This window comes from Parasteatoda tepidariorum, chromosome 7, assembly GCF_982258835.1.
Source record: "Parasteatoda tepidariorum strain Cologne lab strain chromosome 7, Ptep-v5.0, whole genome shotgun sequence".
NCBI lineage: Eukaryota > Metazoa > Arthropoda > Arachnida > Araneae > Theridiidae > Parasteatoda > Parasteatoda tepidariorum.
The window spans coordinates 39,523,318-39,595,406 of record NC_141761.1 but is presented as its reverse complement, the minus strand read 5'-3'; the positions used below and the strand labels follow the sequence as shown (position 1 = coordinate 39,595,406).

Here is a 72,089-nt window from a genome sequence, read left to right as displayed (position 1 = left end):
AAAAATTGACTCGAATAAGTGTTTCTTATGATCTTGGCTTCGCTGGTCACCGGTGACCCCCGAGGTGCCGCGAATGAACTCAGTGCCAGTCACCGGTTACCACCATGGCATTCAACGTGTTAAAAAAGTTTTTTTTATTTTATCAAACTACAAAGGTACTGTGAAATAAAAATGAGCCATCTCAAGAGTTTTTTTTAACATTTTGCGTACGTTATTTAGCATACTAAAGGATCATTCTATTTCGCTTCTTGTACCAGCTGTAAGCAAAATGCTTAAAGAAGACAAATGCTTCACATTGTCTTCGTGGGGAACATGAGTTTGTTTTTAAACAACTTAATCTATAATATGATATAATGGTATAGATTTGACTTATATTGAAAAAATACTCAATAAGCCAAATTAAATATTTATAAGACATATTTTTAAAAAATTATTTTGCATGTAATGTATAAAATTATGCAGTTCGAATACTAGGCTAATTTGCATTTATAAAGAGAGATTCGATGCTTACATAAGTATAAATATTAGAATACAAGTAACGTAAGTGTACTCACCATTAGCAATTTCTTTAACTTTTCAAAAGAAAATAATGTATTAGTTTCCAAACATTTTTTTTAATACTTTTTAACCAGAAAATAATTCTATATAATCAGTGAACCAACAATTTTATACAATGGGATTAATTAGAAGAAAAAAATAAAATACGTGGTTTCCATTTTTCAGAAAACTTAGTTCCTTAGCGCGTTAGAAAGAAATTTAATATATTAATCCCTTTAGAAATGATTTTATTTTATGGAAAACTTGATTTTTATTTAAAATTAAGCTAAATGATTAAGTAAATATATATTCGGTTCATGCTATCTTATTAAGATATGTGTTTGAAACTCAAAAATTAAGTTTCAGAGAATTTTATTGAAAAGAGATTCGAAATTTCCAATTTCTTAATTTCATTATTGCCAGCAGAATGCGAACATATAATTCGCATATATAAATATATTTTGTGGGGGGGGGTCAGAAAGAAATCTTCTCCATTAGACAGTGAGATGCAGTATCATTAATAGTGTTAGAAGGAATCGGCTACGGTAGTAAACTTAATGTAACTTTATCCCCAGCCTTTAAAAGATCTGCCGATTTCCAAAATATTATAGAATACCATTTACTGCAATTTTCAGAGAGAATTGGTGAACCAAGTTGTACTTTGCAACTGGATAATTCCTCCACTTGCATTTCAAAATCCTCACGAGGATGGATTTTAGAAAATAGGTTGCATGCCATCATTGGTCTGCTTTTTAATTTGACAACAATTCTTAAGAAATATCAAAGCTGCATATGTTTATGTTTTACGATTCACTCATTAAAACACGCAATAATTATTAAAAAATGGTGGCAGCTTTTAAATGGTAGATAACATGACATATTTCAAATCGCATAATTCAAATAATATATAAATAGTTCGGATATATTGGCCATTAAACAAGTTGAATATATTTAATTTTCTTTTTGACTGGTTAGACCGAAAGTGAATTATTCTCAATAAATATGTTAATTTTCAATAAATCTGCTAAATATTTTAACACTGTGCATTTAGAAAGTCCAATTAGACTTTCTACATGCACAGTGTTAAAATATTTAGCAGTTAATATCATTTAATCTCATGATCTTTTACCAGGACTCAGTTTTAATGATTCAAGACCCTAATGATAAATATTCTAATTAAATAGTGCAAACGATAGTTTAATTTATAAAATCGAAAGTTATTTTGTTAATAAGTGGAAAGTTAGATTAATAGAACTTATAATCTACAGCAGTTTAGCATTATTAAACTCACCCTTAACAGAGTATTCCATTATTTAGTGCAGATGACATTTTAAAACAGGAAATAAGATAAAAAATAGTTTTTCTGCAAAATCATAGTTTTTCTTCAAAAACATGCTTCATTTCGACGAATACGGATTATTGACTTTTACATGGAGAAGAAAGTTCCTTTAAAATTACTTTACTGAATGATAATGACTTAAATAAAAATAAAACATAATAATTTTGTTTAATAAAACCAGAATTTACTTCGATGACATGACATAAAATTATCAAATTTACCAAATATTATCCCACATTATAACACCATATTATATTTTATTGGTCATTTTACCAAAACATTACAAAAGCGCATAGGTAAAAATGACAGATTTTTTCTGGTGCTCCCGTAGAGCCAAAAAAAAAAGTAAATTTTACCAAGTTATGGAAGTTTAGACCATACTTTTTTTAAAACGCAGAATATAGAGTTAGCCGCAATCTGAAAGATATGGTTCGAAATATTTGGACTGGAGACGGGTAAAAATGTTGGATCTTAAGTGAGAATTTCACTTTTTTTGTAATTAGCAATCTAAAAGAAGATGCAATTTCATTTTGCATTTTTAAAAAGAACTCGAGCTATTAGCTTCAAATTTTTGAATTTGTCTTTTTTTCAGTTTAAGTCTGAGAAATGAACTATGTACCTTACAATTTAAAATATTTCCAACGATTAAAAAATTAAATAATGAAGAGTAATTAATATTTTTTTAAAAAAAAGATTTTTTTAGGGTAATAAAAGCAAATTCGTCGGATTAAAGGAATTTTTGTTCAAAAAAGTCCGTTCATGCGCAAGTTTTTTTACTAAAATTCAATCTGCTTTAATTAATTAGCATATTTAAGGATTTTCACACATATCATTGAAACTGAGTCCTAGTGCGTGAAAGTCGAAAAAAAATAAAGGTTGCGTTAAAAACAGAAGCCAGTCAAAAAACATAAAATAAAAAGGTGGGGATTGTTGGCTATGCATTGATAAATTAAATATAAATTAAAGTGATACTGGCTGTTGATTATACTCCCCAACTTGAATAAAATAGTGGAAAATCAAACATAACTTGGCGTAGAGGTATTAAAAGTGTAATCAAATCTATTAGTAAAAGATAGAATGCTTAAAAAATCGAAGGAGATGAAATCATAAGTAAAGTAAAGTAGTGTCAGGAGCACTAAGGCAATGAAGATCCGATAATTAGATCAAATGTTAAGGAAATGCTCTTTTTTTTCCTTTCTTTTTTTGCAATGTCCTCACTTTGTCTTTGTTTTACTTTCCTTATGGCAAGTTATTGCCATACTTAGCATGCGCTTTGATATTATAACGATTTTCACTTCATACTAAAAATACGAATTTTTACCCAAATATTGTTGTCTTTAACATTTGTGCTACAATTACTGTGGACCATGAAATTCAGATTTTTTTAATGTAAAAATTAGAGTAATAAAATATTGCAATTTTTTTCCAGGCAATTTTCATGGCCTTTTTTATGGCTTCAATTTTTAAAATCAAAACAATTTTAAGTTCTTGATTTTATTAAGATTTTTACATTTTCATTGACAAATAACTTACTCTATATTTTTAATTGGTATAGATTTCCACTTAATCATAAATTTCCTTATGAAGAATGTTCAAAAATGCAGTTTTAAATTAAATGCGAAGGAGTATTACTTACTTCCACATCCAAGTGCTAAAAATTGAATGGACAAAATATTTTATTTACACAATACAAATTGATAAGGTAAGAGTAAAAATTCTTGAATATCATTGATTCCAAATCTGTAATAGTCTATTAGTTTCAAAATATTTTCAATTACGAAGAGATATGTAAAAAAATGATAAAAACTGTATAAAATGTATAAAAACTTACTGTCGATTCCATTAGCGACTAAAAAAATTAAAACACGAATAAACAGTTAATAAGAATTTTCAGAAGCTTTACAGAAATTTTTTCGGTGAAATTTTAAATTTTCAAAACGCAACTGTGAAATTTATGAAATCTAGAATTACCATAGCATGTTTCTATGTTTTAAAATTTTGTTAATATTTAAACCAAATCATTGCAAAAAATTTCAAATATAAACTTTTTTAATATTTGTTGCTTTTATTTTTTGTTTATTTCTATTATTTGCAATTGCATAGCAGTAGACAGTAAAGGTATTCAGAGTACTCAATTATTCAGAAAAAAACGTCAATTATATCTTTAAAAAAATTTGGAGAAATAGTGGATAAATATGAAGTCTCAATTTGAAGACGTAATGTGGTATAGGATCTTTAGGTATTAGAGGAGGAATTATTGGTTATCTGTATCAATAAAATTAACTCTAATTAAAAACATGTATCATAATTTCTGAGTTTGTCATACTCACAAAGAAGATATTAGAAAGTGGCTCATATTACATCAGGATATCATTAAAATAGAGAAACTGCAATGAGTTGGACATACAGGTTCGAATAATAATTTCCTCTTTAACTAAAAGTCGACGGTGTTTGAAAGCATAATAAACAAAATTTCGTCACATTGATGTCATTTTAATATTTTGTTGGAGAATTAAACTCTAGTACCCAAATATATTTAATACAATTATACAATTCAAATTGATATTTTTAACCTTGGAACTGAAGTATGCATTATTTATTAAAAGCGATAACAAAGCTTTTTATCAAAATTTAGCTTGCTGGCAACATTGATCTCCTCAGATCAAATCATCACTATGTATTCCTCTCTTACACACACAGACTATAATTCATATTGAAACATTATCTTATAAAATAAAAAAAATTAGTATTAGAATTGTTTTTTTTTAAACAATTCTTTTTATTAAATAAATAAAAGTAAATATATATAGTATCTGACGCTAAGTAATAAATTACATGCCACAAAATTATTTATATAAATGTATTGTACGTTCAATAACTGTAATATTTTCATCAACATAAAATATACTTATATAGAGTTACCTCCATTAACAACAGCTATATGAAGAAAAAAAACATTTTTTTTAAAAATAATAATATTTTCTTATTAAGAAACACATTTTTAATAAATATAAAGAAATACAAATTTTTCATAAATTTCTGAGAAAATTCTTCACGAACACAAACTACGAAAATTCGAAGTTTTTTCCTGTTTCCAATCAAAAGTTAAGATACAAATACTTTTTTAAGAGTTAGAAGGGACTATATAACAGATTTTGTGCCTTTGGAAATTATTTTATTGATGTAGTCGCTACTTATGAAGCATTTAAATACTGTACAGGAATACAAGATTCTTTACTATTAAAAATTTTAACTCTATGTTATCAATCATTTGGAAATCAAGCAAGCATGAGTACCGAATTAATCAATTAGCAGTATAATAATATTAATTTTTTTCCCTATTTTTGTTTAATTAAAAATTATTTTTATTTTTTACAGAAAAGAATTGTTGTTTTTTCCTAGCTAGATATACTGGCATATTAACACCTAGATGGAGGCAAACTTTGTTAATGATCTATGTAATACTAAAAATAATTTTAGTAGTGTTTAAATAATTTTCATCGTTGTTTCCTTTATTTAAAATACTAGAAATACTAGATGTTTGTGACAAAACAGTTATTTAATACACAGCAAGTAACGAACAAAACGAAAATTCATTGAGACATTTAAATGCGATTGTAATCACTGCTATGTGTAAACGTTATTTATGAAGAAAACTGTCAAGGTGGGAGAACTCGGTCATCAGTTGCTTGTGACCAATAAGACGTGTACTAATAACAGAAAAAGATCTTATGCTATATGAGTGGGTTCACAATAAGACAAAAAAGTAAACCTCTCAAGCTATTGAATAGCAGATTGCGTAATTTTTTTTAAAAATCAAAATAATTAATTTTTGTGACATTCAATTTAAATTTATTATATTCATTTCATCAAGTGTTTTTTTATCAGAAAATTTAAAAGTTCAGTTTTCTCACTATAATTTATTATGAAATTATAGCCAGTTTTAATTCAATCATTTCGTTCAAAGGTTTTTCCCAGGAAAAAATGGATTAATGTACATTTATGTGATTTCACGTGAAAGAAATAACTATGTAAAACTGTCGCAAGTAGTAATTGTTTCGACCAATATTTTAAAACACAATTTAATTCATAAAATATATTTAAAAAAATATGTGTATCTGCCTTACTAAAAACATGCATTAGTGACTAACAAAATAAAAAGGAAGAAAAATAAGAAATATAACATATATCGCTCTAGAAAATCGGCACTAATATTTCATATTCTACTGAGTGTTTAAAAAAACGTTGAAAAATGTGTGACAAATAACAGTAAATTTTTGATTTTTAAAAAAAATGTATTTATTTCATCAGTTAAAATCACTTACGTGCTACACCATTTTGAACTGAAACATAGAAGTTAAATATTAATTAGAAAATGAATTCAAGCACTGAATGTCACGTACTTTTGAACTGTATTTTTAATAGATACAAATTGTAAACAGCTACATAATCAGGGATTATTGCAAAATTTAATAATTAAAATGCATATTTTTAAATTTTTTTAAGATAAGTAATCAGAAGAAAGATGTAAATAATATGGTGATAAAAAGTCATTAATTTTAGATGTGTGGGGGCGGAGTTACCGATCATGCCAACCTTCATCTATCAAAAGGTACCTCGTGATTGAATAAAATTAGCATGTCTTATATACCGGTGAATTGATGTTTAATATTCGTAGTGGTAGTTACGCCACAATACTCCCCCACCAGAATTTTATCTGGGATAGAATTCGATGTACTGATACCACTAGTTGCTGTACTTGGGAAAGACCGGGAGAGCTGGTTTTAAGGTCACCAGTTTTTTGAGTGCTGAATGTGAGAGATGTATTAACTTCACAGTCGTAGTCGCTCCAGTGTTTCCATTAGCAGTCGAGTGTATGCAGGCAGACGTTGCGTTTAATCGAGGCGAGACAGAGTAGCAACAGCGTGAGGAGGTTGATTATGTCGCAGTCACAAGTAGCAAGTCAACTGATCAATGTGGATCATCCAACGAAGTACGCGTTACTGTCAAGATTTTTGTGAAGTGGGCGTGTTCAAATCACGTCTGGAGGTTACCAATGTGGGGGCGGAGTTATCGATCATGCCAACCTTCATCTATCACAAGGTACCCTGTGATTGAGTCTAGTCTATTAGGTGGTTCGGGATGCCTGAGGCCGGAACGGCCCTTTACCCCTTCACCGTGTGATGAGAGTCCTTGGGGTATTTCCTTGAGGTAGTAAGTAGTATGATAAATCAAAGTAGATGCCTCGTGATTAAATCAAGTTAGCATGTCTTATATACCAGTGAATTGATGTTTAATTTTCGTAGTGGTAGTTACACCACAGATGTATGAATTACTGAAAGAGCGAAACCATTTCACTATTAGAGCAGATGTATATATGTTAAATATACAAACCAATACTATATTTATTAACGCTAATTAAAGATATTAAAGTTACATTGTATAGAAAATTACAGTCAAATTAATAATGCACTGTAATTAATAATGCACAAAATCAAAAATTTTATTATAAAACATTTTTATTATTATTCAGTTTACTTCAAAATTTTATAAATTAATTAGTACCAAAGCTCAGGGAAGCAAGTTTTTTTAAAATTCCAGTTTTTCTTTCTAATAAATATTTCTTAAACACTGCCCGTTTTAAAAATTATTGTTTTTCTGAGAATATATAATTAAAATTTGTTAAGCTGAAACCTCTTTATATTTTAGAGATAATTTAAGCAAATTGAGAAATATTCGCATTACTTAATTATCTGAATATATTAAATGAAATGTAGTTATAGCTTTCTTACGGGAAAATAAATTGTATTCGTAAATAGCAAGAATACTTAATGCTTGTTTATAAACGTATAATTTAATTAGAGATAGTTAAACAAATTTTCTTACCAGTTTGGCCAACACCTGAAACAAAAAACAAACGGTAATTAATAATATTTCAATGATTCACGCTGCTTAATTTAAAATTCAAATTCAAGTAAATAATCATGGATAATCGCGCTTAATGTGTATATATATATATATATATATATGCCATTATAACTATAACTATGAACTTACCATTGACGGCATTTCCTGCAAATGAAAAAAAATATACGTTACGTAACTTAATTGTTTTAAATATTTTGTCCAAAAATAATATCTGAAAAATGACATTTTAGACTTCTTTTTATGTTTTTTTCCTAAAAAAAAACTACGTATATCTTCGTATACTACGTTATTATAAAAAACTACGTATATTTACGAAATTAAACTACTAAAGTTAATGATAGATTTGTTTTTTTTTTATTATTCATAGTTATTTTTAAAAACATTGAAATACATTGAAAAAACTTATTTTTTTATTTGAACTTTCTTTTCAGAATGGATAAAATAATTTTATGAAGAACTTTGTGCCTTTTAAATTCTTATATAAAATTTTCCAACTAACGTCTGGATTTCAAACACTAATGAAGAGCTTTCAGTTTTAAATTTAGAGGTTTTTGTGTTTTAATATTTCTTGAAATGTTTTTTTTTCAATTTATAGGTTTATCATATTGATTTATGACTTTTAAAATATAAAAAATATATTACCTACTGCTGATAATAGATCTGAAATAAAATAATTTCTTATTTATAGAAAGGCATATTTTATGAAGGCATAAATGCTCATTAAAAATTTACAAAAAATATCCATTTCAAAGTAGTCACTTAATTTTGAAGCAAGAAATCATAAGAACATAAAATTAGCATTCCCGATAATTTCATTTATGTTTCGTTAAATCAAATGTAAATTTGTGAACAATTGTATAATTGTATATTATTTTAAATTATTATTTGAATTTTCATAATGATATATCTAACTATTCTTACCATCAGCCTTATCAACTGAAAAATATTTTTAAAAAGTGTTATTGCAATATCATAAAATTAAATTTGTTTTTTGTAAAGAAAAATACTTTAGTTAAAGTTATTTTTTTAATGTACCAGAGTTACTAAATTTAATATTATATTGTAATTGATATACAAGCATTTATCCTGGTTTCTAAATCCATTATGTAGTTAGATTAAAAGAAGAGATTAAGATTTTTTTAATGTACAATATTATACGAGTTAAAGTACTTTTTACCATATTTGTCTTATGTATGTTTCTATAATAAAATTTAGGATGCAATTGATTATCCTAAATCAGGATGTAGCATGCTTTTTACAAAATTTCTAGGTAAATCATTGCATTTTTAGGTGAAATTTAATTAGTGAGAGATACTGTAATATGTGAATAATAAAAACACAAAAAAAAACAGAAAATATACGAACCATTAGCTAAACAAAATATAAGTTTATAAGTAAATCATATTAAAAAACATCGCTAAATGTATAAAAGCAAAATGATCATAATTATTTCTGCGATTGATATCAGAGGAAAATAGTTAATTTATCTCATTTTTATTTTCTTTATCTAATTCTCGATGTTTTTGTCATATATGTTACATTTACCTTCGTATAAAGACAATTCTTAAAGTATTTAAAGAAACTTAACACTTTCTAAAGACGGAATAGAATAAGAATTTCGAAAACTGTTTAAATATTATAGCATTCAATATCTTTAATTGGTAGTATTTTTGAAACATAAGTGCTAAAATGTCTGGTTTGTAGGATTTTCGATAAGATCGGGCATTGAGGCATACAAGTTCTGTATGATGTCTTGAGACATTTTGCTCCATATTTGCTGCAACTAGTTCGTTCAAACTCGTGGGATGCCCAACTCGCCGTCCCAAATGATCCCAGATATGCTCGATTGGAGACAAATCTGGGGATCGGACAGGTCAAGGAAGGATAGTAACAGTACGGAGACAGTCTTGCGAAACCCTTGTCGTATGAGGCCGAGCATTGTCTTGTTGAAAAATGGCTCCTGGGAGCTGTTGCATGAGTGGCAACACATGTGGTTGCAGGATTTCATGGACATACCGCTGGGTTGTCATATTGCCACGGAACAATACATGGGGTGATCGTGCATTGTAGGCAATGGCACCCATACCATCACACCAGCTGCGGGGGCGATGTGTCGTTGTACTGCAAAGGCAGGATAGAGGCGTTCACCACGGGGTCTCCACACACGAACACGATTGTCATCACTACTGAGATTGAATCTGGATTCGTGGCTAAAGACGACCTGGTTCCATTCCGCTGCAGTCCAGTTTCCTTGTGCACGGCAAAACTCTAAACGGAGGCGTCGATGGGCTGGTGTCATGGACAGCACACATAATGAGCGCCGCGATACCAACTGTCCTTCAGACAGGCGCCTTCGTATGGTTCGAGAAGACACAGGGGCCCCTAGTTAAGGTAGTACCTGTGCCTGGATGACGGCCGATGAAGCACTTGGCTGTACGCGTGCATTTCTTATGATGTGGCGGTCTCCTCAACGACTGGTCTGTCGAGGGCGTCCTGAGCCTGGTCTTCGTGTACATGACATCTCTCGGATCCACTGGTCCCAACACCTCCTACCAACACAGTCCGAGTGGCCTAATTGACGAGCTACTCGCCTAGTTGACCAATCAGCTTCCATCATCCCGACGATTCTCCCCCTCTCAAACTGCGACAACTGCTCATATTGTCTTCGAACACGGCGTAATGACATGTCTACCTCAGCTCTTCCTTTGTAAACGATTTGGCACACTCAAATAAGCTTTGGTTACCTGTTTTACACTCCACAGAGGGCGACGTTCAACGCCCTCTACCGGCTATACGTATTGCGCAATCACGCTGCTTTCCTAATCATTTGCATATCTCCCCGACATGTACCTTCATTGCAAGTTTCGTTACGATCCCGCAATTATTTCTTGGTGCGCTAATTTTTTTGTCCATGAGTGTATATAAATTAAAACTTAAAAGTTGTTAATGATAAATTATAATTTTTTTTCTTTCATTCACATATAAAATTATAAAAAATAATATTTTCGAAAAATTAAAATAAATATTATACGAAGTTTAAGTAATATTCCTGAACAATTATACTATTTACTACATACCTTGGGTTCGACGCACTGCAAAAAAAAAAGTAAAAATGATTTCATAATGTTACCTCTTAACCATTCATCTATATGTTATAGAAAAATTTAGTTAATTTATTTGATTTCCTATTATTATTTAATTATTATTAAATTTTTTTAAAAAAAAACTGACAAGCAGACAATCGAAAGTAGTCAAAATGCGCAAAAGTAATTAATGGTAAAAATATATTGTTATCCCTTATATTGTTAATTTCAAATTACAATTAACTCTTAATTTAGTGTTTAAGAAAAGCATTGAAAATAATTTTTTTTTAAACAAACAGTATAAAAGTTAAAATTGAAAAAATTTGAAAATTTTGTAACCGACTCTTAATGAGAATATAGGATCACATTGCGGTTCTGATCTTAGACGTGTACCGAGCATTTGATTATAAATTCTTTAGAACCTATCCATCCGAAAATTGGAGTCACATTGATAATCAGATTCATAAATTATTAGAGGATACAGGGTACAAAAATTGGATTAAAAAGACAGTAGCAGAGGTTATAAAACATATTGGAATATAAAAAGAAGCATAATTTTTTAATAGTAACTATAGGACAAATTCTAATTTATTGGCATGGCACCCGTTCTCCTCCAAATAGTAACTAATCACCAAACTTTTGCAAAATGTAATTGACAACAAATACTTGTGATGGTAATTATGATTAAAAGTATTCATTATTTACCTAATTAATCATTATAGAAATTACATGCAATTATAACCAGTAATTTCAATCAGATATCATGTACAAATAATTTATTTTCCAATGAGCTGCACAATCGGTCTTGCCGATGAGCAGACCTAGTGCGTTCTCCATAGGTGGTATCACTCTTTCAGGACCACCACAATAGGTGAGATACCGTTGGTCATGTTAATTTGGACGTCTAGTTTTTGCCACACTAGATGGCAGCACCGATGCTCCATTTGGATGCTAAAGTGCACTAGGAATTTAATTTTGCCGGAAATGCCACGAGCCAATAAGGCACTCCAGGGATCTTTTGCATGCCGCATAATCATACGACGTGGCCGCTGAGGATTTTCTCCATCCCGAAAATCCGGTGTCTGTCGTGTACAAATAATGAAACTGCAAATTAAATTTTATCTTTATATGATTAAGGTTAAAAAAAGGAGAATAGAGTCCGATTAATGTCAGAAAAACAGTTATTCTATTCTTTCTGTACTATTATAAAATACCTTCTCCAATTTCAAATTAGGTAGTAATGGGGGGAAACAAATACACCCAGAAAAAAAATATCAGTAGTTAGAGCAAGTAAAACAAGAAGCTTGACCAATAAAATTGGGCGATAAGAGGGTTCAGGATAATTAAACAAAAAAAAAACAAAAAATAGAAAAGAAAAGTTTGGTAAACATTTGAGATGGAATGAGAACACCAGATATTCCTTTGAACATTCCAATTAATTCAGCTCTCATTTCAATAATAGATAAAGTTTAATTATCAGCATTAAGAATTCCCCAACAGCACTTTTTTTTCTTCTCTCTGTACTTTTATTTTATTATCTTGGTTTATCTCGTCTCGTTTATTCTGAAACTTTTGCATTAATGAACTCGTTTCATAATGACAACAAAACGATAGTAGTTTGATTACAAGTTTATAATCTTTAAGTCTTAATTCAATTGTAATAATGATATTTTGAAAAAAAAATATTTACTATAATATCAATAAATGACCTAATATTCTAAGTAATTATGATTACACATATCCTTTATTGCGTAAATTTCAGTTCAATTTATTGTTATTCTGCTTGCATCGGCGAGTCAAACATTTTATCATTTAAATATTTATTAATAAATACCAAATCAATTATATATATCCATGTTTCTATTCAAACATATAAAACGTTTAAGAAAATAATGTTTCTATAAAAAAAAAAGAAAAAGGAATGGTTGTAGCAAAATTAATTCTTGTAAATCCTACACCAAAGTCTAAACAAACTTTTTCATAAGAAATTAATCTTTATTTAAAAAAAGATAATTCTTGTTATTTTAACTAGTTAAATAATGTTAAAAGTAAGTCATCCAAGCTTTCGAATATGCCTTACCACTGCGAACTGGTGCTAAAATGAAAACAGTGAAAATATTAAGAATGATTTTCGTTAAATTTCATATACTAAGAATAATAGTTTATGACTAATATTTAAAGTTAAACATGCTATTAAATATAACATAACATATAGGAGAGACTGTTATATTTTAATATGATCTGCAATCATTGAATGTACTTACTTCCGCAACCTGAACCTAAAAAATTAATTTTGATGTGAGTAAAGTATCTCTTAAAAATTATTAATAAATTTCTCAATAAATGTTAAATAATTTTTACTTAATTTATCTTAATATATCACTAATATGTAATTTTTATCATACATATAAAATTCCTCTTATTACTTAATATGTTAACTTCATTTCCGAAGTTAAAGTGAATTAATTTAACTTACCGATGAATAAAAATATTAATTAATATATATAATAACGAATAAAGAATTAATAAAACATATAACTTGATATCAACAAACGTCCTCAAAATGAGGCCTTTTCTATAAATTTGAATTTTTGCATGCATTTTCCGTGATATCATCTTTATTGACAATCAAGTCGTTGATTGTAAAATTTCCTTCAAAATATTAATGTTAGGTACTTTTTTATGAGTATTTTGATTGATCCGGTGAAGAGCAACTTTATTAAGTTTATATGAACAGATACCAATTAATAAAAAATTATTGAAGGGATAAATAAATGTGTTTATTTAAAAATTAATTTTGATGTTAGTAAAATAAAAACCTTTTAAATAACATTTACTTAATTTATCTTAACGTATTAATAATAAAATAATTTCAAATGTTATAAAATTTATTTTATTACTTAATTAACTTCAGTTCCAGGTTTAAAATATTTCGACTTAATATAATTGATGTTAAAATCAAATAGCTTTTTAACTTGATATCAGTGAGCTTAATTCAGATGAGACCGTTTCATATATTTTTGAATTTTTGCTCGTATTATGCAAATTCTAATGTAATGTCGTTGATTGTATAATTTCATTTGACGTATTGATGGTAGGTATTTTTAGTAAGTATTTTAGGTGATCTGGTGAATTTTAGTGAGTTTATTAAGTTTATGGAAATCTATGAAAGAGTAAAAAATTAACGAATTGTAAACAAATGCGTACACATTGTTTCCAGTTCATTTTTTTAAATATTTTTAAATTAGGATATAATTACGAATTCGGCAAAATTTTGCTTCAGGGAAGAGGCGAGACTAATTAATTTAAGGTATTTTGTTTAGGAACCGTAAACGCAACGATACTATAATGACTGTCATTCCATTAAAATATATTAATAAATGGCAATGGTTTTTTTCGAGAACACCTTCTTGTTCTCTCATAAAAAATTACTTACTTCAACTTTTACTTCACAAAAAGGATTGAACACTAACAGTTTTAAAACAATTTTAGTTTCTATTCTGCAGCATTTGATCTATTTTTATACTCTTTCAAAAACGTTTTGTAATACTTAGTAACATTGCTAACTGTTCCTTTTCGTGTTTTTTTCTGAGAACTTCAAATTTAAGGGCCAAAAAAATTATTTTATCTTCAACTAGAGCTTTAGCTCTAGATATCTTTAATTTCGGTTCGCATAATTCTTACATTATTTTCAAAATTTTACAATTTAGGAAGAATCTTAAAACAAATATTCACAAAATAAACTGTTTTTGCTGAAAATTGTGAAGAATTTCTGGTATTTTTTAAACAGTGTTTTCAAATATGTGCCTATGAAAACGCTTAAACTCTGACCTTATTATGCCCTATACCATAAAGCAAAGTGAAATGAATTAATTACATATCCCAGCTATTACGTATCACAATTTATCGAATTGAGAAGATAAATATAAATCAATCCGTTATTTTTTCCATTGATTTTATTTATACGAACCATAAAAATTAAAAAAATATTTTAGAAGTCAAGGAATAAAATAATAACGGCAAAGGATGTGTTTATGACACGATAACAAGTTACAAATTGGTCGAAGTGAATCATAGAGTGTGTTACAAATTTAGTGAATTCAGTATACATTGCCATCGTAAAATCGCAAATACAAAATATCAGATACATTGCAAAGTGGTTCATTAAGGAACATGTTCAGTATATATATATATATATATATATATATATATATATATATATATATATATATATATATATATATATATATATATATATATATATATATATATATATATATATATATATATATATATATATATATATATATATATATATATATATATATATATATATATATATATATATATATATATATATTAATGCTAAGTTTAAAGCTCTATTGTATTCACATTTAAATTTTAGAATTTCGATTTTAAAATGTCCAAATTCTATCAAAAGACATGCTTTCTTAATTATAAAAGTAACTGTAAAATAATTTGAAATCAAATTTCAATTAATTTAAAAAAAGAACAAATATTTTTCATTTAAATATTATACTTACGATCAACAGCACCACCTGTAATTAAAATAATTTCATACAAAAATCAATTTAAATTTTTAAAATCTGTTATTTAATTTTTGACTAAATAATTTGAAATCTATATTTTAGTTAATAAAAATGGGTGCCCTATCAAGTCTCACATTTTTTGTTATTGTATTTAGCAAAAGAATTCTGACTCTAATTTAATTGCTTTTCAAAAATATTGGTTGAACAAAGCAAATGTATATCATTAAAATTGAAAAGCATGGTGTTTTGTTTTTTTCTTTTTCTTTTTTCTTCTTCTTTATAATACTTAACACATTAGCTGAACAAATAGCTTTATATATATATATATATATATATATATATATATATATATATATATATATATATATATATATATATATATAGATCTTTCTCTTCCAGTTCCCTCCTTTGTCGTTAACTACATGCGTCATGTTTAACATTGAAAAATACGTTGTATACCTTATAAGTAATTTGTATTCCCCAAGTATTTTACCGAAATTTGTACATTATTATAAAATCTTTCTTAGATGTATGAAGTCAATCAACAAGTATTTGAAATTTTTTAAAACTTACCATAATTAGGTTCTTTTGTTACCGCTAGAAGATGAAATTCTTTTGTTATTTTTTGAAAATCTAAGTTTATGTTTCTACAGTAACAACTCAAATGGCTTTAGGAATGTGTTTATTTATTTCCGCTTCAAACGCAATGAATATTTTCACACTGATAATAATTCTCACAGATTTGATTCTGCTGCGCATTTCTAACTCAACGAAATTACATAGTAACATTTCTATATTCAGAAGAGAAATTTTAAATATTTATTTCGCATTATGTTTGTAAAAATTTATTTTATAATTTTCAAAACGTTTGATAGAAATAAATCGCAAAATAGTTTTCTCACGCTAGTGACCGTTCAAAATTTTCTTATTCAACTCACCAAAAACATAAAATTTAAGAATTAAAAAAACATCTCATACTTTTTAACTAAATTTCACGGAATTCTATGAAGTTATAATATCTATGATAAAAAGTCATTATTTCAAAGCAATGCGCATAAAATCAACAACTGAACGTTGGAGATAATGGAACAGAAACTGAAATTTAAATTAGCTAATCTAAAGCTAACAATTACTTATTCCATTGAATCATTTTCTACCGGAATAATTTCTATTTTGAAAATAAGCTTGACTTTGGGAAAATCTCAAAAGCACATAAATTTTTAACATTGACATCAATGACATTTAGTTTTTAAATTTACGGTAACAGACTACGAACAATAAGATGCAGATTAAATCTGTCCGGGTGATTAGATTAAAAGAAAATGTTAAAAAATATGCATATGAAAATTGTTAATGAAAAACAACTCAATATTTCTTCTTCTTTCAATAAAATATGGACTCTGAAAAATAAAAAAAATGCTAGTATAAGTTTAGAGTATAATTTAAAGCATTATGTGTTCAAAATACTTTAAGCAAGTTTGCTTATCCTTACAAAAAATATTTCGATTAATTACTTACTACGTATTCGAACTTTGTAAACTAGAAAATAAATCAATTATATATAAAAAAATACAATACAATGTACTAAAAAAATAAAATGACTAATTTTTCAATAACTGAATATAACAGATTTCCTATTTAGCAGAGAAATTATTTCTTTGCTGGTTGCAATGAAAACGGAAAAAAAAATCATGATTAATTAATTTTTTAAAAAATATAATAAATTTAAGAATTGTAGACATTTTCAATAAAATGAGTTTTAGAAGTTATGAGCATTATTTGCAAAATTTTATAAACATATAAAATTTTAAAATTATCAATTTTTGGTTTCAGTTGCTATAATAAAGTTGAATAATGCTTAAATAATTTAATGTAGGATAATTTTGCATTTTTTACTCCTTTCCATTTGTTTAATAATAAACATATGCCTACTTTATATAATTTGTACCTGATAGCATTTTTCTAAGAAATTGAAAACTACATTAGTTTACGTTTTGGTATTCACTATCTACTAATATGTATTTGGACACGTGTGACTGGAAAGAAAAGCAAGCTTTATTCATAATCAATAGTTGGTAGAGCCCCCACGAGAGGCAATTACAAGCGTGAACTTTCAGAGGCATACTTACCACGAGTCCTTGTGTGACGGCTAGCGGTATTTTCCTCCATTCGGCTTGGAGAAGATATGTAAGCTCCTTCACCAATTTTGGACGGGTAGTACACACCGTAATTCGGCGATCCAACTCGCCCCAGAGCTTCTCGATAGGGTTCAAGTCTGGTGTCTGGGCAGGCCAGTCCATTCGATGAACCTCATTGGCACCATACCAAGGCTTGGTATGGTGCCAATGGGGCTCCTCGCAACATGGCAGCTGGCATTGTGGTCCTGGAAGTAACAAGGGTTCACCCCGTAAAACAAACACAACGTAGGAAGCACATTGTAATCCAAAATAGCGCAGCAGGCATTCCCATGCCTACTGTACTATTTTGCCGATGCCGATGTTGCTCCCTACATGATATATACCGGCGGAGGGCGTGACGCATCTCAAGACCGCAGATATAGTCATTTGCATAGGTGTCCAAATACTTATTGGCAGATAGTGTATAATCTGAAATATCACTAATCATAATTTTTTAAATCAAAATCTGCCTGAATTTGTGAGCAATCAATGTGTAGGAGTAATAAATTTTTTTCTTTGGTAATTTATATCTTTAAACAGTAAAATAACTAATGAAATATTTAAAGGAAATTTAGAAATCTGGGAAATGCGCTTTAAAATGTCGATTGTTTCGACATACTTACCGCGTGTAACAAGTTGTCCCGCTGTAAAATTAATAAATAAATGAATACATGAATAAATAAATACATGAATAAATAAATAAACAAAATAATTTAAAATTTTAAATGTTTCGAAGATTGACAAAAAGAACATAAAAAATAGGGAATAACTTGAAAACATGATTTAAATTCTTTTTAAAATCAAATATTTTGTAGCAAAAAATTGACAAAATTCACTTCGATTAAAATTCAAAAATATAATTTTGTTTCATACCATTGTCATAGGATTCCAGGTATTTTGTAGTAAAGATACATAAAAAGTATTAAAATGCGTTACCTTATGACTGTACACTTCAAAACATGATAGATGGAAATGAAAAAAAAATTGGAAACGAAATGTTAAGTTATAGGTTATCGCAAAATGAATTTATACACTGCAAATGTATACACTTTACACCATCCGAATGGAATTATGGTATAAATTGCCGTCACTTTTAATGCATCAACCGTAAAATTAATTTCTGCTTTAAAATGTTATATTGTAATCTTTACCATAATATTTATTTAGTAAGAGTGATTCAGTGATTTTACGGTAATTAATGTAATTAATGCTGTAAAATGTTACGTTATAATTTTTACAATAATAATTATTTAATAGTGATTCAGTGATTTTACGGTAATAATTTTAAAAATTACGGTGTATCAGATGTTTGGAGCCGTAACATAATCCGGAAAAACGGATTTTACGGTAAAACTGATACTTGAGCCGGAATTCTGGACAGTGTGTCCTTTGTTAGATGACATAGTTGGCATCTGAAATGTTGCATACACTTCAGAGTAGTTTTAATGGTATTTTAGTTATAGTTTCTTACATTAATTTAACAAAAGAACACGATTTTTAATACAAAATGAGTTTCTGAAACAGCGTTTCATTAACCTTAATTATGCAAAGTCAACGAGGAGGACAGCTAATTAAAAATTGAGAGATGCATGCAAAAAATGCCAATTCGGTGAGAAAACTTGAAGCAGAGTAAAAGGAAAGATTTGTAGTACCAAGATGCATCGTTGTTCATTAAAACTAATTGTCAAATATTCATGCAATTGATACTTATTTCCAAAATGGCACTTTATCATAGTTGTATTATTAAACTTGGGTTTATTTTTTTTTTCTGTCACATGAGATTTTTCAATGAATCTTAAATATTTCGGCATTGTTTATTTCAAATTTGAAATCCGTTACTTTCACCTATCTACAGTTTTGTTAAAGAGGTTTTTTAATGAATCTTGGACATTTTGGCGTTGCTAATCTGAAATCTGTTACTCTCATCTATCTACAGTTTTTTTTTAAATAACGTTTTAAGAAATAATAATACAGATTACTTTTACTTTATTTACAGAATACGGATTACTTTTTAAATAATAATTAAAAATAGCAATCTTCAGTTTTAAAAACAAAAATTATTTGCAAATTTGAAAAATTCAACCCCGAGAAAGGCGAGATGAAATATTTGTAAAAAAGCAACAAAAAAAATTTTTTTTTCCTGAGTCATCAATGAAATTCATTTTACCCTAGAAAGAGCTAGATCTAAATTCGACAATACAAAAAAGAACACTTACTGACTCTGTGAACTGAAAAAAAATTTCAGAAATTGAATGAGACATATAACTAAAGAGTAACAACAGAATAAACTAAGAGAATATTCAAACTCAATGTATTGATTTTTTTATGGACTTCCCCATGCTTAAAAAAATAACTGATCACCAAAGTATTAGCTATCTAATATTAGGCTAACATTTCTAATTAAACTAATATCTTTATTTTGTGGTCATTTTGATAATTTGATATTTTTTTAACTCGATAAAATCTGTTATTACTTAAGTAGTATTTATTTTACTGATGATCTCTTTTATGCATTTTCAAGATATTTACCACCAAATGAAATAAAATATTTGTTTTGCAATAACCAGTGATTTATAAGTATTTCTTAAAGGGAAATCAAATAAATTTTTAGCGGTGCAAAAACTATTATTATAAATTATTGAACAAATTTCTTATTTCAAATAAATAGTGTAAAGCTGTTTTTATATATGATCACAATAATGCTAAAAATTCCTTTTAATTAATTTTCAATGAACTTAAGCATCCTTATATCAGAAAATAAAAAGGCCTTTTTAAGTGAGTACTTACCACCCGCTGTAAATATAAATTTACAATCAAAAATACATTCATTTATTTAATAATTTAGACATTAGTTGTATATTTGTTACATCATATTTTAGATTTCTACTTACGTTCGGGGCGTGCACTAACTAAAAGAGACAAGCAATATTTTCAACAGTATTACTTTTTTCTACTCAAATTTAAAAACAATTCCTTTTTTAATCTTAAAACCAGTCAAATATTATTTTATATGTTATGGAGCCTTTTATGTTTTGAAACTTAATAACAGGGAAAATACAATGCAAATACAAATTACTGAGAGATGTTTGTTAGCATAATACAAGTATCGAATTATCTTTTATTTCCCTGTATTAAATTTTCTTTTATAGCTCAGATGGAAAAAACATTCATCAAATTTCAAAATTTAAATCATCAAGTTACAAAATATGCAATTAGAAACTCCATACATTTTTTTACATTCGCTAAAACAAATTGAGAAAAGTAGTAGTTTTCTCTGAAATCTGCTTCATATCTTAAACTTTTGAAAAAAATATATATATTTTAATGATGCATTGTAACAAATTTTCAGTAAATTTATCAAGCAGGATAAAGTGCAGTGGTACATTTATCAAGCATTGGAATATAGTGCAGTGACTGGTATGAAAAAGGGTTAGCTTAATTTTTTTCTATTTAAAATGCTATAAGAGGCTTTAAAATAACGAAAGAATATGGATTTAAAATAATTTTCAAATTAGTTTATTCGGGTAATTAATCCGTGTTTTATGGATTAATAACAATTAGCCATTATTTTGATAAAAAATAGCAATAAGCTATTATTTTGATAGCAAATAACTATTAGTTATTGTTTATATAGAGAAGAACAATTAAGTAGTTATAATAAGATCGTGTTTGCTTTCCTATAGTAGAAAATTGTAAAAGCTTTGCGCGAAAACTATATGACTTGAAATTATGAAAATTTGTTAATAATAGATGAAATAACATTAGATGTTTAGTTTGAAGATAATTAATTGTTAAACTCGCAATAGAAAAACACTGCGTAGATTACTCTGCAGTCCTTAGAATCGCAATTACAAAGTACTGAAAAAGTCATTCATTCTAATTTTTAAATATAACGCCATTTTTCTTTTCTTTTGAAAATCTAGTTTTGTACGCATGTCATCTGTATTCTAGGTTATTTTTCATATTCTTTTGTTACTTTTACTGTTTTGCTGAAATAATGAATATATATCCCTCCTTGTAATGTCCATTGTAGAAAAATATTTCTTATGTGAATATTTCTTATGTGTATTATGAGCATACTTTGGTCCTGATGTCAAAAGTAATAAAAATTGAATAAATGTAATAAAAACAATAAGAAAATGAGAGATTAGAAATTGCTTGATGTAAGCATTAACATTTGCATTGATTTTTTAAAAAAAATACTGATTGCTGATACTGATGACTTTATAAATGATGTAAAAACTGCTACCAAAAGTTATTCGATATTAGATTACATTTTTATATTGTTAACATGCAAAATCACTTCGTATCGTGTCGCACAATCTGTATTTACAGTGCATTCTGCATTTCAAATATAGTTCGTTAAGAATTCCACATTAAAAAAATTGCTGATATAAAATTGCAATAACTATATATTTCACAGAAAAATGATCTTTTTTTTATCAATTTTCAGAAAAAAATGACAATAACATCAAATCAACCGAAGGAATCGGTGACCGAAATCATTTTAAAAAAAGTATTTATCGTGAAATATTTTTTATATAATAAAATATATATTTCTTTAGAATTACTAATTTGAAATTTTAAATTATGTTTCGAAAATCATGAAATTTTTATTTCTATTAAATTTTGCAAGAAACGTAACGATAATAATGCGTAAAAAATAAAAATAAAAACCTTGGTGATGCACTTTGAATTAATATATATTTTCAAAATGATATATTTTCTAATTTTTAATGATTAATTTATATCTCTAATAAAAAATAAGTAACTAAAAATAATTTCCAAATTTAAATCTTTAAGAATTATATTTTCCGTAGTTACATTATTCACTGATATGCTAGTTAATTAAAAATATCTAGTGATAAAAATTTTCTCTTATGTAATTTTTTTTAGTGATTTGAGGCAAATTTATATATTTATCATAAAAAATAATATAACTTATGAGCAAAAGATATATTTTTATTTACTTACCAGTTGCCAAAATTACTAATGCGAGGACTAAGGTAAAGGAATTCATGGTGCTCAAAGAATCTAATGAAACTAAGCCTCTTTTTAGATCAATCCAGTATTTGTAAGAAATCGGAAGAGAAATTAAAAATTTATTTGATGCTATATATTTTTTTTCCTAGACATCGGTCACAATACTGGTGTAACAGGTAAGAAGAAATAAAAAAACAATGATTTCTGAAAAAAAAATGTTGCCAAAATTATCGCCAAAATTTAATGTTTAAAATCCTTAAAAATACTATTTTTAATCCGTTGATTAAAGATGAGTTTTAAAATTTTTTTCTTAATCTCATAGAGTGCAATTGATTTTAACCTATAGCATTTTACTGCAATTAAATTGAAAGTCTTTGCTTATTTAAACATTTGTTCATTTAATTTTTTAACTCTCTTAATTTAAATTTATTCGTAGCCTAATAAATTATGTAAAGAAAGTAATATCATTGATTCTGGAAAATGTCGAGAAACTGTTATTGATTAATCGCCAATTGTAGAAGGAAGATAAAATTAATGTCGTCATTTCAAGCATTTACTATCTATTATCCAACAAAATATGGCTTCGTTTATTTGTTCAGAGTTTAATATCATGCAAAATAGATGCATTGGGTTCATATTTGATCATTGTTATCAGCATTTATGAACTCAAATGCTGCAAAAATAAATCAAAGTTATAGGACTTTAAAGTCAATTTTATTACTTTAACATTTCAGATTCATTTCAGATTAAATTTAATCATCAATTGATTAAACTTAGTCTGAAATGAATCTGAAATGTTAAAAGAATAAAATTGAATTTAAAGTCATATAACTTTGATTTATTTTCGCAGCATTTTGTTCGTTTGAATGATTTTTGTAAATTTTACAATGTAATTTTACAATTTCTTATAAAAATAAAGAATTAATGAAATTGACGGAATTATTTTTAAGAAAAAAAATATATTAATTGCAATTATATACACATATATTTAAATATTGAATAAAAAATTCGTTGTCTAATTAGTAATAATTGATTAAAGCTGACTATTCTTTTTGGATAAATAAATCACGTGACAAACAAAGTCCCAGTTATCCTCATCAGCATGGAATTACGTTAACCCGTATCAATCCATTCTGATATATAAATAGGACAAGTTGGGCAATTGCGTATCATTACACAAAGTAAAAAATATGCATCAAAAAAGTAAAAAATATGCAGTATCAGAATTTTGAAAAATTTACTACGTTTCTGGTTTTAGAGGAATATAAAAATCGCAGAGGTAATGATTCTGGAAATATTAAAAATAAAATATTGTTTTATAATAGTAAATGAAATGTTTAAAAATTTAAAACAAGAAGCAGATTCGGGCAAATATAATTATAACCTTTAGTAGTTAAGTATGTTGTTCAGAAATAGCAAACAAAACTTTGATCAAGTTTCTCTTAGATACTAAGGGTTTCATGTGCCTATACCTTTTAGTTGAGTCTTTGCATCCAACCTTAAAGGTATTTTATATATAAATGGCCAGTTGCTAATAATTTGTCTTAACCACCATTGCTTGACTTACAGGATTCCGATAACGCCATTTAAAGAGAAATGAGACTTGTTTCATGAAACCTCTCATAATAATTTAAAATTATTGGCACAAGAAGTGTTATCAGATGTTGCAGATGTTAAACACACCTCAGACAAATTTATAAGCATTTAGAAACTACTGTTTAAAAAAATTGTAAGAATCTTAACTAAATTATTCAAAGCATTAGCATTTACATATAAATAGCCAGCACTGACTTTTATAAATAACCTCTAAAATTAAATAGTCAGCATAGTCTTTTACATATAGCCTTATAATATAAACATTGGGAAATTATATAAACATTGGGTGGAGAAATTACAGAAATTGATGGTTTCATAAATCTATAATATTTGTCCCTTCATAAACATAAATTTTTCACTTGCTTTTTTTGAAAACAACAAGCGTTACTCTCATTCAATACTCCATTACTAATTTAAAATAAAAATTAGATATACTTAAAAAACTATAAGCAATGAGTTTTTAATCATACACGAAGAATATAACAAAAACAACATATTTGTATTTGTTTTCTTTTAAAAATTACTTATTTTCAATACTAGGAGCTGTTTTTGCTTGCAAGTACTGCCGTACTGCTTCTATTTTTTATTCCCTGCTGCAACTGACAAATGTTACATATTAAGCATTTGTGTAATGTCATGGTGACAATGAAATGATTTATATATGTGTGACTAATATTAATAATTTTACCAATTTAAGCATTATGTTGATAATTTTTTGCTGATCACCATTCATAAATATGCTTATCTTATACTTGTAATGTGGTCAGTCAGAGACGAAAACATAACTTCATATAAACATAAACATAAGTATCATATGAAATATTACTGGTCTGTGTGAGTCTCAAATATCCCTCGTCCACACTTTTGACTTATATTTAGGAAGTAGGTATTAAATATATTCAGTTAAAGTTTCAACGGATGAAAATGCAATAGAAAAGAATTTTCGTAATGCAGGAGAAACAGGGGTCAAGAGATTTTGAAGCACAAGTAGGATTCGGATTCTAAGTATCAAACATAATTTTATAAGACTTGGTAGTCATTTTGGAAGTTTTCATAGACTTAAATATTATTAAATACACACTACAATTGTTAATTAAATTAAGTTTTCTAATTACTTGTTTCTCTGTCAGATAGTTCACTATTATTTGAATATTGGACATTCAGTTTGAAACGTTGCTTAATTTGCACACAGTATAATTTATTGTACTTTGTGTGCAGTTGTAAATCGTGCTTGTTCAATTGGAGCAAGATATGGACATCCCCTACTGAACGGTAACAAACTGGGGAAAAGCATCTGAAAGCAATTTGGTATTTACCAAATACCAAATTTCTCAACTGGTGAGGAAAGCTTACAATAAGGTTTTGACTAACCTGATTGGACAATCCTTAACTTGACTGATAGTTTTTCAGCAGAAAACGTTAATCTAAACTCGGAAAGAAACAAAGCTATTTTAATACATTTTCCGAAATTAAATATCCTTTGGATAATATTTAATTTCCTAATTCATAGTGAGGATAAACATCTAAGTTATCTCATCTGGTTTGTCAAGTAATGATTTAGTAATTAATGATAATTTGATTAAATATACTGATCTGTGCCATGACAGTACTTTTGAAGTTGAATTCTTCCATCGAATTAAATTCTCTATTTATAAAACCGAATATAGTTTGAAAAGAAAATTCGGCATTATACATGCAATTATAGTTCTTTAAACAATAAGCTCTGAAAAAAGTAACGATTAAACTTATCACCATGGGATATCATGCCCTATTAAAACTTTTCTGTCCTTAAATGCTGTAAATGATACTTGTATCATAGCAAAAATTTAATATCACAGTTCTTTTTTTGTTATTAATCAAATGTTTTAGGGTAACTCATAGTCTAATTTGTCACTTAATCATAAATATTTAATGCGTAGGTCACTTAATCATAAAATAACTTTATTTCAGTATTAAACTATTTTGAATTAAATTGTTAATTATTTTTGACTGAAAAATAATGTGGACGTGAAAATTTGTACGACCAATGCAACTTAATTTTATTTCAATCCTGTTGCTTTTCCTGCTACTTTCAATCCTGTTTACTTAAAAGTATAGTGATCTATATTTATTTTTGTTTTAAATGATTTTAAAACAAAAAATGGTAAATAATGTCATTTTATTTACTTAAATCAAACTCTTTAAGTTTTCGATATTCCATAGAAACCACCTATTATAATAATACTGGCTTTTCCACACGTGTTGCGGGAATGGGACCCATGTTGATCTATCGTGACATATACGTGTTACGCTAGGTCATGTTATGAAATAATGTATTATTTTACGGAGTAGTCAGCTATAATATATTCATCACAATTTACTTTCATATACACATCACAATTTACTAATTATTTACTTTGCCACGACACAACGATTTGTACAATTTTTCGTTATTTTATGGAACCTGTTTTGTTACCTTATAATATGTTTATTTTAAATTAATTGTGCAACACATTTTTATTTTATCCATGATTAGAAACCAATAACATGGATATCCTCAAGGTGGTAAGACTATACGGGTGAAATAAAAACAGAAGAATAAAAGTACAAGAAAGCAAAATATCCCATATTTTAATGCTTATAAAGACAAAATGTAGTATAAAACTATTGTTATGATTTGTATTTGAATGTTAACAGCTGAGAGTCACTGATTTGTTCAATTGGGCATTAAAATTATAGTTGAGTATTAAGTTTATAACATATTAAGATATAAAGATACCATTTTTGAGATACTTTTTATTTTAGAAAATCAATTTTTTTAATCTTAAAAAACAATAATAAATGCAATAACTATTAATTAAGTATTTGTGTCACATATAACCTCCTACTGTCTGTCGGATACAAGTTCAGTGAAAATTTGTGTATTTTGATTTTTCCCAACATATTACTAAAATTTATAAAATACCTGCAATGAATCGTGGCATTTAAAACACAAAATATCAATTCAGCTTCTAAAGTTCATTCGATAAGAACTATAAAATGATAAACATGAATTTCCCATAAACAGCTGTCTCTGAGCACACATCAAATGCATCATTATTCCTATAATTTGATGAAGTCATACTTTGCACTGAGATAAAAGAGAAATAAATATCTAAATTATGTTCATAAAATAAAACTTTTATAATAGGTAAAAATTTTTGTTATCAGATAAACGAGTATCTTGCATAAATATATACATTATGATGTAAGTACCATATACTTGAAACTGTGTACCTACACAAGTTTACTCATTTAGCATAAAGCAAAATTCTGCTTACATTTATTTTGTTTCGTAATATTTTATTTAACTTCTTTCAGCTAAAGATCGCTTAAAAGATATCACAGATGGTAATACTTTTCGATGATTTAAATGAGATTTATTAAAGAGAACGAAGAGTTTGTCATTCTGGATCAACAGATAAATTATGTGTTTACTACTTTAAATTTAGAAAAATTTAAAAATGTAAATTTTGCCGATATTTGTCATGCATAATAATTATAAATCTTTACAGGAAATGTTTTAATATTACATTAATAAAAACACCGTTATGATTGACATATTGAATGAAAAGTTCCTAATTTGTTTTTGTTTCAAAAATTGTGTACCATTTGCAGAAATGTGTACATTTGTATTTTTTCCTTTTAAAAAGAATCCTATAATCTAAATCTTTAACATCTAATGCCAAAATCACGATATTTTTTGAAAAGTCATTAAGCAAACTGGTCATTAGCAAGTAATTAAGTAAAATAAGTAAAAAAATTCTACCTTGATTTTTTAAAGAAAAATCTTATTGCTTAATGACTTAAAACAAACGTATTACAACCTTCTAATGACGTAAAACAAACTGGAAAATTAATAAATTATGTTGATTGTTTAAAATCTCCCCCCCCCCTTGCATTTTACTTTTTTTTTCTTTTCCTATTGTTTTACACAAAGAAAAGAATTAGTAAAAAGTTTTAAGCCAGAATCAAAATATCAAAGAGTTTAAACAACCTAATATTGAATGAAAATGTGTTCAGTGCAACATTGTACGTATGCCCTTGCCGCTGTAAATATGAAAAAAAGTACGGAGCATCAATAAAAAAGAGCAATTTAACGATTTATTCATTTTTTCGATTTACTTCGATACAAGTTTAAATGTAATTGCAAGTGATTTGTAATGGATAAAAATTTAATTTTGAAACGTGTTACTATTTAATAAACTTAAGTCTTTGTCTTAAGTTATTTATAGATTTTTAAAAAAAAAAATTTTTAGTAAAAAACATGCTATAATTTTACAACATATATAGAACAATCTTAACAGCGAACACTGAAAATTGGCTTGACTTTTGAAAAACGTAATATTTTTTAATAAAAAAATAGACATTGTAACGCTTAAAATACACATATATGTCTCGAAAAATGTAAAGGTAATTTTTACAATGTATATATTATTTACTTCAAAACAGGAAAATTTCTGCAACATAACCGCAGTTCAATCGTATGACTAAGCAGCCTTAATTTTTCTTAATGAATCCGTCAGAAATTTTTTCAAAAAAAATGTTGACGTAATATTTTCTTTCATTTCTCAAAATATATTTTTTTAAATTTCATTTAGTACAAAATGCACAAAGTTCAGAGCATAAATAGAACAATTTTAAAGGTATAAAATATTTTTAAATTAATATAAAATTACTGAATTTTATCGATTTTCATTTACATTAACATTTTTACAGTTAGTTTAAAAATAAAAAATAAAACTTTAATCACCGTAAGGCTATCACAGGTTACCCATTGTCAAAATGGTTGTTGTCTCATTTTTCTGGAAAAGCAACTTTATTTTATGTTCATCTTGGACATCTTTAACTGTTTATCCTGAACTGCTCAGCACACAATTTCACAGACAAATTTAAACATGCACCTCAGGCACATTCTGTGTAAATTCTTTTGATGACTGAATAGATATTGAACAGCCAATCGAGATCAATATTACATTTTTGGGTTGGTACAATGGTGTTTGAAGGAAATGGTAAACTGTATCTTACACCCGTTTCGGATTCACAAGTTCATACGGGAAATTTGATTTCGAAGCTAGGTATTTTTTTTAAATTTTACACACATATTGAATTAATCATTTATATTGTGTGAAAGACAGTCTACGGTCTTGTGCAAATTATTGGGCATGTTGACAACGGATTGTTTTATCCCTAACTAGTGATCAACACCCAGTTCTCTTATTTGAATGAAAGGGGTTCGGAGAGCCACCATTCGCTCTTCAGTAGGGTCCAATTCTCTCTACCACTTCGGCACTTTTGTAAGGGACGGGCTTCATGCTTGCGTTTGCGAACGGAATTCTTTCGTTTTTCCGTTTGTGTGTAAAGCTTAAGGTATTCCAGTCTACGTTCTTTAGCTTCAGCTTTTCCAGCCTCGGATAGCTTAGGCCTTGGCATCGATTTTTTCCTGCTTCAACTATAACTTTTGAGACCGTGTCAATCAGTTTGAACCCTCTTCATTTTATTCTTCTGAATTAGTATTGAAAACGATCCAATTTGAGCTGTACGGTAGAATTTTTGAAATAATATAAACAAAAATGTCGTTCAAATGATGAAATTCTGTTTTATTTACAACTCAAGAAGTATTTCTGGAATCTCTCTGGTCCCATATCTCAAAAATAAACTCACCAACTTAATGCATAACAAAATTAAAAGTGAAAAAAAAAATTCTAAAAAAATTATCAAATAGCAGCAGTCGCTATAGCAACGCATGCGCACTATTTACTATTACTCTTGATTAGCGTAGTTGAAAAGTGTGAGGGCGCCATCAAATCTAAGCCACGACCCATTGTGCCAATGAGTCATAATTTGCGAACTCTCTATAAATTTTGGTGAATAATTCACAAATTTTATAGCAATATATATATATATATATATATATATATATATATATATATATATATATATATATATATATATATATATATATATATATATCTGTCGTTCAATGATGACATGCCTGGAACATGTGATGAGGCGTCAAAGACGATTCTCCACTTTATATCATCTGCTGCTTCTTTTCATTGCATGATGTGGCTGATAGTACACGGTATTTTCAGTTTCATCTGCATATGGGCAAACTTCAACATGTCATTGTTCAATGTAACTGAACATGCATTTTTCGTACTGCGTCTTCAGAGATTCATTTGATGTCTGTCTTTTTTTAAGTGATTGAAATCTGTTCTCAGCAGTAGTTTTGTTTGTTGGTAATGTTGAGACCAAAGAGTTCCATGGTAATGACACGACCCCACAATTATCAACTAATTAAAATAAGTCACGAAAGTTCTTCAAAACATTCAAACCATGTTTAGACACTTCTCTATTCTGGGAAGTGGTGATTCCAATTGCTTCCAAGTTCCAGAAGCAACGTACACTTTCATTGATAGGTTCTTGTTGAGTGAATGTGTTGAGATAGTTTACAGTAGCTACATTAGAAACTGTTGTGCATGATCGAGGTCCACTCAGAAATCACCCTAAATGTGATGGAACCAATGAAAGGGATTCTGACAACATAACCGGAGCTTCAGGGTTCAATAATTGTCAATAGAAATCAGCACCAATCAAAATTTGTATAGGTAGATTTTGTAAGTTATCGTAAGGGTCTGACAGTTACATTCTTTTCTGGAATGCGAGCCGTGATGCATCAGTTGGAACGGATGTGACGCGTATTCATTAGAATTTTCAAATGCTTCAATATTAATTGAAGACTGCTTCCAAATGCACGATAGTTTAAACTTCACTTTTCGTCTCATGAAGGAAACATTCGCTGTAGATTGAAATCCATGCATTTCCAATGGTTTTGTAGAAATAACTGTTAATTTCAAACTATCAACGAGATCCTTATGAATAAAACTAGTCTGGATACCTCCATCCCGAAGAAAACGGGTCAGTCTTGCAGCACCAGTCGGGCCTGTTATAAAAACTCTTGCAATTTGCAAATGCACATTGTTGTACGTAGCAGTATCGATCTTGCGAGTAGACGTAGTACCTTTGGGATTAGTACTGCTCTTACAAATTGAAACATGGTGCTTTTTTCTTGCATTTCACACAACAAGCCTTTTCCTTATAAGCACAGCTCTGTTTGTGTGCCCTTGTCCACTGCACAAAAAACATCTATTCGTAGCTTTTAATTTCTCCTAGTGCACGTTAGCTTCCAAATAAGAGTCTCGGTGCTGCGATCTAGTGTGGCAGAAACTAGACGTCCAAATTAGCGGTTATCTCACCCATTGTGGTGGTCCTCAAAGAGTTGATCTTCTGGAGAACGCACTAGCTCTGCTCATGTGTGCACATGTGTTCTGCAGCCAATGGAAATTAAAAAAAGCTCTTAATTTCTGTATTCGTGTGTCTATATCTGTCACAGCGTTGCATTGTTGAGGCCAATGTCCGGCAGTTTCGCAAAAGTGACAGAAGGGTGATGGTTTCTTACTTTCAGCATTTGGCTTGGAAGTTACATTGGCATTTTCTAAGGTTGATTTTAAGGAATAATCAGAAGACATAAGACCTTTAATCTTGCTTGTTGTAAGGGCCCTTTCTACTTATTTTTCGAGAAAACATATTAGTAATCGCCTTCTGAAATTTTTTGGCATTTTGCATGAATAGCCCATCGGCAACAAATGCCGTCAGGGAATGCAGGAAAAATTTTAGGAGATAAAACTCTACCGTATGCGTCAATATCATCGCCCAAAGCACGTAGAGCCTGTAACCTTCTGTTGCATTTAATATAAACTTCATTCAGTGATGTTGGTGATGGATTACGGATTGGCTCAAAATTCTCTACAAAATCAAAATGAGATTGAATAATTATCTTTGTCACCATTTTTTTTCACAAGTAGCTTCTTAGGGGTTTCATATATAGCTGCAATAATACTTATACCATCAATCATCGTTTTGGTTCATCTTCTAAATATCCCCTGAGAAAGACATGTTTTTTAATCGACGATAAATTTTGATTATCGTCTTCCGACGTTGTAAATAGTTCCCAAAAACATTGCCACTGTTCAACGTCACCGCGAAATGGTTCTAATTTTACATTTTGTTGTGGGGACATAAACTTCACATTTAGAATTGGAAGGTTAGTAACGTTTGGTGAATTTACAGTCTCATTCTCTTTTTGATCATCTCTCATAGCACGATGCGCATTGCATTTTTGAAAGTTTACACCCAAACCATTCATTTGATTTTGATAAAATAATTTATCTTGGATAAAAAAATTCTTAAAAAATTTGAAGCTTCCAATATATAATAGTATTCTGAAAGAATACTGGTTAAATAAATTTGAACTAGATATAAATAAGAGATAAACAAAATCATATAAGATAAAAACAAAATCATATAAGATAAAAAAAGAGTACGTTTTCACATTTATTTCAATTTTGATTGAATACATTAGCATACATAGCAAATGTGAATTTTGAAAAAGTAGCACAAAAACGTATGCTTTCCATTATCCGTATAATTTTGGCATTTAAATACATCAATTTCGTATTCCGCATCCGAAAGTAATAAGTGTATTTCATTATCCACTATTTCCACGTCATTAAGTACTTCAGCAAAACGACTGCAAGTAAATTCAATATCCGCATTCGACGTGGAATTTAAAGTGTCTTTTAGTTGGCTAATGAAGCGAGTAATATTAGCTCGAATTGTTTTACGTTTGCGCTTCAATCGCCATTTTGTTTGCCGAATCATTTTGTGTTGAAGTCATTCTGATTAATTGGAAAGGAAATAATAATGAAGTTACGAAAATAAATTATCACCTCTTTAAACGCAGGAATGTAATTTTTTTTCTCAAATCCTGGTGAGTAGAAAGCTTGAGTATTTCGGCACCATAATATTAGGTTTTACAGCGACCTTATTTTTATATTTACACTAATATACACAGACGATAAACAATAAATCATCTGCCAACTCTTGTAAGTATAATAACTGCAACTCTGGCTGGTTGCTAGACAATCAAACGACAATTTTTCTTGTTATTAATGTTTTTTTGTTTATCGTCAGAGGAAATAAAAGAATAAGATCGCTGTAAAGGCTAACAACCCCGACCCCGAAGTCAAGTAATGATTATGCTTAGAGTTTAAAAAAATAAAGTAAGAAGTTCCTCGTTTAGTTGCTAAGTTCAGGTTGAGCAATAAGAAAGCGCATTTTTTACTATGTGCATTTTATTAAGCATGCATTTTAAACTGAGTCCATTTTCTTGAACCCCACTTTCAAATGTTTCCTGAATAAAAAGCTAAGCGACGAGGTGATTACATTTAAAATCTCTGACTTCAAGGATTGGGCAGCTTTTTTTACCGAGTCCATTTCAATATCCTGAGCTGTGTTCGGACTTAACAGGTAAAAAAGGAAAGACATACTTCAAGTTTAAAAAAAAGTTATGATCAAAAGTTTGTATATTAAATTTTTAAGTTAAATTTGAAACCTAATTAAATTTTTTTAAAAACATTTTTTAAAATAAAAAATTATCAATAGCTTCAAAAATTTTGAAATGGAGTAAAATTCTTCAAATTATTCTTTCGATGTAAATATATTTTTAATTCTTTGAATATAATTATTTTGAAATGCTTTAAGCGTTTTTTTTACATTTTTATTTGCAATAGAAGAATAATTTTAATTATCTCCTTCTATTTACTGTTTTCTTTCGTCACGCGTAATCATTATGCACAAAAAACTTTCAATTTCTCATTTATTTTTTGCTATCATAAGGTGTCATCAGAGCTTTTATTTTATAATGTTTTCAAGCCAAGAATAACTTCGTAAAGAATTATTATATTTCAATTGAATTTAAAATCACAAATATATAGTAATAACAGCTTTCGCAAAAACAGATTTGTAATTATAAGCTTAATATTTCAGAAATAAATCTTGGAATAATGTTTAATGTAACTCACCTTTTATTTTTGACAATAAGTTTTAAATTGCATGTCAATATTAAAAAAAATCTGTGAAATAAATTAAAAAGTCAAAAAATTTCAAAAGTTTCAATAATCATTTGAGTCAAAAGGTTTTATATAATCATTTAAATTCCTTGAATCCGTCGAGTCTTAAGGTCAAAACCACTTTAAATATTATGAAGGATAGCCAGAAATATTTTAAGAAAAGGGATAGGACTTCTAGGAATTTTAAGGATATCTTTTTGTATGTATGATTGTTGAACTTTTAAAATCTAGGTTGGCTCAATTTTTAACACTTTCACCAGATGCAGTCCTTTTTAGGTTTTGTTGTTATACTATGTATATATTATACAACTTTTGATACAATTTTGTAAATTAGAAAAATTTACTTAAAGACATTTCTTTTCTTTTCAAATGTCTTTACACTAAGGTACGTTTTGATACGTATCACGTTTGGTACAACGGTTTATCAGCATGAAATTATGTACAGTTAAATTCAGGGCGGGAAATGATGTAATCGAAGTTTCTAGACGTGTGTCCGAGCAGTGACAATAGTTCTGAAGTTAATTTTGGTTATATAAACATGATTCTTCAGAGTAACGTGATTCTTCTGAGAACAGCATGGATAAAACATTTTCCTGAAAATTTACACTAAGGTACGTTTTGATACGTATCACGTTTGGTACAACGGTTTATCGACAGGAAACGCATGAAATTATGTACAATCAAATTCAGGGCGGGAAATGATGTAATCGAAGTCTCTAGACGTGTGTCCGAGCAGTGACAATAGTTCTGAAGTTAACGTCGGTTATATAAACATGATTCTTCAGAGTAGCGTGATTCTTCTGAGTACAGCGTGGAAAACATTTTTTCCTGAAAATTTACTATACAGATTTCTATTTGTGGTAATAAGACTTTAATTTTCAATACCAAAATTTCCAACAACATTTCCAAGTGAAAATCACATTTCCTGCCAATATTGAAAGCAATATTTTTTCAATAAAAATTTTGTGAGTTTTCAACCATAATTTAATATTTTCTCTTGCAAAACAGACTAATATATTAGGTACTAGCCGCCTAAGGCGGCCAGCTGTCCGCCACGCTGAAGGTTTTCACAAATAAAGTTTTTTAAAACATAGCAGGAAATCTGAAGATTAGTGGACAATTAAAGTGTTCCTGTCCAGCAATTTTGTCTTCATATCCAGTTCTGCTGCAGATGTGTTATAGCTCTTGAGGATGTTTGAAATTATATAGCTACAACGCTTAAGAAAAAAAAAACTAAAATGCTAAATACATGAAAAGAACACGAAAACGAATAAATTTTTTATGGTATCAATTTCTATTTCCATATAATTTTTTATGGTATCAAATTCTATTTCTATATCTGTTACGTCAAGCACTCAGGTATTATAATTTGATCTAGTTGTGCTTGTATAATTTTGATCTAGTTGCGCTTTCTACGTCATTTTGTTAACATCGTTTGGTTTGTTATTTCTAAGTTAACTTTCAAAAAATTGGCTGGCATCAGCATTTTTATTCTTTAAGTTGTTTATTTTTTCTTTTGGAATTCGTTCCTTTTTAGCGAAATGTTTTTCAACCTAATCGAATTCTTTGCCGACTGTTCTCTGTATATATAAAGAAAATAAAGTAAATATTTTTAAAGTGTTGTGAAAAGAATTTTTAGTTGTACAAAGTACTACAATATCGCTATAAAAATTATCATCTTCGCTTAAGAAAAAAAAAATAGAGCGTGGAAAGAAGAAGAAAAACTTATTATAACAATTATGAACAGCGACAAATATATCAAAGCGAAGCGTTCTATTTACGTATCGAATATGTTGCCACATTTTTAATACAAAAGTTAAACTTTTCTCCACTTTAATAAATGTAAACTAATGCGAACTTTACAATTAAATTATTAATTCCTTCGTATATTATTGGTTTAAGTTGTCGAAAATTAATATTTCAATTGTGAGGTTCGCATTAGCATACATTTATAAGAGTGGGGAAAAGTATATGCATTTTTTAATAGTTTTTTGAATATGGCTCTTTGAAGACGAAAAAGCAGACGAAAAGCATAGACTTACAAAATGACTGATAACTAAATAACTAATCAAAATTTTTGAAAAAGAAAAAAAAATACTTCTTTCTGTCAAAACACAATTATGGGCCGAGTTTCGTGCCCGGGCGAGGCTTCTGGGGCGATATATTGTGATTACAGACACACACACACACAGCCGCGTTTATTATTATGTATAGATTATCTGTGCATGCATTGCATAGAATAGATCATAACGCTGATCATTAAATTTTAATCAAAGGAAGCTCTGTAACTGTAATTTCGAACTGTAAAATAATATAATTTTCCCAAAAAATATTAATTTTAATATAATCAATATGTTTAGACGTAGATTTAAATAAGTTTATCTAAAAATGCGGAGCAATAATATTACAGAATTACGCTGCAATAAAAAAGCAATGCCTTTACTCTTGAAATTATTTTAATTTTGAAAATAGTCAAATTAAAACCGTAATGACAGCAAAGTATAATAAAAAAAAAAATTACAGACAAATAATTTAAAATTATGGATACAAAAAAATTTATAAGAAAAACAATAACTTAATGGCATCCATTGATTTCATGCTGATAAGAACCAGAATATAATAGGATTAATGTGGGAAAAATGGATCCTACCATGCGATTTTCCTGCCTATAAAAATTCAGAGATAACAATGGGAAACCGGGTAAGACCATTATGTTATGTTACATATAGATGTATTTATCGTATACACGCTAATATTCTTAGTGTAAAAAACTGATGGTAAGTCAAACTACCAAACAAACTACCAAACTGTTGAGGTGTGCAGTACCACATTTTTAAGCATGTTCCCAACTATTTAGTCGAATGTTTTTATGAAGCAATTTTAATAACATTTTAATTGCTTAATTAATTTTTTTCGAGCTACATACGTAATAAAAGTATCAATTGCGTTTGTTTCATCACTGTACGTGTAGTTATTATAGTACTTCAGATACAATCGTTAATTGTAACAATGTTTTACAGAAATTTAGAACTTCTGAAGTATAAGAATGCATCATGTACTGAAAATCCTGTGTATTATTCAGGGAGTTGACCTCTGGTCAGAAAGCTCCCGGATTCCAGTCCCGGTTACAGGCATGGACGTTCTTTCCATCTTCTCTTTCTCCTTCATACTGTGTCCTCCATATGCCCTTCATACCATGAGGGGTAACGTTAGCCCTCCAAAAATGGTGCCCCAGAAAGAGTGGTCAGCACATCTGTCCTCGATATATGAATAGCGAATATCAATGTGAGGGTAGACATAGGGGAAAAAGTAGGCAGCCTTTCTAATTTAAAAAGATAAACTTAAGTCATCTTTGTTTAAATTTAAAGTAGTTATTTAATAGTAGAAAGTTAATTGTTTATCCGACAAATTCAAAATTGTAAAATAAAAACTTTTTCCATGAAGATCTTGGTATTAAATCCAACTTACTACTCATGTTTAAAATCCATTCTGGGTTCCTTATTCAGAAAAAGTTAAAGCCATATTTTGGTTGTCAGTAGCCATATTTTGCCTGTCTATGGCCTCATTTTTCTTATATCTTAAAAAATGACTTAGGACATTTAAGCTTAAATATAAAAAGCTCCGAATATTCCTAAAATTGTTTTATTCACTTAAGAATAAAGAATACTCGTATGTAAAACTCTCAGACATCAAAATATAATTTTTTTTTTTAAAATCAGTCATGAAATCAAATGTAATATGTAGTAAGAATTTAAGGTGTTAGTAAAATGTATTACAGCAGCAAATTATTTAATAACACATACTTTATTCATTATTTTACATAAAATCCAATTTTAATTAGAATGCTTCTTGCACACGTCTTGCAATGTCTCGAACACGTTCTCAAATCTGAAAAAAAAAGGATTATTTCTTCTGACCTAACAACTTTAGCAAACATAACTACAAATATTTCATCACACATTGTTGCATCTATAAGAATTTAAAATTATCAATGAAAAACTACTATCACTTATACCTTGTCACTAAAAAGAAAAAAATCATTAATATTGCAAAAAGAAAATCGCAATAAAATATTTTAGGGCTTAGAACAAAGTGCTTTTCCAGCAATAAAAATATGTACTGTGAGGGATAATGTTAGCCCTGACGTTAATGATTAATTAAATGATATTAATTATTAATTAAAATCTATCACACCCCTGTAAGAAAAGTGGCACAAGTAAAAACACAGCAATTTCGTGGTTATGGCAATAAAAAAAATATGTATGAAGTGCCCATCAGCAAATCAAAAGAGTACAAAAGAATTTACCACCATAAATACTTAACTGAAATTTATAAGAAGATTGTGCTCCTTCAGAATAAGTTTTTTAGTATTAAGATGATTTTTCTCATGTGCTGCATTTTAGAGTTATGAAACTGTTCTTGCCAGGGTGCGATATGTTAATTGCTGATTAAAATGATATATTGAATTTAAATATTCTTTATCAGTTTTATGTTTAATATTTTTTCGGTTGATTATTTTTATTCTTCTTTATTTTTATACTTTTTTATATATTTCTGATTTTAATCAAAAAATAAATTTATTATTTTTCTTAAAAGGTAATTTTATTTTCAGTATGATTTTGAAGATTTATTTACGTTAAAATTAATTTTTAAATTGAAATATTACAGTTATTTCTTCTAAGTGAGAAAGCAGCAATATTTTAGTATAATGTATGAGAATTTTTTCATATGCTATATTACATTTTAATGCTACATTGCGTGTAACGAATGATACAAAATAATAATAAGGTGAGTGAAAAGTTGGAATTTTAGCTTCTTAGGAAATGTATTTTATTGCTAATGTAAATCAATTAGCGCAAATTGCATAATAAATGTAAAGTGTAATGTTTATAACAGCAATTATTTTCAATTATTTTCATTTATTTATAATTCGAAATTTTCAATTTCAGCATGTAACAAGTAGTCCGTGAACTCCAATTTTGCTGCTGGTCTTTTCCAAGCTGCTAGATTTGTCCAAGCTTTTCTGCATTTATTATCAAATATATTCTATTAGTCTCTAATAATAAGTGATGTAGATTAATAAGAAAAATTATTTATTTAATATCTGAAATTGAAATACTTTTTGCTTGAAAATGATATTCTTTTTAGCAATATTATTTCATATTTCTAAAATTTATCCTTCTTACTTTCCTAATAAAAATCATTTCAGTATTTCTCGATTAGCCGGGTACAAGAGAAAAGTAGATTAAGGTTCCCGGTTATGTTTTAAGTGGTACATTTACACATGCGGACGTAGTTCTTAAATGCCCCACCTCCCCAATAAAAAACCAAAATATATAAGTAAATAGAATAAAACGAAAATTGGTAGACAAACAAAAAAGTGTTAAAATTTATAATATTTAAATAAAATACTTAAAGCGAGAATTTATTTACCATATATCGAGCTTACAAGTCCGCAAGTAGACCAACAGCTGGAATTTTAAAGAACGCATGAATGTAATTATTACTAGAACAGATATACATACAAGTGATAATAAATTTTCATTAAAAATTTACAGTTTAAAAAAATGGTTAGATTAGAAATACATTTTAAAAATAAATATTTATCTTGAATATTTCATTAAGATTCTTCGAAGATCTCAGCTATAATGAACTATCTAAACTCAAATATTTCAAGAAATACTAGTTGGAACATTGCTGAAGTTTACATATTTGCATCAAATTTCAGAAGGTCTTTACATTTTACTTGTTATATGATTTACATGATATTAAAGTATATTATTTTTCATAAGATCTTCATTGTTTTTATTTAAATAAAATATATAAATTTCAATGTCATAAAATAAGAAAAATCGGGAATTTTACCAATTGTATTCATATTTTATGCAACGTGAATACTTATTATTTTAAATACTCTTCATATTCAATTTATTTAAAAAAAATTGAATCTTTTATAATTCAATGTTATTGAATCTATTTTTATAATGTAATTCAATATGTTTGCGCATAAGAACAAATTTTGCTCTTCCCAACTATTTTTCGTTTTCCAACATACGATTTTAAAGTAAAATAAATATTAAAAATAATATTTCAATGGATTAAAATCTAAATTTTTAAATACAGAATGACAGTAAATAATATAATATATTTACCCAGAAGCATTTCATTTTATAAATAATATTTCACATATTATGGAGCACTTTTTAAAATTAACTAAAGTTTGTTACTTTTTACGGAGCAATTTACAATTTCGCTATTTAACGCTTTTTAACTATTATAGATATAATAATAACCTCGCTAGAATTAGCTAGATTAAATTCTTATCAAACAATGCAACGCAGGAAGGTTTATTTTTTTTTGCTCTTCTTGGAATCATAGTAACCCTCTTCCTTCTCTCCCATGTGATAGTTACTAACAGAACACTTTATTTAAGCCAATAAGAGTGCTGCATTATTAATTGTTATATCTTACTTTTTACTCATCTTGTTTATATGTTTCTCTACTGCAAGATGATCATTTAAAAGTATATTGCTATAATAAGAATATCGTTCAGTTCAGTAAAATTTTTTCTTTTTCTTTAAGAACAGTTTTGAAATAAAAGTTTTTCAGATTTTTGCAACTCATCAATCATAGCTTTACTCTAGTTACGTGTTTTAGGGTGAAACTTGCCTCAGGGAGTTTCACGAAAACAGTACGTGCGCATGAACAACAATACAACATTTTTCTTAACATGTGTTTTTTAGAATGAAAAGAAACTATCAGAACGAAATAAAAAAAAAATTTCTCTTGAAAACGGTGAAAATAAATATTGTAAGTAAGTTTTCGAATGCTAATTCCTAACAACATATTTATCATATTGTAAAAGCAAGAAAACGTATTCCAAATTACTTCCAGTTGAAAACTTTGAAACTGTTTGCTGAGTTGTTTATGCTTTCTTAGTACAGATACAATTCATTGTTATAAAACTATGTTCAAAATTATCATTGGAACTTACCATTGCCTACAACAGCTAGAATTGAAAATTATCTGAATTAAATTTCTTTATTTACGAATTAATCGAAAAATATAAATATTTTATTATAAAAATTTAAGTATTTATATTTATGTGATTATCAAGCCATATGTCCGCAATTCATAAAATTAACAATCTTTAGAAAACAAATTCGTTCCTTAAATAGTAATTTATTTTGGGATTAAAAAAGTTGAAAAAGTAAAATTTTAAGTTTATTATTATAGCTTTTATATTCCTAATCATTGAAAATACTTTAAAATTAAAAATACTTACAACCAATTCCTCCGGCGGCTATAAATTATGAAAACAATTAGTCAATTAAATGGTTAAGTAATTTTATTTTTACATTTTTGACTTAAAATCAGTTTTTGTGCTACTTTTTCAAAATTCACATTTGCTATGTACGCTAATGTATTCAATCAAAATTGAAATAAATGTGAAAACGTACTCTTTTTTTTTATCTTATATGATTATTGTTTATCTCTTATTTATATCTAGTTCAAATTTATTTAACCAGTATTCTTTCAGAATACTATTATATATTGGAAGCTTCAAATTTTTTAAGAATTTTTTTATCCAAGATAAATTATTTTATCAAAATCAAATGAATGGTTTGGGTGAAGAAAAACATTAAGAAAACATTGGGTGAAGAATTTGAAGAAAAACATTAGAATTAAATTTTCTGAATATTTTTACATACGAAGAAAAACATTAGAATCACGTTTTGAATAAATAAAAATGTCCAATTGGTTTCGGTGCTAAATAATTTTGAAATCTGAAATTAGAAATCAGAAATAACAACGTGTGTTCAATAGTTTGGTTTTTCATTTAATTTCTTGCACCTCGAAATCTTCTTTCTATTATTTAAGAGATTGGTTTAGGATGCAAATTTAAGGGGAAGTGCAGAGCAGATGTCAAAAATTTTGAAAATGTCTTTATTCGCTAAAAATTTAAATATTGTATTAAAAATATAAACACAATTGATAGAAAGGTAAAGTGTCAAAATTAAGAAGAGCTGTTCTATTTGGTCATTTTACAGTTTTTATTTTAAAATTGTCTATAAAACAATAACCGTTGAAGAGATTCTCGTTCAAGGTGTTTTAAAAATCTTCTCTTTCATTGAATAATATTTTCATAACGACTTTTCTTATGAAGTAATTATGAGTATTTTCTCTAGTTTTTAAGAAAATAATGAATTGAAGGAAAATTTTAATATTTGCGATTCGATTTAGCAATTACTTACCTCCTCCAACAAGAGCTGTAATAAAAAATTTGAAAAAGTTTAAAAAAAAATTTGATCAGTTAGATGTAACATAATTTAATTTTCACCTAAAACATGGCAATTTTCTATTTTTTTGTAATTTTTTATTCTAATATTCTTAAAATTTTAATTTTGTGAAAAATTTTAAAATTCATAAAATATGACACACTAAAATATAGTGTGATTACGTGATTAACAATATAATTTCATTATAATATTAATTGTAAGTTTAATTATAATATTATTATATTAAGTGCGTTATAAAATTAACTATATAGTAAATATTTTACGAGATTGCTATTCTTTTGAGCAGAGTCAAGGTTAACTGATAATTATACAGATTTGTAAATTTAAGTCAGATAATTTTATATTAATTTATTTATTTTAATTATTTCTGATCAAATCAAATGCCCTGACCAAAATTCCAAACTCATTCCTTCACTGTTTAAGATTTAAAAATAATTGTATCTTGGTATTGTATTTTAACACCGTATCAAACTATAGTAGAAGCTAAGGGCTCTCAAGGTGCCAGTATTTTTTATATAAAGTCTTAGGAAGCCAAAAAACTGATGTACTATAATTTTTATAGTAATAGTAACTTTAAAATCCTTCAATCAATTTGATTAGATAGATAATACTGTAAAAACCACAGTATAAACTTTTATGATTAAAATGCCTGATTGGTTGATTGAATGTAGGGTTTAGTGGCACAAGGTTATGATTAAAATGGAGTTCACACTGAGAAAAAAAATTACGGTTAAAACTTACAGTTACTTACAGGTAAATATTGCAGTTCTTCTAACTCCATGGATAAACAAAAAATCTCCATAATTTTACAGGCGTAGCTTTAGTATTGATTTTTACAAAATCAATAAGAAAATATGGCTTTATAATATGTGATAAAATTTCGTAAATGTGGTAAAGCTGGATAACTTTATCATGATACCTTGGAGCATATCATGAAAGCCATTTATTCGGTTATATTTACTTTTCAGGTTTGTATTTCTAATAAACGTGTGTTTATGAGCATTATAAGTATAAAAACCTGATTTTAAGGTAAATTTTTACTAAGTGAACGGAAAAAGTACCAAATGGAAAATTTATTCACCTTATATTTTGGCTTTATTATCCCAAACTAAGTTTCTCTAGCAGAAATGTCGTTACCATACATCGCTGATTTTTTATTAGGTTTTTTCTCAGTGTACGGATGCTGCACTCAATGCTCTTTTTACTTTTAACAGTAATTTGATATCAAAATCTTTGCATTTAGTCTAACAGAATTCGTAGAAATATTAAGTTTTCATATTTTTTTGCCTCAAATAATAAGTCTATCCCAAACAAAATATCAACAAAAACGGTTGTTGAAATAGGGTTGTCTAGCATTTTAAAAAGACCTTCAATTACTTTCGCTTAATCAAGTTATTCATTCCCCATTGTTTTTATTACTTTTTAAATTTTATTTAAATTTTAAAATACCAAATTTTACTTTTTTTATACTTACCACCGAGTGTATCTGCAACTGAAAGTGAGAAAAAATTTATATTTTAAGTTTAAAAAAAACATAATATGGAGAGAAAAAAAATTCGTTTTTTTCTTAGTTTCCTGCCAAGACATCATTGTTAACCTTCAAAAAACCGTTTTTTATATCAAAATGGCCATCTGGATACAAACTTTTGTCATTCGGATATCAAAAGGGCAGATTTGTTGAGCTTTCCTCTTAAGGGCACCTAATTCGGTGGGCCCATGTTGCTCCCACATTAAGAAGAACAAATAGTTATGTGAAGAGGAGAAAAGAACTTCAATGCGTTATCAGAGATTCGAGCGCTAGATCTCGAGGTCAGTTCCCTGACCTCGAGATACATCGACCGGCATCTTCGCAAAACTTTAAATGCATGTGCATATATCCCTTTTACTTGATTTATGTACAAAAAATTATGCTTTTTGATGCTTCATGCTTTTATTAAAAAGTAAATCTGCTTAAATGTAAAAAAATAGAATTTTTTATAAAACAAAATTGTTTCAAGCATTCAGATTTTAATTATTTAAGAAATCGTTTGCATTTCAATTTATTTCTTTGTTTATTTATTTAATTTTTAACCATTTGCAAAATGGGTCTTGGTTTGGATTTTATAGCGTCCTCACTTTTCAACTACACTACTCAAGAGTAATAGTAAACCGTGCGCATGCGTTGCTATGGCGACTGTTGCTGTTTGATTTTTTTTAAATCTATTTTTTTCACTTTAAATTTTGTTATGCATTGAGTTGGTGAGCTTATTTTTGCGATATGGGACCAGAGAGATCCTATAAATACTTCTTGAGATGTTAATTAAACAGAATTTCATAATTTGAACGATAATTTTGCTTTTATTGTTTTACTAAGAATCAAACTACATTATTTTATTAAGAATTCTAAACTACAGTTCAAACTGGATCGTTTTCAACTCTAATTCAGGTGAATATCACAAATAAAGAGGATCCAAATTGATAGACACGGTCTCAAAAGTTATAGTTGATGCAAGAAAAAAAACGATGGCAAGGCCTAAACTTACGGAGGCTGAAAAAGCCAAGGTCAAAGAATGTAGACGGGAATACCTCAAGAGTTACAGACAAACGGAAAAACGAAATGATTCCGTTCGCAAGTGGAAACATGAAGCCCATCCCTCACAAAAGTGCCAAAGTGGTTATGGCGGAGGTAGTTCTCCACCAGTAGCCGCCAATATTAGTATAGTGGAAAATAACTTCATGATTGTTCATTTTGGCCATTAATGAATGGATTAAGCAATTAACAGTCTCCAGGAAAGAATATACAAATTGTTTCATGAAATTTAGATTTTATTAAGCATAATTTTGCATGATAGAGAATGGCCATTTCTTAATAAAAAGGATAAAATCAGAATACTCTCTATTGAGAGATCATACAACCAGAATATCATTTTCTGACGGTTAGGTATTGAGACTGGGGAGGCCCGTAAGGGCACTCCCAGCCTCCAAAATTTGAAATTAGAAGTCTATATATTTATTCCTAACGGACAGAGAAAGTATGGGTAGGAGATCCAAAATTGGCGAATTATCAAAATATACCATAGTCAAAACAAAGCCTACCAGCATATCAATATTGGGTTTAAAAGAGCACCTTGGCGATCACGAGTCGCCAACAAATTTATGAGAATTATTACAACCATGCAACAGAAACATTTAGTGGTTAGAAATTTAGAATAAAATGTCATTAATAGATTTTGTTTTCCATAAGAGGCGACAGTGAATTAATAAGTCTGCCTAGTAATGAAATAAAAAGTATCCGTTACATTGATCTATAAGAGAAGAATAAATATTTTACGTTCGTTTTAAAAGATTAAGTCTTTGATTTATTTTAAATATAATTCTATTAATAAAAATAAACTTAAGAAAGGAAAGATATTTTAAAAGGATAGAAAATAAATATGTAATGCCAATTGTGGGATCAGAGTGGTTGAGAGAATTGTACCCAACCGAAGAGCGAACGGTGACTCTCCGAACCCATTTGATGCAAATACGAGAACTGGGTGTTGATCACCAGTTAGGGATAAAAAGATCCGTTGTCAACGTACCCAATAATTTGCACAAGACCGTAGATAATACGCAATATAAATTGTACATTCACTATTCATATAAAATTAAACAAAATACCTAGCTTCGAAATCAAATTTAATTTACGAACTTGTGAATCCGAAACGGTATGATGCAGCTTACTATCTCCATCAAACACCATTGTACCAATCCAAAAATGTTATTGATCTTGATTGGCTGTTCAATGTCTATTCAGTCATCAAAAGAATTTACACAGAATGTGTGTAAGGTGTATAGTTAAATATGTCTGTGAAATTGTGTACTGAGCAGCTCAGGATTAACAGTTAAAGATGTCCAAGATGAAAACACCATAAACTTGCTTTCCCGAAAAATATTAGATAACACCCATTTTGGTAATGGGTAACCAGAGATAGCCTGGCGGTGATCACAATTTTCTTCATTTTGAATTGGATCATATTTTTTAATTTCTTTTTTTCATTTTAGTTTGATTTTTTTATTTTATACTATTTGTTAATGCATCTATAAGCCAGTGAAAGTAGGTAAAAACAATTAAATAATAAATATTCGTTCACTAGAAAAATGCAAGTTGTTCCTTTTTTTAGTACTCAAATATTTTTGCGCTTTGGACAATGCAAAAACAATCCTTAATAACTTTTGATCTTATGATGGAATTTTAAGTAAAAAAGGAAACTTTCATTAATGGGTCTCTAAGACTCAATTTTAATGGTTCAATGGCATAATTTCAAAAATACTAATTAGTTAGTGATGACGACTCAGCTGACCCAAAATCGTACTTCAGAGAAGACCTATCTTTTTTTTAGGGATTTATATTCTTAACTCTCAAAATATGGGGTTAGCCGGATTCTGGAAAATATGGTTCTAATTGTTCTAATTATTTAGTAAGAGATGGGACCAAAAGTTTAAACTTTTTTTTTTGAGTTCAAACTTAACATTAAAAATGTTGAAAAATTAATTATTCTAGAAATACATCTTGCAAATATAAGTGATTTAATAATTAAATATATACCGAAAGCAAAGTATTTTTAGTACCAAAATTCTGTTTTTAAATTTACACCAAGTACAAGATTCAAAAAATTTCCAACAAAAAACTTATAACTTTACTTACCACTTGTTACTGCCGCTGTAAAAATTATATTTTATGCAATTTCATAACATATAGATTACAGTTTTTTCAATTGAAATTAATTGTTGTATAAAAATTATACAATGTATGGAATTAGAAACGTATTTTTTCCTCCTGAATTTAGTTTTACATTTCTAAATTGAGGCGAAATTTTCAAAAAGTAGATACTTTTATTTTATATATCGTAATATCTACTGTTATAATATATCCTTATATGTTCGATAACATCATTGCACGTATTATTTATATCATTTTTATATAGTTTTTGCGTTTTATTTAAACTTGCTATCTTAGGAATTTATATTTGCCTGCATTCAAATATGTTATTGTGCCAAATTTATAAAAAACGATGCAACAATTTTAGAAATATAATTGTAAGAAATTACGGTGACATAAATTTATACCAAAAAATTTGCCGTACCTAAATTAATTAAAAAATTAAGTCATATTAATTAAAAAAATTAAGTAAAAAACTTCCAAAAGCGTCATTATTACTAATTTTCAAAATATATATTGTCTAAAATGTTAATACTTATATCTCTACTAGTAATTTAATGTGATGTTGCTCTTAAAGAAACTCTAACGACTTAAATTTCTTTTTCACTGAAAATGAGATCAAAACTACCAAAACATGGTAAACCGTGTTTCGGGCAGTAGGGAAACACCAAACAGCTCAGTAATTTTTTTAAAAAACGCTACGTTAATGAATTTGGTAAAACTAAAACAAACATGATTTTATAATATGTGACAAAACTTGGTAAATGTTATGACATCTTAGAGCATGGCAAAAATAAAATTTATTTGGTTAAATTTACTTTTGAGATTTTTTTACTATGTGTGTGGTTTAAGTTACTATAATTAAGTAAATGTCTTTTAAACGTTTTAAAAACGCTAAGTTTGTTGTTTTTTTATTTCGGGAAAAGTGTTGCCATACAAATGGAAAAATTGCAAATAGATAAATACCGTATAATTTGGTTTTTGTAATCATAATTAAGATCTTTTTTACTAAAAATACCATTTACCAACGGTATGGTAAATTAATTAGACTTTTTTTTGACTATGTGACTGATGTTCAATTTTGCTATTGTTTCAAAATTTTATTTCGATTAAAGTTTTATACTAAGCGTTTTTTTTCATACGAGAAAAATAAATTCAGATTCAAACTTCGGCAAATAACATCCCTCAGGATGTATCCTAATAATTATTCTATTTTCTTTCATATTTTAATGCATTCATTATATACACCAGACAAAACTAATGAAACTTTATAGATTATGCAAATTGAGTTGAGTTATTGAAGTTACTATTTTGGCACTTCCATTATTCAATCTTTCGCATAATTTTTTGTTGTTAAAAAAGTAGGAGTTTTGATAAATCGACTCCAAATTTTAGCACTTAGACATGAAGTAGATTTTGTTATTTCTGTTCATATTTCTTCCCTCTGAAATGAATATTCTTATTAAAAAAGTATTTATTTTTAATTGTACATTAAGGGAAATCAAAATCTAGAACCTTTAAGAGCTAAATAAAAAAATACTATGAATAATAAAAAATACTTACTGCCAGCTATGTCGGCAACTGTAAAAAATAAAAATGAGAATTATTAGTTTAAAATTACAATATAACTACGCAAATGCCCCAATAAGCAGTTAAATTAAAAAATCTCTAACACATAAATCACTTACCTCCTCCAACGAGATCTAAAAAGAAAAAGGTGTAGATACGTTATTTTATTTGAGAAATATATATATATATATATATATATATATATATATATATATATATATATATATATATATATATATATATATATATATGGGTGATTCTTTGGAAACATGACAATTCGGACCATGAATGTTCTTCAAATTTGAAGTCTTCAAAATAATCTAATTTTTTTGTATACTTATTTAGTTACATTTATTAATATCTTACAGACAGCAGTGTAATTTATTGACGTTTGCTCAAGAAAAAAAAAATAGAAATTCACCGATTCTTGAATACCAGGAAAATGACATATTATAAGCTAATATGACTTATTAGCTATATGACATATAAGCTAATATGACATATCAGCTGTAATATGACATATTATAGCTGACATATTAAATTAATCATATATGTCATTTTAGGCTAATAGTAAGTAACTCAACTTAAGCCTTTATGTTAGATGGGCCATAAATTGCTTAAATTGATTCTTTTTATCCACTGTAGAAAGAATCAAAAATACTTTTGTTGCTGATATGTACAGAATAAAGTTGTGTATAACAATCAATCATTAAATAAATAAATAATTTTGAGTACATTCAAGCATATTACAATCATACATAAACTTGGTATTAGGTTAATATTTGCTTTCCCTCTTTACAGTACGCTGTTTAAAAAATTTTCTGGTAACACTTCAATGTCCTGCCATTCCGAAGCCAGGATAATGACAAATTTGCCATTTTATAGCATTTAACTTTAATTTAATTTAACATTTTGGTCTAAGACGTTTACATTCCGCAGAAAACACCAGGATTTCTTTAAATAACTCCGATAAATCTATGTAGTTTATATTATTAATAATTTTAAGAAGACAGGAAAATGACAACATAAAAACCTACTCACCTTGAAAAAATTTTTTAAATAGATTTTGAACCAGAAAGTTGGTTCTTTATTCATGCAATAAGACATGTTCAGATAAGATGGTATTGAATCAATCTATTAACATAAGATATTAAATGCTGGGGCTATCTATTTAGGTTATAAATTACTAAATATAAGTTGCCAGGTAAATAACAGATTTTCATGTGAAAAACAAATTATTGACAAAAATAATTATTTTAAACGAAGTTTTTGTAAATAATACCCTCTGCGTATAGTCTAGAAATGCTTACAACGGTTGAGATAAAAAAAATAGATATTGAAAAAGCTAGTTATTATTGGAAATATTGTTTGTGATATACCAAAGTCATGATATTTGAAATTCAATGAAATTTTATACTATCATGATAGTGCAAAACAGTCGATGGTAGTACAAAGTCATTTTAAAATGCTAACAATGCTATTTATTAAAATTTTAAAAAAAAGTTCTTTTAGTAGTATAATATTAGAACTTCGAGCAAGAGACTGTAAATTGTCAGATTTCGTGAGACTCACCCATATATATTATAAGATCTATTTACTAGTAGACATATTACTAGACATATTTTGAAGTAGGAAAATATTTAATAAAGAAATTAATTTCTTTATTTGGAGTGAAAATATAATATCCCATTCGTTTGCTTTTTTATGCTTATTATTAAAATTAAATAAACATAAATTCGAATCAAAATTTTAATTTTATTTTAAATACGATTGAATATTTATTATGACTTCTTATGCAAGAAAAGGAAAAATATATAATTGAACAAGTAAAATTTAGCATTCCCGACTGCAAATTTCAAATTATTTTTAAATAGCTAGCCTAACATCTTGATGTATATATTTTATTCAGTGAACCAATTATATAAAATATATTAAGAATTTTCTTTTTACATCAGAGATAAAACAGAAACATCAGAGATATACTCACTACCTGATATGAAAAATAAAACAAAAAAGTGATTATAAGCTCAAAATAATAAGTAAACATTTACGCATTGATTTTTGAAGTATAAAATATTAATTTAAAAGTTATATATTTTATAGTGTTCTTATAACTTTGAAATTAAGAAATAATAGTGAAACTCCTGTAACACACACACACACATATATATATATATATATATATATATATATATATATATATATATATATATATATATATATATATATATATATATATATATATATATATATATATATATATATATATATATATATATATATATATATATATATATATATATATATATATATATATATATATATTATCTTAGTAAGATATCTGATGGCCTCGGATACTAATGCATATTCATGTAGTCCACATAACTATAGAAGAGTCCATGTGGGATATTATCTCTCTCTTCTCTCAAGGCGATTTTCAGATCCTGCACGGTTTGAAAGGGCTTCCTTGTGAAACACATCTGCCAAGGACTTTCTAGGCATATTCTATAATATTTAGGTTTGAAGAGTTTAAACGCCCTTTCATACTGTCAATAACTTCTAATGCGCCCGATTCCTCAGTGTGCTTAATAATCATGCACTGTCACCCTTGGACAGAACGTTTGAACGTACTGCACCCCTAAGAAGGCAAACATGATCCACAATAAAATCTCTTCAATACCACAGGGATGTAATGTTACTTTACTAAACGATGTGAAGTGGTGTTCAGCCTTTTTGCTTGATGTCTTCCCATATAGGCACATCTAGGCCATACCTATAACGCTTATGAATCTATTGCTGGATCTAATATACCCCCGCCTTGCTCCAGAATACTTCGTAGCCTGAAATACTTGGGCATCGAAGAACATCACGCTAGGAAACTGCTGGTTACCCCTATCAATTTGTTCCTTACACCAACGCAATCTTTCTTGTTGATGGTGTGGTAAAATAAGGTTGCAGGGAAAAGCTTTCCACTCATGCAAGCTAATTTGGTTTCATCACCTTGAGATTATTCTGGGTAAAACAAGTGTACCGGTTCCGGTTGCAAGTTTTGCAGCTATCTGCCAAGGAATAAAATATCTGTTCTCATTTGCTGCTAGGAATACATATCGTTCGTCTTGAGTTCTTGTCATCTTACAACGACCACCAACATCTTTTCGCAAAGCATTCGACTTTCAGCTGTCTATTTTGAGCGAGAGTTGACATTTTTGACTATCCCATGATTGCGAGCACAGTAGTAAAATTCCGGTCGACTAACTACCCATCCAGAAAAGTAAAAACTCAAGTGTTAACAAACTCAAAACTTTTGCTAACATTTTGCGCTTAATTATTGTAACACCACACACGGACTCTACACTCTACTTTACACTATACTTTACTCTTTGCTTTACACTTTATTTTACTGTTATTGATCTGCTGTCAAAAACGCTACTTTGCATTAATCAGTTGTTCCTTTAAATTTTTCAGGCAGTGTAATTATGTGAAAAGTAAGTTTAATTATGTTATATATATATATATATATATATATATATATATATATATATATATATATATATATATATATATATATATATATATATATATATATATATATATATATATATATATATATATATATATATATATATATATATATATATAGATTTAGGAAAGCATTATAATATAATGAAGTAAAATATAATTACCAGTCTGGACTGAAAAAAACAAAAGACGCAACAATTTTTTTTAATGTAAGATGAAGTTATTTATTACTTATGACAAAAAAGTGATGTTTTCATAACGTATCACATTAATAAAAATTTAAATATGAATAAAAATTTTTGAATTAAGCATTTCAAAGTACTTACTTGCTGAAGCAGCCTCTGCAATAAAAATAAATAAATAAAAAAATTGCGTATAAATAAATTTGACTATTGAATCAATCGACATATTATTTTTATCAAAAATTTCATTTATTTAAGCAAAGTTTTAGGAAAATGTTTGTTAATCATATAAAAATTGCAAATAATGTTAAGAATTTTCAAATAAAAAAATATTTTGATGATTAATTTAATACGTGACATAATTCAATAAAGACTATCATATCCAAATTTCAGATAAATGATCACTTCAGATATAAGAACAATGATTAAGATACATTTTAAAAATTATGCATAGAAATCCTGTATGTAAGCAAGCTTTAGTTAACTAAATAAATTTATTACTTTAACCATAGTGATTAATGTAAAATGGATCTTACCGTCAGCGATTTTTCCAACTGGGAAGAAATATCAAGTGAGAAGATAAATAATGGATTTAAAGACTAATATATCATTACTAACTACTAAAATAAATTAACAGCATTCTTTATTTGTTGATCGTAGGTTCAACTCATTATAAGACAGTTGGATAGGGAGGTTAAGGTCTCATGAAACCCTAGACACAATGTCTAACATAATTATTTATAAAAACAAATAATATAAAAATTAAAGAAGAAAAGGTATAAAAAGAAAAACAAATAAATTGTTTAAAAAAATTAAAACTAAACATTCCTTGAAATTTATTTTAGGTTTCTTTTACTCATCTAGGGAAAGGGGTTTCAAACTGAATTTTTAGACTTTTAATTTTTTTCCCTAAGATATTTTTGATTTATCAGATCAGAATTTCAATAAGTTTTCCAATTCCTCTAGACTTGAATTTATTTATTGCAAGAAAAATAGTTAAAAAGCTGATGGCAAAATTTACAGCTTTCTATAGGGTGAATTAAGGTCTCATAGATAATATATTCTTCTAAGAGTGCTTATTTCATCTGAACAATGTTGGTTTCTGAGATGTAGATGAAATCTGCCATCCTTTCAATTTTTTGCTTAGAATTATAGGCTAACATTTATAGATTTGTTGATATAGTTGTTTGCAATTATAGTTAAATGATAACCTATAATTGACATTTATAGGTAAAACTATAATTGTGTTTTCCAATCATTGAACAAAATTTACCAAAGGTTTTATTATTAATATACTTTGCATAATGACTCATACGTTTACTAAGACAGTTGTTTTAGTATTTCAATAAAATGATTTTGCAAGTAAGTGAAATTTGAAAAAAAAATCCTTTATATTGTATTTGCTTTATTTCAAAAGATAAATTATTATAAAAAATATAGAGTACATAAAAAGTTCACTCATTGTTAGCTTTGAAACGGAAATCTCGTATGCTGCAGATATTTTTGAAACTATTGGAACTTTAATTTCTTAATTATTGTACAGTATCATAATAAATATTTGGGAATAACTGAAATGTGATTCTAGCAAGTTTAAAATTTTTTTTATCTCAATTTATACTTATAACTCTATTTTTAAAATAATTATTTAAATTAAGATGTCAAAACCTACAGATAAAGTTTCGATTAATATCGAAATTGGATGCAAGCAATTTTCTGATTTAATCATATTTTTGTTATATTAAGCAAGTTATTCCCCCTCTTAGATCCAAAAAAGGGTAATATTTTTTTTCAAGTTATAAAAACTGAAATCAATAATACTTGTAAAGAGAGAATTACAAAGCAGTTTTCAAGCAATAATAAAAAAAATAATTTAAAAAAATATATAAAGTACAAATATTTACCTCCACAAGCAAGATCTGAAAATAAAAATTTTCAATATTATATATTTTAAATTTGTATGTCCAAGCAATAACAGAGCTTTGGAAATTATTATATTAATCAGAAAACAATATAAACATTCTTAAATGTATCGGTATTCAATCTACCAGTTTTAAATAATCAAATAATAACTAATGCACTTCTACTTAACACGATTTTAGAATAGAAATGATGAAATATGTGCTTTTGCAACCAGTTACTGCATTTTCCTTAATTTTTATTAATGAAAATATAATATTATGCATCGCAGATTTAAACTATGCAAAGAATTCAAAATCCTAAGCCTCTTTAATAATTTCTAAGATTAAGTAAGTGGATTACAGATTCCTACCACAAATTTGAAAAGAAAAAAAAAACAAGAAACAAAAATATAAAGTTCTACCTCTTGGCCATGAGATTTGTTTAGGAGAAAATGATAATAACAAAAATATGTAAATTCGCCTTGTTTATGACGAACTGGTTTTCGTATAATCATGCGTATAACCATAATCGTATAATCATTTTTAATATAATCAAATGATTTGATTTCCAGTAATAAATAATGAAATATTTATTCAATCGTTTTGTTTAGTCAAAACATATAATATTTCGAAATTTATAAATTTCATTAGTATAATTTAATATTTAATACAGAAAAAAAATCTTCTTAGGGTAATTTAATAACATATTGCTCATTTTTAATTCCAATAATTAATATTCATTTTCTCTTTCGCTTCCTTCGTGTATTTTTATGTATGTCAAATATTATTTCAGCTATTACAAAAATTACTTCAATATATTGTGCATTAGGTGGAGTTCAGTATTACGTATTAATTTTTAATGATAATTCATTGACAATAATTGCACACCGCAATTAAGATAGAAGAGCAGAAATCATTTTATTCGCACCTTGTTCATATCGTCCAAACCGTTCTGAGAGATTTCTGGTTATGTTTAAACAGAAGACGTTATTTCAAAAGACAAACAATCGAGATTAGGGAAAGTGCAGTCCAATCAGAATGCACATTCCTCACCTAACACCTTGACTGGGTGATATTTAAATTTATAAATGTACTTTTATTGTCTGTAATAATTTTTTCCAACTTTATCTTTTCACCGGCAGTAATGTCAATAAAATATAATTAAAATTTTCGCATAATTTATCCAGCTGAATAAAGTTTTTCTAATCTTATAAATAACATAAAGAAAGCAAAGAATAAAGAATATAAAGAAAGCAATATAAAGAAAGCAGAGCGATCAAACTGTTCTTTCTCTGCCTTCCAAACTGCTTGAGCAGTTGATAAATTTTACAACATTCATTCGTAACAAATATTTAAATTCTAAAAAGAATGTATCAAAATGCTCTTACCATCTATTCCGTTTCCAACTAGAAAAAGTAAAATTTAACAATAAATATTGGTAAATGGTGGATTGTAAATGGCATGTTTATACTTTCATTTAGTTCATCATTGTTTACACAAGAAAATTTATATAAAGTACTGGAACTGCATTATTAATCAAACAGACAGATTTCAAATAAATATCGGGTACACTGTTAGTTTCTTTAAATGATTATTGAAAAATTGTTAAAGAGTAATGGCAGAATGAAATCGATTTAGAGAATGTTTTGCTAGCTTTGTGATCTACTAAGTATTAAATGAGAAGAATTGAGGTAAATAAGAATCTCGTAATTTTCCTATTATACTTCATTGTAATGGCCAGTTCAAAAGCATAAAAACAGTTCATAATAGGGAAGTGCCTTTTGCGACATTTGACGACCTTCCTGAACATGCTTTCTATGCCATTTTAAATCTGATAATAAACCCTTAATCACTTTATTTGCCGTAGTATTTACGCGACACTCTGTCCCATATAACAATTTTAAACTTCTGCATTTCGACAAAAAAATAGACTGAAAATGTAATTTAAAAAAAAATAAAGCCCGTAACATGGGGAGGAAAAAAATTGCAGATTTTAAATCAGCGACACAAAAAGTATCAAAAATCTGATGAAACATCTGATGCAAAAAAAAAATTCCCAGCGCAATAAATTAAAAAAAATTTTCATGTTCTTTTCTTTTCTTTTTTCTTCAACATGGATGAATTAATTTTTCTTCTGCTTCATTGTATTGCGATAGTCTAAAATTAAATATTTAATTAAGGAGTTAATACTTACGCCCATGATCCACATCTGATATTTGCAAGAAAATAAACAAGAAATATAATAATACACCATATACATTACGAATGTTTATTTAAAAATTGAAGACAACATTTATGACAGCAATTTGTAATCAAGTGCTTTTTAATGCTTAATATGTCTTAGAAAAAGGAATTAGAGCTTATTGGCAGAATTTGAAATTTAAAAAAAATGATAATTACACTTACTTTTCGTAAGAAATGTTAGTGATTTACAAATTTTGTTCAAGAATTCGAAATGATTAAAACTTAAATTTAACATTTATTTAAATATATTCGTTGACCAAATTTTAACAAAATATAATGTTTTGTATTTAAAGAATAAGCAATCTCACTTATAAACGGTATTTAAAATTTTCTACATGATTCAATTTTTAATAATATTAATTAAGTTTCAATTATTTTTATAAAATGAAAAGTACTTGTCTAGTCTACTAAAATGTTTATTTGGAAATGTTATTTTCAATTAAATAATTCTATTTTTATTTATTTAATACATTTAAATATATTCAATACACAAACAATATGTTATGAATAAAATAACATTAATTCATCAATGGATTTTTAACTCTTCTTTCATATTTTGAAATATTGGCTTATGCAAATGAAAGTCAAATTTTGTAATGGAAAAATTAAAGACTGAAATATTACTTACTGTCAACTAAGCCTTGAGCTGAAATAACATTGCAATATACATTTGTAAAATGAAAGGGAACAAAAAATATGTTTGCAAATGAAAAATGCATTTCATTTTACCAAAAGTTCGTTAGTATAAAAAAAGAATCAGGAAAGTTAAGTACATTTTCAAATAAAGTTTTGCTAACAAACAATTTCGTTAGATGATTTTTCTTTTGTTTTGACTTTTCAAGTACATTGTAAATTACGGTATCAATCAAATTTCAAAATAAAGTACCAGCACTTTGGGCTCATTATCCGTACAGTCTATTTTTACTGTTGCATATTATACAGTAATTTTTACTGTATTATGCATTTAAATAGAGTAATTTCTCGATTTTACGGTAATGACTACTGTAAAAATTTCTGTATATCAGATCTTTTCTTCTGAGAGATGTTCCGGTAAAAATAAATTTAACGATTAAAAGTATCGACGCCTTAAGTTTCGGTAATTTTACCGAAATTTGATCTGTAACTTTTTACAGTATAGTACAAGTAAAAATTTTTATTTATAATCAAAATATACTATTCAAATCGTATTTTCTTTTTGGATAATAATTTACATTGATATTGAAGTTATATCAACTCTTAAAGCTTTATTAATTATTTTATATATCAAAATTCCTGAATTATAGCTTTTATTATAGCTTTTATTAAAGTTATAGTAACACTATTTAAATCTTACACTTGGCTAATATTTTTTTGGACTAAGAAAATATTAGGAAATTCAAAATTTAGCGTCGTAAAATGCATTGCAAGTATCAATTTAATTTTTCTTTATATGCAAAATGCATTTTCAAATACTATTTTATACTGAAACGGAATAATACATTATTTCTGTTTAACAGAAAAAATATTTTAAGTGTTGCTCAGCTTATGCAATTTTTCTTTTTAGAAATAATTTGCTGAGCAATGAAAGTTTGTAAGGTGAAACTTGAGTGTTGCTTTTTAGATACATATATAATATAGCATACATTCAAATATATATAATTCAAAAGCCTTACCAGCATGTCCAACATCTAAAATATGTCATTATAATCCGTAATTAATTTCATGTATATAACATATACTCAAGTCAAATTGTCAATATAATTTACAAGATATACAACTTTTTCGCCCTTAATATATGTTTTTGTTAAAATTCTTGTTGAATTCAATTTAATATAGTTTGTGTTAATTTAATTTAGTAGCGACCAATTTTTAAGGCTCAAGAAAATTTTATAAACAAAGGATTTACTATCAAAATTACAGCTTAGATCAATAAAGCAAATTCAAAAGAGGTGTTTGATCATTATTAAAAAGGAACGAATTCTGGTTCATCATCCAAAGGAGCTTATCTAACATATTTGCAGTGGTCGAAGTAATTATTTTCATATGTTTTAAGAGTTGAGGCATATGTATATATATATATATATATATATATATATATATATATATATATATATATATATATATATATATTTGCTCCTGTTAATTCTTTTGTTTAATTTTTTTTACCATTTTAACTTTTTTTTGAGTTGATTGTTTAAAGCTCTATTGTATTCACATTTAAAATTTGGAATTTCGAATATAAGATATCTGAATTCCAGCAAAAGTCTGAAATCTCGACATTTTATCATTAAATAAAATTAAAAAATCAAGTTCAGATGGAATTTTTTTATTGCAACTTTCCATCTCCGTAATTTCTACAATTTCTAATTTCATTTTCTCTTCTTGGTTTCTTAACTTCAAACTTAACTAAAAAATAATTTAACATCAAATTATAAATATTCAAAAAAATAAAAAATATTTTTTTAAAATTTTTTACTTACGATCAACAGCATCACCTGTTAATTATAATAATTGCATACCAAAATTAATATCAAAATTTTAACTCTATTTTTTAATATTTATCGAAAAAATTTAAATTCTAATTTTTAGTTAATAAAAATGGCTGCCCTATCTAGGTTCATACATTTTGTTACTGCATTTAAAAGAAAAAAATTCTGACACTAATTTAAATGTTCTTCAACATTATTGGCTGAAAACAGCAAATATATAATTGAAAAGGAAAAACAACGTGTTTTCTTTTTTTCTTTTTCTTTTATTTTTTTACTCCTTTGTAATACTTCTGCATTTCCAGGAAAATAGCAACAAAATTTTTTTTTAAACAAACAACGAGACTTTTGCAGCAACTTTTAACTAAGTATTATAAAATGAAATTTATATCATTATAATTTTTTTTTCTTATTAGTAAGACATAATTTATATTGTTTTGGAAACTTCATCTTGCTTTTCATTAATAGAGAGTGACCCTATAAATGTTCTTCAGAGATCGAGAATTGCTTTTGTTAAAGATATTTTACAGTTATTCATTCGCGACTGACAAACGCACGGTTTAAATGAAATATTTAATGACATTAAAATAAACCCTAAGTAAGCTGGGTTTTTTTTCATTCAAAAAACACCTCAGAATTTAGAAATGAATAGAAAGTTGGTACCCTGAATTAGTTAGTTACAATAAAATTTACAAGCCTGAAGCTTAGGTGAGCTATTAAAATTATTCAAATAGATAGGGAATATCTTTACTACCTTGGATACACTAAAGGTAAGAAAATGCTGTTTTAGTACTTCATTGCTTCTGAGAATATTTAGTTCGAAAAGGGGTTTACTGACAAAACAAAACAACTAGCGATCTCCTAAGAAAAATAAACAAATAAGCAATCTGAATTCCGATTCGAAATTTGTTGTATTAAAGGTTTTGGATCTTAACAAGTCATTTCTGATAGAATATTGTGTCTGATAAAATAGCTGTCTGATAGAATTTAAGTAAAGGAAATAACGAATTATTTCGCCTTTAACGCAATTTTTGTAAGAAAAAATTTTTAAATTATGCAACGGCAACAAAAAAAAAGCCTTGCATCGTAGAATAAGTAACACAAAAATGCAGTCAGACAATCAGAATTATGAAATGGCATCCAATATTATCACTTGCGTATTTTTTAAAAATTTTTTCAGGAAAATGTTTTAGTAGGAAAGAAGATAGATTTCAAGTAAAATAAGAAGATATATTTAAAGTAAAATAAGTAGATAGATTTAAAATAAAAACACAATTTTTTTTTACCTGCGACTCCCAAGAGATCTAGAAAAATACACGTATTTATTAGAAAACTGAATATGTTTTTACGAATGAAAGTTATTGCTGCGTATTAAATATGAAATATTAACAAATTTTATTTGTAACATTTTTGCTTTACATCTGTATTTATCAGATAATTTTATTACTAATTTTTTTCGCTTTTAATAGAGGAAAAATAGTTTTGTCAGTATGCAATTTTGTTTATTTTTTAATTTTGAATAATAATATAGTAGATTAATGTATGCAGGGGTCTGTCCAGACATTTTGTGAAAGGTCCGTTTTTGTAAAATTGTGAAAAAATTACTCGTAATTTGTGAATATAAAAAGAACGTTAAGTCACATTCTTTCAACCAGAGTCCGCTTTTGTGAATTTGTGCAAATAGGGTCCGTTATTGCCAAAAAACTTTTTCAAGGAGTTTTTAAATTGTAAAGACATACAAGATTATGCTTAACACTGTAAAATTATAATAAATAAAAAAAATTAAATTTTCAAAAATAAACAGCTATTGCTGCAACTAAATGAGAGGGCCAACATACAAATATTTCGTATTTAGCCTTTACTGCTGAACGCAGAATATTTATTTCGGAGGAATAAAGGAAGAAGCGTCTGACGAAGACAAAACTTAGTTTGTTTACATCTGTCTTTCTCTTCCCCCCCCCCCTGGGAAGGTTTTATTCGATTAGCAAAACAATAATGAAGATAAACAAATTTGTGAAGGGTCAGATTAAAAGATAAATTATTTTGTGAAGGGTCCGTTTTTAAGTTAAAATATTTTGTGAAGGGTCCGTTTTTATGAAAAGATATTTTGTGAAGGGTCCGTTTTAATGAAAAGATATTTTGTGAAGGGTCCGTTAACGGACCCAAATTTCTCTAAACAGACCCCAGGTATGGAATATTACTGAAAAATTTACTTGGGGTTCAAAATTTCATAACGAGTTTTAGTAATTATTTAAAATATTATTTTTTGTGTAACAAAATCTGTTGCTAACGTCGAAAGCAGAGAAATGTTGAAAAAAACATTTCTCACATTTTTCCTTTTAAGGAATTTATTGAGATATTAGCCGCCTAAAGTAGCTCTTCATTTTACCGTGTGCACATAAAAATATGAAATCTCAACAAAAATAAAAATTTATGAACAGGCATTTTTAAGAGGCAAAAAATTATATCGTAAATGATCTTTACTTATTTGAGTAATATATAGGCACTTTTTACTACAAGATTTTGCACTGTATTATTTAATCTAGTTTCTTTTAAGTAAAAATTTTTCTTCTTTCAAACAAATATAATTTTGTGAAAAAAAAATTTAAAATTCTTTTATATTTTGTCGTTTACGGCGTGGTATTTTTCGAATATATTTTAAATAATAAAATCATTTTTTACAAAAATTTGCTGTATTGTGTTGCATTATAAATTCACTTCAAAGATCTGTATACTGACAAATCATCTATCAAACTTTACTTAGTTGTTTTTTTCTTTAAAAATATTTGCAAATAAAATTTTTAGTTCAGTGCTTGCCAAGGCAGCATAATTAGGCATTCTCAAACGTATCTCAACTAAATAACGCTTGGCAAATGTTTTGAGAGCAAGTGAAACTTTTACATTTTAGATATGAAATGGAAAGCAACAAACTCATTTTATTGAGAGAGAAACAACTTTGTTCTAACTATTGTTTCAAATTTGCTTAACATAATATCTTTTGTAGAGAACTTGCTTATAGATTTGGAAATTAAAATAATCAATTAAGAAGAAAAGAAGAAGATTATAATTCTTCTATTTACGAGTCTTTCTTTTTTCAAGACAGAAAGAAATTTCTCAAATATTAAGATCATCACTCAATTCACTAATAAACTGGTTCATCACTTAAATTCCGCAAAAAAAATCAGAGTGAATAGTACACGAACTATTTAAATATCACAATTGTGTGTGTGCAACTAATCACATATGGCTGTGTCTAATCATCACATGGTTGTGTATGGCTTATACTGTTAAAGGCTTGGGTTTATTAAAGAACTGAATAAACTTTAGGTTCAGATTTATTTGTATACCTGTAAGCGATGCTACGTCTATGTGTTGAACCTGATTGGTTGAATAACGCGTGACGTTGCTTGCAAGTATCGAATCACAAAATGCAATCAATAGTTTACTTAGCGTAATGGATAATTAGATATAGTTGTAATTTGAATGTTTAAAATTTTAAAATGAACTTACTTCCATGTGCCGTGACATCTGAAGCCAACAAAGAAATATTCAGATTAACATTCATTCAAAAGAAAAAGAATATTTGAACTTTTTAGCTATATAATTAAGTTAATTATTAAATATACACAAACAACATTCTACCTAATTAATGATTCCCCAAAAATATATTGATAATTATTTTTAATATGAATACATTTAAATTTTTTTTAAAATTATGATGAGTCATTCATATATTTATCTGTCCTTCTGTTTGCACCGAGTAAATCCATGTACAGTAGAATACTTATATTATAATCTTTAATGGTCTTTTAATTGTTTGTCAGGAAAATTTTTTTGAAATCTAACGAATCTTTTAATTTTTAAAATCTTGTACATTCTAGATGTTTTTATGAACGAAGAAGAACGAGATTGAACGAAATGTATTTTTAACATAATCGGTAATAATCCAGCAATATGTATTGAAATAGGCGATACTAAGAATTAATCTTCAATGTATAGTTTTGTTCATAATTTATATTAAAAACTCCAAACAGAATTAAATATTTAACAGTAATTACATTTAATGAAAATCATTGTACTTAATGATGCTTAGTGAAATAGAATTTTGTATGCATTGACTGCAAATTTTATATGTAGATGTATAAATTGTTTGGTATTTTCTATCATCGTTTTTGTATTTTGAAAGTGATATGTGATTTTGTTAATTTTGTTTGAGACTATACTATTATATGTGATCTGTTAAAATGAACCATTCTCAAAACATATTTAGAAAAGATGAGTAGATTTTTTTTCAATGTTTTTTTCTTGTTACTATAACAAAATTATGTGACATAATAAACATCATCTTACCGCTTATTACACCGCCAGCTGGATAGTACATACAAGAATTTTGTTATTGAATAAAGGGTATAAACAAAGATTTTCAGAATAAAAACATTTTCTGAATAAAAGATAATACATTCAGACGAAACAACATCATATTTTCTCTCATGTTAAATATGATAAGTGCAAATATTAAATAAAATCATTGATACTTAAACTCACTTAATAACTTTTTAATAAAAATTTTATTAAAAGAAATGCTATATGTTTTGAAAACAAGAGTGAATCTAGAAATTTGAAATGTATCGTTATTTAAAGCAGGCGATTATTGTTAACTTAAGGAAAGTCAACTTCTTAACGTTATAATAATGATTGAGGAAAAGCGTTAATTATGTAGACTAGTAAGGAGCATTAGCTCATGAACTCAAAATAGTTAACCAATTTAAACATAAGCCTAACCTCTCATAAAAACTTAAAATTGTGCATTCAAATAAAAAAATAACAATTCATATAAATATTCTAATCCATTTTTCAAATGATAAATATAGGTAAATAAATTTCTACTATGAGTGATTAAATTAATTCTTGAAATATTTTGGACATATATCAATAAACTTCCACTTACCATTATTAATAATTCCTGTAAATAGGAAAAATTTCTTCGAAATCAAAAATTTTAATCAATTAATGAAAGAGCATAGAAAGCGTTTATTAAAAGCGAAATAGAAAGCGTTTCTGGGAAATTTTGTTTACAGCTGCAAAATGTTTTTTATTATTATTAGACGCTCCATATAGTAATAAATAATAAAAGTTTTTGAATTTTTAATATGATGATGTTGGATCTATTTACCTGTACACTACAGCGTAGTGTTGCATTTAAGCTGGTGTTAAGAAAATCAGAGCTTGGATAAAGAAAAATAACTCTCTCCAAATATATCTGCAATGATTGTATCACTTTATTTTCGATCGTTTTATTATCGAGTTTGCGTCAATTTCTAATTTTGGTAATTACGAAAATTTCACGTAACAGTATATAAAACATCTATAACACAAATTATTTCAATTTTTAAGATCTTTTTATAACTGGGTATGTAAAGATTACTTCTATAAACTTTAATAATTTACTGATTTACTAATTTAATACTTACTTTACTATTTACTTAAAATTTTACCAATTAGCGAGGAAAAAACATATCAATGTTATAAATAATAACTAAATGATAAAATCCTTTGCTTATTTCATATTTTAAATAGTTGGAAAGTTTAAACAGTTCATATTTTAAACAATTTGAAATATTTCAAAATTTAATAAATTCTTGCTGACGTAAAATATTCCACAGTAAAACAATTTCAGAATTTATAATAATGAATTAAAGAAACAGTGCAATAAAAGCACGAGACTTTGGAAAATTATGATCTAAGATGAACTATAATATTGTTCTTCAAAACTGTTACATTCTTTATAAGGATTTAGTTAAACTATAATATCATGAAAATAATTGCATTTTAAACTAGAATGGCACAATTTCAACGGAAAGTCAGATGAATTTCGCACCTTATTAAAGTTGAAATCAAGTTTTCACGGTATTATATCTTCCATAGCAACGACTGAAAATTAGTTAAGAAATTGATGAATAATATTTCGTGTTTTGGAAATTTTTGTTTCTGTTATTTGTATGGTCAATTAGTTCGTCATTCTAAAATTCCTGATCCATGTTTAAATATGTAATTATTTTACTAAGAGAGTTTTTTTTATTAAGAAATAAAAAAAATTCAAAATTTACTATTATGAAACTGAGATGTATTCAATAACTTAATGAAGATTTTTCTTAACCTGGATCAGATAAATATAATTGTGATTTTTAACATGATACTACAAATTTTATGAGTTTCCTGTACAGACAGACTATACGCAAGCTGAATTCTTTTCTAAATCCGGGCATTCATTCATTTCGTTGATATTAGCATATAAACAAACATAAATTTATATTAATTATGTATTTTATCAATAAAAATCTCTTTTTGGGGAAAGTATCGAATTAAAAAAAGTGATAAATAAGAATCTATTACGAGAAATAGAAGTGAGCCTTCTTGTCGGTTATAAGAATCTGGAGTGCACAGAATAACTAATAATTTTCGAAGCAATCTTTTTACATGCAGTTAATAAAGCAAACTATTTCTTACCTGAAATTCCTCGTTCCACTGTAACAGAACATAATAACTTGCATTGTATTTAATATAAAACAAAAATAGTTACACTTTACAATTGCTTATACTACAGTTAGAGCTACTTAAAATTAAATTTTTCAAAATTCATCATATTTTTAACAAAATCGTTAGCTAAATTTTAAAGAAATTCCTATACAAAGTCAATTTCTAGGATCCAGATTTGTGAAAATTACAATTTTGTTAATTTAATGGATTATTTACATTTCTCTTTTTAGGATTGTTTCGATGAGTGATCATTATTGCATCTTTCCCCCATAGTTAGATATTATTTCTTAGATTCATTATATTTTAGACAATTACAGATGTATCCTTTAAGGTGTGTAATGTAATGTAGCAAAGTTTGAATTATACAATAAAAGCTTACAAAAATTCAAATTGTATTAATAAAAGAAATAAGATTGATTACTATTGTCAATATTGCTATCTTTGATACAGAATTAAAAAATTTAATAAAGTAAACATTTCTGCTTAAACATTCGTAATTTAATTTAAAAAATTTTAAAGTTTGAAAATAAGGATTTCCTTGCTACAATTCGAGTATCTAATATATTACTAAATAGTTTAACTTTTTAAAATATTTCTATCCAATAAATGGTTTTCTCCTCATATTTCTATTTAAAATAAAGTTATTGGAAATAAAACATTTATAACTTACATCCTCGGTCAACTCCTAAAAATATATGGAAAATTTATGTATATATACAATTTTTATAAAGTCACTTGAATAATTTTTAAATATAGTGTTCAAATAATCTATTTAACAAGCAATTTTGAATTTAAGTTATTAAGATTAGGATTGATGGGTTTTCAGTGCAATATCTATGTTTTTAACTTATATCTTTATATGTCGCTTAGAGGTGAATGAATATGCCTTTTTCTTTTTTTTTCCCTTTAACTTGGTTTCATTTACTTCTAAATCAAACATCTCTTAGTAATGTAGAAAAATTTTATAGAAACGTATGAATTCTAGTTAAATAATTTGCTTTTAGTATTTTTTAAGGAACACTTTTGTTTTTAGTATTTTAGTATTTAAGCTACTCAAATAAGATAACAGATGCCTGTAGCAGCTAAAATTATTTCTAGAAGAACGCATTTTGATTTTTTGTTTAAATCTCTATTTAGAAATAATGTGTATTGAAAAGTCAGCAGGTATATATATATATATATATATATATATATATATATATATATATATATATATATATATATATATATATATATATATATATATATATATATATATATATATATAAATTCAGGAAGCAAAGGTTCTTAGAAGTTTTAGTTGCTATTTTTCAGCACTATGAATCAAAATTTAAATATCCATGTCATCTGCCTCAGAATATTAATCCACGTTAAAAAGAAAACATTAGAGATGAATTTAAAAATGTTTTTTAAAAAGATTATTTAAAATAATAGTTACATTTTTAAGAAATTGTGGGAAACAATGTTAATAAATTAGTTATAATCTTCGAGAATTCTTCCATTGTTCAGTAAAAAAATGCTAAATAACCCAAAAATGAAAAAAAAAATGTTTAAAGAAGTATATATAATAACTTACCGACTAGAGCTCCCTCTGTAAGAATTATAGATATAGATCAGTAAAAGTTTAAAGTAAGAATATGGAATATTTAATGTGTAACCTCTGGATGAGCAATAATTTTAAAAAATCTACAATTAAAACTTTCATAAAGAATATAGTCAAATTTTTATCTTTATATTATAGTATAAGTATTTTAAGTGCGCATTTATCTTACAATTGCATAAATATCAAAATCTAAAAATTATTAAATTTTAATTTTTATTTAATTTCTACAAAATATTTAATTCAAACAAATTTTTTGCTCTTATAAATTTTCAAATTTATATTATGAAGATATAAATGTTTAAAAATAGTTAATGTTATTTTAATGAAAAACATATTTAAAAAAAAAGTGTCATAATCACTTACTCTGGCAATTGGATTCTGTAAGAACAAATATTTGAAATTAATTAACAAACATTAAAAGAAAAAAGAGGCTTCTGGCTCAAAATAAATGCTTAATTATACAGCAAAAACTTTTATTTTTAAAATCTTCAATGTTTAAAATCTTTAATGCTTCAAAACCTTAATGTTGTCATTGAAACAAAGTTTCAGAAACATATCTATAAATAGGATCAGAAAAGAGAAAGAAATAGTATAGTAAATCCTATCCATTAATAGATTTTTTTTATAGTAAAATAAAAGTTTCTACTATTATTTATTGTAAATTATCCACCACTGTGCTCTTTCCAGATCAGAAATGGTCCTGTTTATATGGGTCAAAAATCTGGTGACAGTATTATTATCAACTGTAAAGTTATAATTACAGTAAACAGTGGTAATGGCTTTTCTGGTTTAAAAAAAAACGGTAATTTTGGTAATGAAATCAAAGTATACGGAATTTAAATCGTTCATTTAGTAATTCTCCATTAGTATGGTAGAAGTTCACAGGATATAATTATTTTAAAACTTATAGCTTGTACTATCACCAATTTTGTAAAAACTACAAAGCTGAAACGTAAATGTAACCGAATAAATGATTTTTAAGCAATTTAACTATGACATATCATGTTAAAACTACCACATGTTACCACATTTACCTAACTTTATCACATTTAATTTAACCATGTATATTTCATTGTTCATAGTGTTCCTCTAGAGCCAGAAACATGGTAAATTTTATTATATTTTGGTAGTTTTTAACATACTTTTTCGCAGTTAAAATGAATAAGGGAATAGTCGTAATCTGAAAAATCTAATTTAAATGTTTAGGCTAGAGACGGGCGAGTTCAATTAGTTTCTTAATGCGAAATTTTCTTTTTGTGTAATTAGCAATCATGATAAAATTACCCAATTGTGTCTCATTTGATAAATTTTATTACGTATTATATCGCATATTTAATAGTTAATTTAACTAATTATTACCAAAACTCTTCAGAAAAAGCTTTTCTTTTGGTGTTACCAAAGAGCCTGAAACTCAGTGTAAATTTAACCATATCCTGGTAGTATTTACCAAATTCTTTTTCTCAGTAGTATAAGCGACAATAGGTGTCAGTCAATATATATATATATATATATATATATATATATATATATATATATATATATATATATATATATATATATATATATATATATATATATATATATATATATATATATATATATATATATGTATATATATATATATATATATATATATATATATATATATATATATATATATATATATATGATGTCACTTTGTATAATTTAGAATAGCATCACGGAACTCAATTTTCTTCCTTTTTAAATTCATGCTATTAAATCAGAGAAAGTGATTATATTTGTAACTAGTTATAATATACAAGGATCGTATATTAAATGTAATTTTGGCGTGGTTATGTTAAACATTACAAAAGCATTTTCATTTTATAAATTATAAAATATTATAAAACACTTGAAAATCAAACATAGATTGCATAATATACTAAGTTCAGTTAATACTTACTTAATCCAGGGCCATTTTTATCTTGAGCTGGTACTTCTGCAAAAAAATTATATTTTCATGGAGGGCATAAGTGTACAAAGATAATCAAATATAAGTGCAAATTCCGAAAAAAAATCAATAATATATCTTAGAAATAGAAATTAAGTATCTATATATTTCTTTCGAATCTATACATTTCTCCGGTATCGTTGGAGACTATCGTGCTCATTTACGTAAATGAACTTATTTATTTTTAATGAGAAAATATCCATTTATAAAAACAAAGTTAAAACATTTGAAATTGAAACATTTGAAACATTTGAAATTTCGACAATGCTTAAGACATTATGCCTCATTCTAGTAATTTGACGATGGCAAAACTGTGTCTAAGGAGTAAAATATGAACAAATGTTTTCATACTGTCTGTAAAAATCTGAAGGAAAAAATGTCGAACTCAAAAGCATAACAAATACAACTTGTATAGATTTAAAGTATAAGTACCTACTCCCAATATTATAAGTACTTCCTAAAAATAATATAAGTACCCCCTCACTAAAGCCAAGATGTAAGCGCCTTAATTTGAAAGAAAAAATCATGATAGTTTTCTTATTCTGATACATGATAGTGTTCTGGCTGACTCAAGCAGCTTTTTACATCTTGATACATTAGACGCCACTTGTCATGGCGGTCGTTGTACTAATCTGTATTTTTTTAAGTAATTGAATTTTTATTTAGAAAGGCAATCATTGCAAATCATTTTTTAGAATAGAATACTGTTTAGAATATGCTGCTAGATATGCTAAGTATCAAACAATTTATCGGGTATGTCATGGTATTTATCATTTTCATATTAGTCTTTTCGGATGGCTGGCTAAGACAATTCGTCAATTTAAAACATTTGCAAATGCTGGAGTTTTTACTTAATTGGCTAATTAATTCTTCTAAATCTTGGGAAAAATACACCAAAATAAGTAAGCTGGTGCTGCTCAAAATATTTTCTAGCAATTTTAAAAAAAAGTAAAAAAAGTCTATTTTCTTCGTTAAAATTAAAACCTAATTATGTAAAGAAAGGTGTCATTCATTTTTAAGAATATCGGTATTTCACTTACCTTCTTTGAATTTATGAACTGCAAAATGAAACAAAAATGTTTTACCAATGTAAAAAAGTTTATTAATTAATTTATTTAGTTCTATGAATAGGCATTCATATTTTTTTAGACAAAAATACAAATAACTATAAATTACTACAAATTACTCTCCAATTTCATTTTATCACAATTTTTATTTTGCCCTTTATATTCCTTTTCTGTTATAACGCTAAAACGTCCAACTATTAGGATCTAATACCGAATTCACCTTCTTTTATCTATTTGTATATAAGCTTACTACGTCAGATTATTAACAAACTACCAGTTATGCAGTTTCAGTGATACTCGTTCCGAGCCTACAAGCCATTACGACCAGCTTTACTCAAATTTGCGTAAGACCGTAGCCTTTCCTATAATTTGCAAAAATAAATGCAATAATGATTCCTTAGTTTCACTTCAACATTAAAATATTATTCTTACTTACTCTCATGCCCCTCATGTCTTCCGAACAAGGTTATTGAAAAATGTGGTGGTGGTCGTAATGCCCCTGCTTATATTTTTGCGAAAGCAGTCGTAGTGTAATTTGTTAGCTTTTAATAATTTTATCAATAAAAATAATTTCATTCAAAATAAATAATTAAAATCAATTATTCCAGACCCATTATTTTGTTTTGGTAAGGAATTTGCTAAAAAACAATTTGATGCTGATCTCACTCTATGAGAGAAAAAAAATAATTGTCCAAATCAATCAATATTTTGATAGAATATTTATGATTTTTTTGTTTATTACTTGTTACTAATAATGCTTCGAAACATTATATACAATTTGTGAAATCATTTTATCGAACAAAGAGTAAATCATGAATATGAAAACGTTCAGTTACTTACTGTGAGTTACAAGCTTTCCAGCTATAAAGATAATACACTTGTTTCAATCAATGAAATCATTAAAAAATATATGCAATTCTAAAGATCATTTTAAAACGTAAGTTTTATGTATGTTACTGAACTGGTGTTGAAACTAGAAAAGTTTCATTTATTTCAACTTATGCTGTTGCTATATTTTGCCACCTGAAACCTATGCAAAAAGACAAACGTGAATTACACCAGGAAGAGCCTTTAAGAACATTATTTGGTTCCATTTAAACAGTTTAATTTGTTTTTTCTTCTTAAAATTTCGTAGCAATTAAATTTTTAAATGCTAAAAAAATACAAATTTTGCGAAATCTGAATCCATATTAATCTTTCTTAATTTCTTACGTAATTAATTTAATAAAAATTATGCAAATTACATAATTTATTTCAGTTTCAGAATCCCTAATAATATTTCTTAGTTGGTTAAAAAAATAATTAAATTTTATAATTAGTACTTGACAAGTTGATATATGATTTACTTAATAAAAGTGTGTTTTTTATTCTTCTTAAAAATAAAATAAAAAATAATTTCTGTGAAATATTTGTTACACAAATTGTTAATTACGCTTGTACTTTTATGTTTTAAAAGGAAATATTAATTGCGAGATATAATTTAACAATAACAGTATAAAGAAAAGAAATCAAATTTTACTTACTGACTCTATGTTCTGTAAAAATAGAAAAAATCATGACGAAATATATTGCATTGAATAGAGATATCAGTTTAAATATTTTACTTAATGAAATTGATCATAATTATCAAAATATTGTACAGAAAAAATCCTTATTCATTGTGAAAACTTATAAAAAATAACCGAATCTTTAACTTATAATAAAGAAACGATAAAAAAAACTGTATTTATACATTTATAATTGAACTCTTCTGTTAAGAGCATTTAATTTAGAATTAAAATAAAAAATATTATTTTTAGCTGAATATAAAATATTTTGTTATGTTATTTAGGTCACCTAAAGTCATTGGCGACAGCAGCGAAGCATC

At 27.0% G+C, this 72,089-nt stretch overlaps 1 protein-coding gene and 1 long non-coding RNA gene across 8 annotated transcripts in view; both read right to left on the bottom strand.

The window, feature by feature from the left end:
- The window catches only part of LOC122273214 (uncharacterized), a 33,876-nt gene extending 14,032 nt beyond the window's left edge, over positions 1–19,844 (bottom strand). The window contains exons 1-14 of one of the 6 annotated variants that reach the window (XR_015435462.1): positions 19,831–19,844; positions 18,238–18,258; positions 16,959–16,976; positions 16,011–16,034; positions 15,432–15,446; positions 13,152–13,166; positions 12,968–12,982; positions 8,447–10,896; positions 7,934–7,948; positions 7,763–7,777; positions 6,202–6,219; positions 3,708–4,813; positions 3,513–3,527; positions 1–572 (exon numbers count right to left, since the gene is read on the bottom strand). The exon at positions 1–572 is cut by the window's left edge and continues 741 nt beyond it. This is a non-coding gene — a long non-coding RNA (uncharacterized LOC122273214). Of the gene's footprint in view, positions 4,814–6,201; positions 6,220–7,762; positions 7,778–7,933; positions 7,949–8,446; positions 10,897–12,967; positions 12,983–13,151; positions 13,167–15,431; positions 15,447–16,010; positions 16,035–16,958; positions 16,977–18,237; positions 18,259–19,830 lie in introns of all 6 variants that reach the window. The other 5 variants (XR_015435460.1, XR_015435461.1, XR_015435459.1 and 2 more) reach the window with 5 other exon arrangements.
- An 18,126-nt stretch (positions 19,845–37,970) lies between these two features.
- On the bottom strand, positions 37,971–71,794 carry LOC107438807 (uncharacterized). Of its 2 annotated transcripts, none has more exons than XR_015435464.1 (30): positions 71,746–71,794; positions 71,063–71,083; positions 70,196–70,213; positions 69,108–69,143; positions 67,547–67,561; positions 67,157–67,171; positions 66,251–66,265; positions 65,551–65,568; positions 63,992–64,006; positions 63,394–63,411; positions 62,554–62,571; positions 60,330–60,347; positions 59,038–59,052; positions 58,231–58,245; positions 57,207–57,224; positions 56,529–56,543; positions 55,723–55,740; positions 54,338–54,352; positions 52,973–52,990; positions 52,581–52,595; positions 52,416–52,427; positions 48,855–48,869; positions 48,730–48,747; positions 47,152–47,166; positions 43,960–43,977; positions 42,441–42,455; positions 41,471–41,488; positions 41,180–41,211; positions 39,619–39,656; positions 37,971–38,073 (listed from the first exon to the last, which is right to left on the bottom strand). XR_015435464.1 is itself a non-coding variant. In XM_087167705.1 (30 exons), exons 1-29 carry the CDS (start codon positions 71,777–71,779, stop codon positions 39,631–39,633), a joined length of 522 nt encoding a protein of 173 aa, XP_087023831.1. In that variant the 5' UTR covers positions 71,780–71,794; the 3' UTR covers positions 37,971–38,073; positions 39,619–39,630. The 2 variants fall into 2 exon arrangements, 1 of the variants encoding a protein (XP_087023831.1); XM_087167705.1 differs by having other exon boundaries at positions 41,180–41,194.
- Positions 71,795–72,089: the final 295 nt, after the last annotated feature.

Coding starts and splice junctions, on each gene's coding strand:
- LOC107438807 (XM_087167705.1), bottom strand. CDS start 71,779: ATGATTTTTTCTATTTTTACAGAACATAGAGTCA. Junction 71,084..71,745: donor TTTTACAGAACATAGAGTCA/GTAAGTAAAATT, acceptor TTATCTTTATAG/CTGGAAAGCTTGTAACTCAC.